General features: G+C 41.3%; 5 protein-coding genes and 2 long non-coding RNA genes across 26 annotated transcripts in view; 4 read left to right on the forward strand and 3 right to left on the reverse strand.

Moving 5' to 3' along the window:
• Positions 1-4,203, forward strand: part of sgsm1b (small G protein signaling modulator 1b) — a 19,386-nt gene extending 15,183 nt beyond the window's left edge. For all 6 annotated transcript variants that reach the window (XM_042081021.1, XM_042081026.1, XM_042081025.1 and 3 more), the window contains 4 exons: positions 113-222; positions 704-800; positions 1,065-1,232; positions 1,630-4,203. In XM_042081021.1, coding sequence (XP_041936955.1) covers positions 113-222; positions 704-800; positions 1,065-1,232; positions 1,630-1,718 — 464 coding nt within the window. In that variant the 3' untranslated portion in view covers positions 1,719-4,203. The remainder of the gene's footprint in view (positions 1-112; positions 223-703; positions 801-1,064; positions 1,233-1,629) is intronic.
• Positions 4,204-5,185: 982 nt separating this feature from the next.
• Positions 5,186-7,317, forward strand: triap1 (TP53 regulated inhibitor of apoptosis 1). Its single transcript, XM_042080619.1, has 2 exons — positions 5,186-5,490; positions 6,362-7,317. The coding sequence occupies exons 1-2, from the start codon at positions 5,344-5,346 to the stop codon at positions 6,437-6,439; spliced, it is 225 nt and encodes a 74-aa protein (XP_041936553.1). The 5' UTR covers positions 5,186-5,343; the 3' UTR covers positions 6,440-7,317.
• Positions 7,318-8,678: 1,361 nt separating this feature from the next.
• srsf9 (serine and arginine rich splicing factor 9) lies at positions 8,679-12,546 on the reverse strand. Of its 6 annotated transcripts, none has more exons than XM_042081227.1 (5): positions 12,404-12,546; positions 10,614-10,790; positions 10,313-10,488; positions 9,748-9,920; positions 8,679-9,491 (listed from the first exon to the last, which is right to left on the reverse strand). In XM_042081227.1, exons 2-5 carry the CDS (start codon positions 10,769-10,771, stop codon positions 9,258-9,260), a joined length of 741 nt encoding a protein of 246 aa, XP_041937161.1. In that variant the 5' UTR covers positions 10,772-10,790; positions 12,404-12,546; the 3' UTR covers positions 8,679-9,257. The 6 variants fall into 6 exon arrangements, with proteins under 6 accessions (XP_041937161.1, XP_041937157.1, XP_041937160.1 ...); XM_042081223.1 differs by having other exon boundaries at positions 10,614-10,969; positions 12,404-12,541; XM_042081226.1 differs by having other exon boundaries at positions 10,614-10,793; positions 12,404-12,521.
• Positions 12,547-14,033: 1,487 nt separating this feature from the next.
• On the reverse strand, positions 14,034-16,432 carry LOC121698659. 3 transcript variants are annotated; one of them, XR_006026826.1, is made up of 4 exons: positions 16,084-16,432; positions 15,132-15,397; positions 14,835-15,028; positions 14,034-14,676 (listed from the first exon to the last, which is right to left on the reverse strand). It is a non-coding gene; the product is annotated as an uncharacterized LOC121698659 (long non-coding RNA). The 3 variants fall into 3 exon arrangements; XR_006026825.1 differs by lacking the exon at positions 16,084-16,432 and having other exon boundaries at positions 15,136-15,867; XR_006026824.1 differs by lacking the exon at positions 16,084-16,432 and having other exon boundaries at positions 15,132-15,867.
• A 1,665-nt stretch (positions 16,433-18,097) lies between these two features.
• Positions 18,098-39,056, forward strand: gal3st1b (galactose-3-O-sulfotransferase 1b). Of its 3 annotated transcripts, none has more exons than XM_042081199.1 (3): positions 18,210-18,299; positions 36,277-36,428; positions 36,604-39,056. In XM_042081199.1, exons 2-3 carry the CDS (start codon positions 36,304-36,306, stop codon positions 37,736-37,738), a joined length of 1,260 nt encoding a protein of 419 aa, XP_041937133.1. In that variant the 5' UTR covers positions 18,210-18,299; positions 36,277-36,303; the 3' UTR covers positions 37,739-39,056. The 3 variants fall into 3 exon arrangements, with proteins under 3 accessions (XP_041937135.1, XP_041937133.1, XP_041937134.1); XM_042081200.1 differs by lacking the exon at positions 18,210-18,299 and adding an exon at positions 30,261-30,321; XM_042081201.1 differs by lacking the exon at positions 36,277-36,428 and having other exon boundaries at positions 18,098-18,299.
• A 4,129-nt stretch (positions 39,057-43,185) lies between these two features.
• Positions 43,186-49,166, forward strand: LOC121698729. 2 transcript variants are annotated; one of them, XR_006026846.1, is made up of 4 exons: positions 43,186-43,494; positions 44,856-44,919; positions 46,275-46,313; positions 46,493-49,166. It is a non-coding gene; the product is annotated as an uncharacterized LOC121698729 (long non-coding RNA). The 2 variants fall into 2 exon arrangements; XR_006026845.1 differs by having other exon boundaries at positions 43,188-43,498.
• Positions 49,167-54,841: 5,675 nt separating this feature from the next.
• Positions 54,842-70,251, reverse strand: part of epb41l4a (erythrocyte membrane protein band 4.1 like 4A) — a 46,960-nt gene continuing 31,550 nt past the window's right edge. For 3 of the 5 annotated variants that reach the window (XM_042081128.1, XM_042081123.1, XM_042081124.1), the window contains 13 exons: positions 67,731-67,808; positions 66,808-66,923; positions 64,296-64,386; positions 63,875-63,961; positions 61,921-62,034; positions 60,392-60,439; positions 59,890-59,967; positions 59,430-59,549; positions 58,850-58,897; positions 58,518-58,586; positions 57,004-57,114; positions 56,708-56,786; positions 54,842-56,236 (listed from right to left, as the gene is read on the reverse strand). In XM_042081128.1, the coding sequence (XP_041937062.1) occupies positions 56,126-56,236; positions 56,708-56,786; positions 57,004-57,114; positions 58,518-58,586; positions 58,850-58,897; positions 59,430-59,549; positions 59,890-59,967; positions 60,392-60,439; positions 61,921-62,034; positions 63,875-63,961; positions 64,296-64,386; positions 66,808-66,923; positions 67,731-67,808 (1,150 nt within the window). In that variant the 3' untranslated portion in view covers positions 54,842-56,125. Of the gene's footprint in view, positions 56,310-56,707; positions 56,787-57,003; positions 57,115-58,517; positions 58,587-58,849; positions 58,898-59,429; positions 59,550-59,889; positions 59,968-60,391; positions 60,440-61,920; positions 62,035-63,874; positions 63,962-64,295; positions 64,387-66,807; positions 66,924-67,730; positions 67,809-70,251 lie in introns of all 5 variants that reach the window. The other 2 variants (XM_042081125.1, XM_042081126.1) reach the window with 2 other exon arrangements.

Here is a 70,251-nt window from a genome sequence, read left to right on the forward strand (position 1 = left end):
ATCTTTAATATATGAATAGAATCAACAAAGGTTTTCAAAACCAAGAACACAAATGTTCCAGAAAGCTTTTCAGAAATACTAACAACTGTTTGCTTTTTACACACTACTGTAGAGGCCATGGCCTTCAGCTGCTTCACGGAGCTCATGAAGAGAATGAACCAAAACTTTCCTCATGGGGGAGCCATGGACTCACACTTTGCTAACATGCGCTCACTCATCCAGGTATCTCTGGCGTAACATTACTAAACACCTTTTTGCATACAGCAATACCAGCAGCCACACTGTAACTCACAGCCAGCAAACTTCACCTTAGAAGCTATAAGCATGTTTAGTCAGTTGAAGGATGGAAGACACCCTGGCTAACTAAGCTAGTTGCTAGTATAGGTTTTTGGGCCCAATAGTCAATTGAAACTGCAGCCTCTGTAATGCCCCAGTGCCGATTGGCAAAGTTCCCTCACTTTACATGACAGCTTATGTGCTATGTGTGTACTGGCAAATAATGGCTGCTGTCATGCTATCCAAATGAGATGAGATTCCTACAATGTTTGTGAAGAACTTCAGGCTATCAGGAAACTTGATGCTGTGCATAAATCATCTACCTTTACATAATGACCTCACTCAGGAATTTCAAAGCCTGGAAAGTAGCTTGGAATCACATGAACCGATAACACAGCAGTAATAGATGTATAATTTTGCCCCTTAGATCTTAGATTCTGAGCTCTTTGAGTTGATGCAGCAGAATGGAGACTACACCCACTTCTACTTCTGCTACCGCTGGTTTCTGCTTGACTTTAAGAGGGGTAATTTACATCTATACATTTACAGGATTTGATTTTCTGATTTGAACATTTTATTTTGTCTTTCGTATGTGTTTTTGTCAGAACCACAATGCTATCATCAGTGTTGATCTATCTCATCTTTTTATAATTCATTGTAATTCAAGCATGAGGTTCCTACATTCAAGCATGAGGGTCCTACATGTCTTTGGGCAATTAAATGAATTCAAATAACATGGCACGGTGTAATGAACAGTGGACATTGAGCCATATTTCTCTCCCCTTCAGAAATGGTGTATGATGATGTGTTCTCCGCTTGGGAGACCATCTGGGCAGCGCGGTCCGTCTCCTCCAGCCACTTTGTCCTCTTCATCGCGCTAGCGCTGGTGGAGCACTACCGGGACATCATCCTGGAGAACAACATGGACTTCACCGAGATCATCAAATTTTTCAATGGTGAGTAGCCAACTCACTCCATCAGTCTCTTTCCATTAGGGCAGCCGTGGCCTACTGGTTAGCACTTCGGACCTGTAACCGGAGGGTTGCCGGTTCGAACCCCGACCAGTAGACACGGCTGAAGTGCCCTTGAGCAAGGCACCTAACCCCTCACTGCTCCCCGAGCGCCGCTATTGATGCAGGCAGCTCACTGCGCCGGGATTAGTGTGTGCTTCACCTCACTGTGTGCTGTGTGTGTTTCACTAATTCACGAATTGGGATAAACTCGAGAGACCAAATATCCCTCACGGGATCAAAAGAGTATACTTATACCTATACTTTCTCTGGCCTTGTATGTGATCACTGTTGTTAACTGCAGTTAACCCCCCCCCCCCCCCCCCCCCCCCCCCCCCCACAGAGATGGCGGAAAGGCATGACGTCCCACAGGTTCTGGTCAAGGCTCGGGAGTTGGTCCACAAAGTTCAGACGCTTATTGAGAACAAGTAGGCGAGATCCACCATTGTGTCTTCCAGTCTAATCATGCCATTCCTATTGTGCTGCCAGGTCCTGTTGCAAAGAGAGTATGTGGAGACAAATAAGGAACCAGGGCCAAATTCAAGATTCATGTACACATTGGCCAACACCCCTTTGTAATGATGTAGCTGTATTCCCATATATGTAAAAAACCGGATCTTCATGCTCAGTAGAACACAGAGGGTGTAATATAAGATTTGCACAACAGAGTTTAGTTGCATGCTGGAACATCATGCTTGTCATAATCTGGAATTTATTTGCGTTACTTCGTAAATTGATTTATGGATACTTATAAAAATGAAATAGGAAACGTATGGTTTTGAGAAAGAGTGACTTGAATTAAATGAATTGTTAAACAGTAGTATATGATTTAGACATTATTGTGGGGCCATATGTGAGGTCATAATGTCATGATAATTAACAAAGTTAGCAACAGAGACACTTTCCCAAGCTAAGAAAGCCATAATAAATATTCACACGTGGATGTATACATGGATATATTTTTTTAGCATCTTTGAAGACAGTATTGCTCATATATTGCCTATGTTACTTAAAACTATATAATGGAAAGACTGATATCAACTTGGTCATTCCTAAGCACAAATTGTAATAGCCAGATCAATGCATAATTTTAAGAACCGAGAATATCACCGAGGTACAGAGCTGTAAAAGTGTCCTAGAGTAGATTTGTAGTACCATAAGGCTGAAGTTCTGCCGTCACCATAATAACTAATTCACTCAATTTAAATTAAAAAAGTAAATTAATCTTGCCCCACTTCCATAGTTGGTCACTCTTGGCCACCCATGTTCTCAATACCAATACATTCCCCACGAATGCAAATGTTTGCACATGGATAGTTCAGTTTAGAGACAGACTGCAGAATCTATGGAAACTATACATGAACTGAGTAAACAAATACAGGGGGTGGGGGTGGGGTGGGGTGTTGACATTTTTCTCTTCTATCAAGTGACCTCAGGATGGCTCTGGACCTGGGCACAGAGCCTTAAGTGAACACCTTGAGGAAGCTGCTTTGGCTGTTTAAAAAATTCTTGTCAGATCAGGTCTGGGTTCTCAGTAAGGAGTGTTATGTCAGCTTGTTTCATCCATGCATTCAGTTTTGTGAAAGAATTATTCAATGGAGCTGTTTACCACAATACTGGTTATAATCAATGTGCCTCAATAGACATATAGCAGATGACTTACCATGATATGTTAAAAAATGACACATCAAAGCCAAATCGAAAGCCAAATGTAACACATCATTGTTTTATACATTCTCGTTTTAGCCTCTTCTTTTTAAATAATGCAAGTGTCGTATGTGTAAATGAATAGGAACGCTACCAACTGCACAAACATAGTGTTTCTGTGTGTAAATAACCCCTGATCTTCATTCAGGTATGAATCAATGAAGGCAGAAAAAAATCTCTTTGCACATACTGGTGTAACTTTGGCCTTAGGTTACTGTACTCTCCTCTGTTCAGGGATTTGTCAGTGATTATCTTTCATGTCGACTACTGCTTACATCATTCTCTTGCAATGTGTGATTGCGGTGTTTGTGGTCATGTGATTTAATGGAGACTCTGCTATAGCTGATTTTGAAAACTGCTGAGAAGTCATGTTTGCTTCTAACCTGGCTGACACCAGACCAATTCGCAAATCTTAACTGAAATTGGGAATGGATCTTGGGACCCTTCATTCATCTCCAATTTCCATAACCAGCGGTGAAATTGGAACATTAATTAGAACATTAAACTTACCAAATCTTTGTGGAAGTACAGCAAACACATATTTCTTGTAAAAGAAAGTTTTAAAGTTATCTCACTGACACCATCAGGGCAGTCATTGGTTGTGTTGAACAGTGCTGCTAACTGTACTTCTCTGTCTGTCATCATATAAAGCCCGCCCCATGCCGGATAAGCAGTTTTAATTGGTGCCTGGGTTTTTTGGTGATCCAGAAATCGGCTTGAATGGGACGATGTCCAGACGGACCTGTAGGTTTGTCTGGGTTCACCCAGGCTAGTTACCTTCAGACTTCTTTTTAAAATGTGTTCATCACTTCTATCAGGACGCTTTGTGATTGTTGGATCCTGTTTAAACTCCCCTGGAAAACCGGTGTCTTTGGTTAAAAGTGCCAGTGTTTCAAACACTAATCTTTTGTCTTCTTCAGTATAGTTCACTCACACCCAATCTGAGAATTATTGATGTATGTTGCTGCTGTTGAGAATTACACTGTATAACGAGACATTTAATGTAAAACACATATATGATATAACAAAGTCAGTGTTAAACATGATCAATTGAAAATAAACAAATAAATATATAGGTGTACATACATCAGTAAGAAAAGAAAAAAAGTAAACCTTTATATTTTTATTGTACTGTGACTACATTGTGAAACTGATGTGTTGTGAATTATTTATCAATCTGTAATAAATATCTGTAAAAGTGTAAGAGTAATTTGGTTTTGCAAACAGTCTGATGTATTTTATTATGCACTAGGCTACTACACAGCTAAAAAGTGTGTGTTTCCATCAACTAAAGGTCAGACAGAATGGCAAAAAAACAATGGTGTGGTCGTGGCTCTACACTCATGTTTATCTAATTCCACACTCAGACTTACTCATCAAACCCTAACAGCACCTAATCATTTTTAGTTATGTCACTGTGATTGACATGGATAGCTGTAATGATGAAGCATTTCACAGCATTATTTAACATAAAGTGTTGTGTACTCTACTTGTTGTAACTTCAGAAATGATAGGATGTGTTAAAAACAGGGATTTATAGAACAGTTTCAATTGTATAGATAGCTGACAAATTTCTGATCAGAAACAGAATCCAACATCTATAAAATCCTGTTTGTGATGAATTAGTGTGATTATCACATTAGACAGTAGGCCTACTGAGGTATGATTATGACAATACTGGAGTATTCCTCAATACTTGGGAAGGTGAGGACACCAGCACATAGGCTAACAGCTATGCCTATGGCTGACAATGACAAAGTATGAATGACATCAGTTATGATTCATCTGTATCAAAGGCATTAAACAAAATCTGAGAGGCATATAAAGAAGCCTCAGGTGCCATCAGTTGAGTAGCTCCCGGATATGAAAGCCAAAAAGGCATCCATTCATTCAGTGATTCAAATAAGTTTGGGGGGCCCATATGGTGGAGCCCTTCACGACCAAACAAGACACTTTGGAACTGAATAAAGTCCAAACACATAACCACAGGCAACCTATCAGACAACATGATAGATTGATGGAAAAGGGAGACAGTCAAATGAAAATGCATGGCCTAGCTGTCCTGTGAATAAACTCAATAGAATAATGAAAGATTGTTCCGCCTTAATAATCTTTGGAATAATTATGCAGCGATCACTTTAAGACGTTATAGACGTCATCAAAACACGACTTACGTTCCACTCTCAGGAAGACCACGTGGTTCAAGGAGAACCAGGAGGCAGGAGGGGGGGTAGACCCATAGGATAGACAGGGATGACGGGGAATAGGAGTTGCAGAGCCAGCCTAGGAGTAGCTACAGTTAACCTGCTGATATAAGTGGAAATTGGAATTGATACGCAGATTCACAAAGATGAATAGCGTTGGAGAGGGATGCACTGACCTAAAGCGTGAATATGATCAGTGTTTTAACCGCTGGTTTGCCGAGAAATTTTTGAAAGGCGATCGGAGTAGTGATCCTTGCACCGAGATGTTCAAGAAGTATCAGTCGTGTGTTCAGGTAAGGTAACGGCTGACGTTGGCAAGCGAAGTCAGCATGGTTACCGATAACATTTTGTGCAGAATCAATTTGAATTGTAGGCTTTGGCTGCTTTTCTTTCAACCCTTTTAAGAGTGAAACGCTGTCGGATGCTACTGACGCAATCGCTACCCTTGAGGAGGAAACAGCCTCACTGTAACGTTTTAACCTTGATTGGCGGAAGTATATACAGTGATGGCCAAAAGTATTGGCACCCATGCTAAAGTTGACTGAAAAGAGGAATAGCATTGAGCTCAATGAGCATTAAACCAGCTAATAGGCTAACTGAAATAACACCCATGCCAATCTCTAGGTATGGTGAAGGGTATGTGATGATGTGGGGCTATTTTAATTCCAAAGGCCAAGGTAACTTTATCAGGATGCACAGTATTCTGGATCCATGAAATAACTGGCCTTTAAAAATAAAAATCTGCCTGTCTCTATGGGAATTTAATATAGGGGTGGGAATACTTATGACCCCTGTATTTTAAGGAAGAACATTTATTTATTTATGATACATTATTCATTCACTAAGAAAATTGGTGTCCTTAAAGGTTAGATATTTCCTAATTTTTCACTTAAGGCATTAAGATCAATTTCCAAAAGATGATTTTATATTCCTCTTTTCAGTCAACTTTAGCATGGGTGCCAATACTTTTGGCCATCACTGTAACTATTGTTGCATTGTGAATGGGATTTGTTACATGTTTCATGTTGCATGCTTCATACCAATTATTGTAGGCCTATCTTTCATTCCGAATTTGGTAGACAACTCGGTACACGTTACTTTATTTGTTATAGTGCAACAATGTTACGTCTGGTCTAAACCGTGTTGTTTGTGTTTCCATATCAGAAAGCGATCAAAGAAAAGGACATCCCAATCGATGGCGTTGAATTTATGGGGCCGAACAAAGAGAAGACCGAGAGTTGACAGGATAACCATGAACTGCATCCATTCTTCTGAATGGTCATCAGGCATTGGGGACTCTAACGATGCCAACAGAGGTTCATGTCAAGTCGGGAAGCGGGCCTTTTCCACGCCAGGCAGACACTGCGTAGCATATGAAATGACTTTCTTTCGGCCGACCAGAAATCGGTGGAAAGACATCCTCGGATCTTGTCAGCTATTGTATGCGTCCAGTTTGAGCGTGTACCTTTTACCTGAAGATTGCTATTGAAAATTACTGTGAATATTCAGCCTGGAAAATAATTCCACCAGACAGCAAAGTCTGGAAAAGTCCAGATAGTATTTACAGAGACAAGGTTCAAATTCACAGGATAAACTTTTTGTTGACTGCTTCTGCGACCTCTCAAATGTAACTACTGCTATTTTCTTTAGTAGCTGCCAGAGCAACTGGTGCATAAGGAAGTGCCATGTATGATATACTTAAGAAATTGTTCAACTTATGTTGTATGTTTGGATTTGTTGAGGTACACAAGACATGGAATTTGACAGTAAGTTTACATTGCATGATTTAAGATGAATGATGCACAGGGGCTCAAGCCAACTTGACATTAACTCATACCCATGTCTTCTTGGTATGAGCTGATGATTTTTAAATGTGCCAGGAATTATTTCACATCAGCTTTTAAATCTTTATCTATTTTTTGTTTTACATGTAAATTGTAACTTGTGAAGGGTGAAGACTAAAATATATTTTCCATATGTGGTTATGATAATTTGCATTTAAATATACCTAGGTCTAATTTGTGTGGCACTGGCAGCTATAGATAATAGTGCATTTGCTCAACTTGGAAGATCATCCTATGCACTATGGACGTGATGCATTAAAGAAATTATTCACAGCCTTCACTAGCATGTGTGTAAAACCAGAGACTTTCTAATGAGGAGACACAGCGCTCAAAAAATACTCCATAGAAATGCATGGGGCTAGTTTGTCACGCTAATATGGCCGTTGTCTACACATATCCCACCCCTTCCTCGGCAAAAAATTCACATCCTCCTGTGGTGTGATGTGAATACATTGAGCCAATCATATGGTGTGTTGTGAAGACATCGTGCCAATCATGTGTTGTGATCTCGCCGCTGGAGCAAGATTGGTGTCGTGAAGCCTTGCGCACGCGCAGTTCGACCCAAAGACTGTGCCCGATGAGTGCCCATAAAACGTTGGTATATGGCCGCCGAATGGAGGGACTTGCCTAAAAGGACTTTGGTAGAACTTAAATGTCTGAACTTCAGAAATTATCATATTTAAGTATTAAAAATGTTACCAATAATGACCATGCTCATAATTTTAAGTTCTTAATTTTAAAAACTCAAGATGTGGTTATAAACCATGAAGTAAGTTTTTAGCTCCAAACTAACGGTTTGGTTTCATAATGGAGCAGGCAGATTACTAATTCCATTGTTTTCTGGTCACCTTTAAATAGCAACACAAACACTGCAGTGCTGTTGTATGTGCATTGGTAGCTCAAAGCCTCAAACTGCTAGATACAACCTTTAAGTCTGGCTTCTATCAGCGAGGTTGGCAACCCACTCGAAGGCAAAATAAAGTGTTTAAACCAATAACTGACGAGATGCGCGTTTAGGAGAGTTTTAATTGCACGGGAGGGAGTAGCGAGCTAGCTCTTTGTTTTGTTTGAACATCAACAGAGGTGATGTATCCCCGCTATCGCTGATATAACCTTTAAATGCCGAGTCAGGTGATCAGTATAAGTATATATACTTTTTTGATCCCGTGAGGGAAATTTGGTCTCTGCATTTAACCCAATCGGTGAATTAGTGAAACACAAACAGCACACAGTGAACACACAGTGAGGTGAAGCACACACTAATCCCGGCGCAGTGAGCTGCCTGCTACAACGGCGGCGCTCGGGGAGCAGTGAGGGGTTAGGTGCCAGGTGCCTTGCTCAAGGGCACTTCAGCCGCGGCCCACTGGTCGGGGCTCGAACTGGCAAACCCTCTGGTTACAAGTCCAGAGTGCTAACCAGTGGGCCACGGCTGCCCACTCTGGGATGAAGATGCAAAAAGAAGTCCGTTTCTATCACCTACCGGTATGTACAACTGCCAGTTGTGATTTATGATAACACAAAAACATTCAAAACCGAAATTGAATGCGATTCAATATTTTAATTGAAAAACAAAAAAAAAAAAATCTTTGCATACAGCCATCAAAGGGTACAAAACAAAACGAGGGCATAAGAATGAGCAAGTTAAAATGATTATCCTTTTAATTTAAAACAAAATCAAAAACAAAAATATATTGAAAAAACAAAAGGTGTACCAGATTACAATCAGAACATCGTCTTACCAGTGCTTGCGCAGCTGAGTAGTTTGGGTTAAGAGTAGGAAACCTCAAATCAGGGTGACTCAAGAGGATGACTATTGTAAGGATAGCTTTCAGACTGCCATGCGAGTGCTCTTACACATACACTACACACACTACACCCATTCCAGCATGTATGGACTCCAGTCGTGAACTGTATTGGCAAAGCTCCCATGGTTCAGTTGACAGCAGTCATACTCCTACAATACATACATACACACACTAACTGATGGCATGACAAGGTAAAATCCATGAGGCATCTCATGTAATCAGAGATTTGTAAGAAAATTTCATACAATTAAGGCCTTGATTGAATGGGTGTTGGGGGGGGGCAATCTCGATGGAATGTAAATTACAAAATGAAAAGGCGGCAGTGGAGAGGATGGGTTTTTAAAAAGAAAGAAAAACAGACATGGGCCAGGGCCTGGACTCTTCTGCACTGGGGGATGGGGGGGGGGGGGTTTATCGGTAGTGGCGTGGAGGGGGACTGCTGTGGTGCTGTGCGGGTGGCCTGCGACTGGGGGGGCTATGACGGGACAGGGAGTGGCGAGGGGGAGGGGGTGAGTGGTAGCGGTGAGGAGGGGAGGCTCTGCTATGGTACGGGGGCGAGTAACGCCCACGGGATCTGGACCTGGAGCGCGAGCGCCCCCAGCTGGAACCCCTTTCCTCCATAACCCGGATGTAAGCGGTCTCCCCCTACAACACAGAACACAGAACATTGTTAGGGTACATCCAGTTACCCTCTATTTTTCCTCCTAGGTCATGAACTATAAACAATATTTATTTGGCGGGCAAAGGCTGTCAGCAGGCAACGTTCTCGTGCATGAAATACAGCTACTATGTGGCATATGGAAGCATTGAGCTGACTAATCAATGTTTATGCCTATGCACTTATGTTTATGCCCATGCGCATCATTCAAATTAGGGCCCATAGTGTTAGTGATTCCATTACCTGGTGAGAGCGAAACTCTGTCCCATCTAGGCGCCTCAGGGCATACTCCATGTCTTCCCTTCGCAGAAACTCAACCACACCCTCTCCATCGCGTTGCACATCTGCAAAACACACATCCCCTGCCTCACGCATGTGGTCCTTCAGGTCTTGCCAGCTGCCTGTAGGAGGGAGACCTGCAGAGAAGTGACACTGAACATGAGTGACTATACACAGCACTCAAATTCCAGTCACATGTGCTCACTTTTTTTTTTCCCCAGGAGAACAAACTTGGGTGACCACATTGATCTCTGTAAGTCACCAGAGGATTAAATACTCTTGATGCATATGCCAATTCATGCTTAACACCATGTGAGACTTGATTTAATTTAGACTTGCACCTGAGTAACTCTGGATTAAAGTTATCAGAACAAAAATGAAGTTTTTCCACCTACCAGTTGCTACAGACTTGTAGCTCTGCATTCTGAATGTATGCTGTAAGTGAACTAGACCAGAATAATCCTCCTGCTGAGGCCAGTCCAGTGAGTGAGATGGGGTTGAGAGCCTACGACCCACGACATCTACCTACCAGTCACTATCACCCGGAACTCAGACCTCCGAGAGGGGGGTCCGAACCTTCCCCGGGGTCCTCCCCCTCCTACGGGGCCACTAAACTTGGATCCGGATGAGCGGGGGTATTCCACACGCAGCTTACAGTCTCCAAATCCATATCCATTCCTTCCATAGACAGCATCCTCAGCATCCCTGGGGGAAAGAGTAAAGGACTCCTAATTCTCTATCAATGACGGACACCTGACATTCCCTTCCTCCAAGATCTCTCTCTGAAGCCGGGCGGAAATTGAAACAGCCTGGCGAGGAAACTAACTCACCGTGGGTCCTCAAAGCGCACAAAGGCAAAGGGGATGGTGCCTCTGTTGTTCTTCAGCTCTATGTCCCGGATTTTTCCATATTTGTAGAAGAGATCCTCAATGTCCCTCTCCTGCACATCCATGGGAAGGTTCCCCACATAAATCCTCCCGTCCGTCATGGCTTGGTGTGTCCAAACCCTGCTAACGTGGAGAGATTTTCCGTTTTCCGTGCACAGGTGCGAAGAAAATCCCAATCCTAATCCGTTTTCATACAATCTCCTAATTACAAATATATAAAACGTTGAGCAGTGAAGTGGTAGTATGTGTTGAGCTCAAGAAAAACACCAATGGACCTCTCCAGCGCCCGAGTCTGCAAACTTCAAAATACACGAGTGTTAATAAAGCCTTCTAATACACAATTATTTTTTGCCATCTACTAAAGCCTTCTACTACACAATATTTTTTCGCCATGCAAGTCTTTTAGTCGTTACACATATCTATATCAGATTGCATTGCGAAATTGTGAAAATAAAACCAAAGCAATGGTTTCGTGTGATGCCGCGATACCCTGACCCAACAAAATGAAGTGTGTACAGCAAAAACTGGTTTAGCTGCGCTATTAGCTAGTTAGCTACCCTAGCAACCTTGCTATCTGCAATGTATTATTAAGGAAATGCTCACACAAAATACGATCACACATGTTCAGGACGTCGAGCGACGAAAGCACAGAGCTGTTTATGTTAGGTTAACGTATTGTGCATGGAATATGTTCACAACCATTTTCGAATTTAGTTTGACAATCGATTTCGGTTCTGGTTCATATCTGATAACAAACTGACGATGCGCTAGTACTTTCATGTGTTTTTTGCTAACGGCTAACTTCCGTTTAACGTTAGATTCTCGTAACCTGGAGAGAACTAGAACGATAAATGTACCTGCGCTAAGGCAATTTAGCTAGAGTTGCACGCTAGCAATATACTCTTATCCACAAACAGTATGGTCTAACCACATGTTGTAATATCGACAAATTACATAGGATATGTGCTTATGAAATGAACCATTGCCAGAACTATAAGTTAGCAGCGAGAAAGGGGTTAACGTAGCTAGAGGGAACATAACGTTAGCATAGATCTAACATCATAGAGCAGCTGGCCAACATGAAAGAAATTCCATGACAAATAAAATACTCCACCGCAGCTATCGCCATTACATTCAGTCAACCTCACCTCAAATTATCTTTGAGGGATACGGCAACGTTAACGTTAGCAACAATGCTGGCGTTTCCTTTAGGCCTCTGGACCAAGATAGCTAACCAAGTTAACGTTAGCTAAGGTAGCTGGACTTGTGACTCTAGCCAGAAAATAGTTATTTCATCACACAGCAACTCGTTTACAACGACAAGACCTATGATAGTTGTTTTTGAAGCATTCCTAATTTGTTTTCATGCCAACTCTGCTGAGTCGTTGCCACTTTAATTCTTCATTGCACTGATCACCTCTTTCAGTCGTGCTGGTTATCTCGTCAGCTAACGTTAACGTTACATTTTCCGAGGATATCTCTTTGTTGAGACATTGTTAGCAACCTGTCCTATCATAATGTTTTGAGGCTGGCTCAGGCTTCGGTCTAAAGACAGCTAACAGCTAGCCAGCTATCCTGCTAGCTTGCAATGTAGTAGGCTACACACTACATTACGTTCACCGTTATGAAAAATAGTCGGCAGCATGACCTCAGTGCACTGTATGCAACTTACTCATGCAAAACAAAGGTATAGAAAACCAGGTAAACAATTAACAGTGCATTTTGAAATTTACCTTTATCAACAGGACAAAATAATCAGGTCTCGAGCTTCCCCCGGAGCAGGAAGTATTTTGAACTTAGTCCGCTCCCTCACCGAACACCGACTGTTCAATCAAGACGCTAGTGTGCAATCCCGCCCCCTCAAGGTCAGCTGTGGCTGAGCTGAGGGTTCTTCTGGCCTCACTCTATCTACGATGGTTTCTTGGATAGGCTTATATTTAATAACGTTACAGGTAAAAATATTGTTCTTCAGAGGCAGGGACAAGTGCATAAAAATAGGCTATGTACAAAATTGTGTAAATACATTCGTTGTCTTATCAGCTCCACTGATGTAGCCTATAGCCAAAACAGGCTATGGAGGTCCCTCAGTAGTGTAGGCCTGTATTTGTGTTTTCCCACCTCCTTTTCCAAATATCTCCATTATGAAACGTTTATTTCTTAAATATACGACCTATTTCTTAGCCTAGGCCTACTGCTGAAAAATAGTTGAGATGAACCAGAAAAAAAACAAAGCTGTGTCTGTGGAGGTTTATGACCTTGATAAAGACAGGAGAGGAAAAAAAACACATCCCACATGAATCCATCTGTAAAATAGCACAAGAACAGTCCTTTCTAAACAGTCAGAAAAATGGCCCATTTTTAACATGCACTGCAAGCTACAGAGACATTCATTTCATACAAAAATGTCATGCATAAGCAGTCTTGTAGAGCAAAACATGTTTTTCAGGGTGCAACCTAATAAGATACAATAATAGATCATTGTCATGGATCTACACATAGATTAACATTAACATAGATTAAGTGTCATGGCTAGCCTAGAAATCTAGACGCGCCCCTAGTGGCAGCAAATTACATCTGCCAGGGCTAGTCTAGCAACTCTCCGTTGGCTTGTGAGCTCCAGAAATCGAAACTCAATCAGGCCAATGAAAGTGTATAGAGTCGTTAGGTGGGCTTAACATAATGATTGATGGCAGAGTTGCAACGGTTTGGCTTGAATTCCCTGCTACTTGAAAACAAATCAGATGGATGTTGCTGTTGGCGAACAGTGTGACATGAGTTAAGCTTTCATTAAGTTGGCAAATGTTTGAACTAGCCAACTAGCTCCGCTGGTGGGAAACGCATGGGACTCACTCATAGCGCTGCCGCTGTCCTATTGCGTGCGGAGGGAATTTGAAAGACAACTGATTATCCCGCCCTCGCGCCTGGCGAGGGGAACATTCGTCTACCTAGAGGGGGGAAGAAGAGAACGGGAGGGGAAAAGGAGGAAAGAGGAGGAAAAGAAGAGAACAGGGGAAAGGAGTGTGATTAGGGAGAGTGTTATTTTTCAGATATTTGGGAATGTGTTTGCTGCCATACCACTAGGGGCAGCATGCATACTTTTTTATCTTCATGCCCAGATGAGCTATAACACTCAGATTCACAGAGTAAGTAGTTCTTAACAATGGGCTGTACCTGTAAAGAGTAGCCTACATATTATATATATATATATTATATGTATAATTTAATAAAGTATAATACTTTAGATATTGCACATATTTTATCTGACTTAAACCACTATGCAGAATCTGTATAAGAATAACTGACATTGACAAAAATCAATGCAGAAGACACAATGAAAACCAATTAAAATGTATTTATTTGCACACACACACACGAGCATGAGAACAACCCTACAAACAACCTCAAAATAGTAGTGTACACATTTACAATTTACTTTTCATTTCTTTCAGCCACTCCTCTTTTGACAGAGGCTCTGTATTTGGGCTGTATATAGTGCCCTTATACTGACTGTGGCCAGTTGCCTTTGTCCGGAACTGTCCACATTTCCGGCATGAATTCACCTCCACTGTTCGTTTATTAAAATTGGCCTTGGAGGTGGGTTTCTGTGGGCCAGGTGAGGGCTGTTGTGGGATAGCAGGAGGTCTGGGATGCACTGAGGGAGCAGGTGAAAGGGAAAACAGTGCCTGTGGCTGGGCTCTGAGGGAGGGTAAAAATAACTGGTGTAGGGAAAGGCTGGAGTAGGAAATCAGCTGCAAAGTGGCACTCCTGGTGTGAAGTCCTTTTTCTTTTTAGGAGAACGGAACCGTCCTTGGTTGAGCCGTTCTTGGTACCGTGCAGCAAAGGCCACACGTTGTTGGTCATATGGCAACAGGTTCTGCCACAGATTTACAATTCTGCCAGCCTGCTGGTTGGTAAGGGTCAAGGATGGCTCATGACGCAGATCCACCAGGAACTCAGCTAGGCTGTCCACCTTGTCCATGCCTGGCATGTTATGTTCGTCTAAAGCCTAAAATAATATAGTACATAAAAACATAATGAGTAATAGTTATGAGGGAGACAATCATATTTATATGATGAATTACTATTTAGATACATGTAGTTTGACATAGTTTAGTTATATGAGTAATGTAGGATGATTTCAGTCTTAAGTAATAGCTTACTTACCAGTTCTGATGGCTGGACCAACAGAGCAGGAGTTAGAGGCGACAGGGCCAGTGTACAAGGCGATGGAGGAGGAGACCGGGCCAGTGGTGATGCAGGAGGTGGGGTCAATGTCCAAAAGCTTGGATGGAGGATGCAGCTGGGTCCTGACACATGATAGCAAAATGTCTGTTGGTGGGGGCCACACTAATGGAAGTCTGATTCACACACACAAAGAAAGTGAGTGACTGTATGTCTGTGTGGGCAAGTGTGAAAATAATACAATAAAATTGTTTGATAAAAGAATTGTCAGGACTTGACTCACCAGTTTATCAAGCACTTTCCAGGGCTCGAAAGGGGAGGTGCCTGATGGTCCAGGTGCAGCAGCGGGAGGAGCTCCTAGTGGGGCACCTGTGGCCTTATGAGCGGTCAGACCCGGACCTGATGGTGTGACACCTGTGGCCTTATGAGCGGTCAGACCTGGACCTGATGGTGTGACACCTGTGCCCTTGAGATGCACATGTCTGCTGACCCTGACCCATAAAAAGTGATGTCTGGCCCCTAAGATGCGCCGGACATTTCTCAATCTGTAACACAGACATGCATACTGTGCATACTAAGACACAAGACAGGTGAATTACACTGGTTTTCATTCATTGCTTATTAGCTCACTTGTCCTATTGATCCAGTGAGTCTGTTAACACAATAGCCTACAGAACACAGAGTAGGCCTACTGTAAACTAACCTTTTAATAGAGGTTGTGCCACTTTTTCACCTTAGGGTCAGGTCTGGTATACCACTCCTTGCCCGATGTCTTGTTTTCTTCATTGATGCCATTACAATTATGATATGACTGTCAACATTGTAAACTATCCTTACACGGTAGATAGGCCTATAAAGCTATCATAACAACTTCGCAATCGTAGATATGACTCACTCACATGTTGTTCAGCTAACGTTGAATATCTGACAGTCTGGCAAATTGTGAGAAAATGTGAGAAGGCGATACAGAACAAAAATAAGCTGTCTAACGTTAATGTTGGCTAGTTCTAACCATCCAGACTGGTTCTAACGTTAGCAAGATAATGCCAACAACATAATTTACCTTAGGCCTACGTTATAAGTTATACTACCACTAATGCTAGTTAATGACACTCACAAATGCTGCAGCATACCACCACTGTCCCATAGTCTTAGTTAGAGAAATGTAACTAATTACTAAACTAAATAAACTTAATAATTCATTATTAATAGAAAAAATGTCCTAGCCTACCTGTGATCCGTGATTCCTAGAGATGACAGACCGCGCTGGATGACATGAGTGGCCAGAAATGGAAGAGCCGGTGCGGCGTTTGATTGGCAGGAAATGGAGCAGCGAATATTCCATTGGTAAGAAATGAGCAGTCGCTGCGCGGTGATTGGCGAAAAAAATGAGGCAGAAATTGGAGCAAGCGCGCCTGAGTACTGCGAATGGTGAGTGCCCAGACCTTACATTTTAATGTGGGTCTGGCTCGTCAGGCTACTTCTTTAGTGCTTCAGAGAATGATATGGACAATTTTGTCAGTACCACTGACAATGTGGACACTTCAGTGGATTGTGATTTTGTTGCCAAAATGTACACTCAAATTCCACTCTGACTTATGTCCAGAAAAGTATTATTTGCACGAAAGATCACTTGTATGATTAGTTATTACTATTACTAATAATAAAATGAATGTCAATGTATAACCATGGTGGTTTGTTTGCATTTTGTTGTGAATTGTATAGTAATTTCAAATTTGACACAAGAATAAGACAAACATTTGTCATAAAAAGTACACAAATGCTGTGTTACACAGTATAACAAAAGCAATGTGTTAGAAACGATCAGAGGCGGACAGAGTACACAGCTTCATTACTTGAGTAAAAGTACAGATACCCTTTGCTAAATTTTACTCAAGTACAAGTAAAAGTACAACAGTCAGATGTCTACTTAAGTAAAAGTACTGAAGTACTTGTTTTTATAAGTACTTGAGTATCAAGAGTACAAGAGTAGCCTACATTTTCTAAATATTGCATTACTACTGCCACTGCTTACATTTATGTACAGAAACGTCCTACATGGAGTTATGAAAAATGTTAATGTTAATACCTTGGAGAATGTAAAAGGAATTGAAATTAAAATCAAGTCATTTTCATCTTTTTACCATGTTGCCAGGGATGGGCAGTATTTCTAATACATGTATTTAAAATACGTATTTCAAATACAAAATAGGCCTACTATTTTGTAATTGAAACACTTGAAGCGAAAACTATCATTAACTTGTTCAGAAAATTGAAATAGTTTGGCACATTCCCGGGATGGACCTGCTGCGTCTTCATCTATTGTTTCGTCCATGGTTTCGTCTCTTATCTAAATCTGAGCATGGAGTTGACTTTGGCGGAAAGCTGAAGGTGATTGCTGATATATTATTGGCTGTCCCAATCAGTGGTGCCTGCACAATCCAATCACGTTTGAGGGAAACAACAAATTGAGGGTTTCCGAGATTTTCCCTTTTTTTTATAGAAGAAGTAACAGGTACTCACAGTTATGGATAGAAATGTAGTGGAGTAAAGAGTACAATATTTGCCTCTCAAATGTACTTGAGTAAAGTCATGAGTAGGCTACTCCCCAAGTACAGATCCCTCAAAATTGTACTCAAGTACTGTAGGCCTACTCAAGTAAATGTACTCCGTTACTGTCCGGCTCTGGAAACGATACAAACTGTGTTGTCCCTATCTGGACATAGAGATGTGTTAAAAAACAACACAAGTTGTGTTACTTTCAATACATTAGTTTTAAGAGTGATCCTCTATTAATTAGTGTCTTTAGCTAGTTCAATATAAGGGAAGTGGGCAATACACAGGAGAAAAAAGAGTGGGTGAGAGAAAATGGATTAAAAGAAGATTCAAGAAATTTCAAATAGTGTGCAGATTTTTGTAGGTTAAGTGTGAAATGTGTGGAAACATTCAAGAAACATTAGAGAGGCTTTGACAGACATTTGATTCATGGTCTCAAAGATGTGATTTTAGCCAAATCATTTCTTTTGGGCTTGTTTTCAGGCTCATAGGAAAATTCGTCTGGTCCCCAGATTAAGGCCCATGCTCAAGTTTAATGAAAATCGGGCCAGTGCTTTTTATGTTTAATCCTGATGACACACAGATAAACTGCACCTCAAACACAACTTCATCACGTTTCACACCTTTACACCAAGAACACCATTGGTCCTCGAGCATAGCTAGTGCTGACACAATGGAAAAACAGGATGCAAAACATAGCATATGCAGCAGATATGCCTGCACACCAGTGGAACAGGTTCCTTCTGCGCTTCATGCAGCAGTTTCTGTCGTAATAAGAATGGAGTTAGCCCTGTAAGCACTTAAAATGAGCAGTACAGGAACATTACCTGTCTCCTTAATCAAAACGTTACTTTTGGAAGGTTATCTCCCACGAAACTCTTCGAAGCAATGGTAAGTATAACATCAGACAGACTTATAATCAATAATCTTTTGACTTTGTATGACATGCCTCTACCAAGACTAAGAGTGGGTGAATATGAGATTTATTTATGAGACAATTTTGTGAATGAAATATGCAGATTTATTAAGTTTTTATTGTAAAAGTTATTGTTTTATTGATTCTCAAAAAAGCTACACTTTATATTTGTTGGCCTAACCCAGGGAATCCCTGGGTTATGATATGGAAACATGAAATGAAAGGAAATAATTTGTAAACTCTAGTTTTCATTAAAAAAGGGCGAATTATTAAACATGATGCCTGGAATGCGTCAATAGAATGTCTTACTTTTTAATGTGTCAGATGGTGGGGGTACGCGAGCTGAGTCAGGATGTAGAAGGTGGTCTGTGGGGAAAAAAGTTTGGGAACCGCTGGTCCCCTGTTAAGCCATTAAATCATTGGATTATTTTTTCTTTATATGATATTAATATACTAATATAGCAAAAACTTCACTCAAGTAAATATATGCAGTCCTTACTGATGCATGGTATCAAAGTTTATGGTATGGATGAGCTTTGCTGTATTGATTGCTGTCAGTTCAATGTGAATAAGACAAAATGCGAACATTTCTATTTCTGGCCCTCTAACAACATGTTTCATATATCAACAAAGGGGTGAGACGGACATGTCAATGCTTGACATTCTGCTCCATCTGCAACCTATGAGGCACCAGAGAGCCCATGTTGAGTGTAGCCTAAGGGGAGTCAGTCAGGATAATGTTGGTTTGTTTGTTTTTCAGGCTAGGCTATAATTGCATTTGAAATACTGAAGCAATTTAACATTATCCAATTATCCAAGAGCAAACTGATGGTAGCAGAGGTATGTTTTCTGTAATCAATTCAGATCTGTAATCACAAACCTTAATTCCTAAGTCACATTGTAGGCTACGGAGCCCCTAAGGGGACATGAGCGAAATAAAATCTAAAGTTTAGTTTCATGTGCTCACGTAAAACTTTCATGTGCGCACGCGAAAGTTTCATGTGCGCACATGAAAGTTTCACGTGCGAGTGTTCTTTTACTGTCTATAGCAGGGGTGGGCAAACTGCGGCCCGCCAAGCACTTTCATCCGGCCCGCCGAGCATTTCATTTAGTTATCAGGCTGCTTGCTATTTTTTTCCTGCGATAGAGACGTTGGTTTAGGTTAGCTTTACTTCAAACTGCTTTTCACTCTCCTTAGATAACGTTTACAATGTCAATGTCAAAACATCATGTTAAATAGAGATAACATCATGTTAAACTCTTAGTTATCTCCTTTGCAGCAGATCTAGCGTGAACATTATGCAATCCATTTCATTGGGAACGCGTCTGCACTCATGAGAGGGAGAGAGAGCCGCAGGTTCCAGCTGGCTTGTGATTGTTGATAATTGATATCTCCTTCTTAATAGAAAGTTTTAAAAGGAAATCATGAAGGCAACAGTAGTTCCCACTACTGACCATTTAAAAACTGTGAGAGGCCCAGCAGTAGGTTACCTAAAGCACTAGCCATAGCGGAGCAGGCAGAAGATCATTAAGAAATAAACGTGAATTAAAGCGACTGTCTTAAAGCGACAGTGCACAATGTATACCTTTGTTAAACAGCATAAAATTAGCAGTATTTAAGCAATTAATATTTTAAAAAAATACTTAGGCTATTTATGCGTGTGCCGTTGGGGGGGGGGGGGTGTTGTGCGGCCCGCCGGCTAATTTTCAAAACCCAATGTGGCCCTTGAGCCAAAAAGTTTGCCCACCCCTGGTCTATAGCTAGTGCCTGCTGTGTTAATATGACCGTGCTGATGCTAACAGCTGCAGCTCCCTCAAATCTATATTCTCATGCATATTAGGCTAGTTTTTGCCAATGAAAATGAATGCAACATAAAAAAACAGTAGGCTACTGCTCCTAACCATAGACTGTAAAAACTGAAGAAACGTTTACGTTACTGTAAGGAAATTATTATTATCATTTGTATAACTATTTGTGTAAGCAGAAATATTGTTGTGCTGAGTTCTACGAACAGAGAGTTCAAGTTAAATGTTGTTGTGCTGAGTTCTAAGAACAGAGATTAAGTGTGCACCCAGACAGACAGGAACTGCAACCTGTGTGTGTGTGGGTGAGATAAGATAGGTAGATTGATAGATAGATAGATAGATGAAGTCGCTATGTCTTGCTTCCTATTTTCTGTGTGTATCTGTACAATAAAAGACACAGCTTTTGGGCTGCAGAGTCAGAGACTGCTGGTGTGAGGAATTCTTCCTTACATTAGCAGGATCTCCTCTTGGTAGGCTACCAGTTTGTGGGCAAACGTGTTATGGTTCTTGTAGGCCAGCGGTCCCCAACCACCGGGCTGCTGGGACATTCCTAACCGGGCCGTAGCCTACGACATGAGTTTAAAAAAAATGCATGCAAACTAAACTAAATTTAATTCGCAATAATGTCACGTTTTTACATGGCATAGGCCTATATGCAGTTGTTTGATTGCACGCATGTTTGCATTTTGCAAGGTCTATTTTCTTACGTCTGTCTGTCCCGCCTTCAACACTTACATATTGCCTTCAGCGCTGCGCAGCCTCAGGTCAGCTCACTTCACTTGATCAGTTCTTGGCGAACGGTAGTGTCACATGAAGTTAGCTAAACTGCTAGAATGATCAACAAAAAACAAGCATCTTTAGCAGGTCACTGGCCAGAGTGTTTGAGTTGCGAGAGCAGAAAAAAAAGTCACCGTTAGCTGCACATTTTAGTGATGAGGACTGGGTGTCAAAACTCACTTACCTGTGTGACATATTCGGGTTGCTTAATGACCTCAACCTGTCACTAAACTGGCAGATAAAGTCGCTGCATTTAAAGCCAAGCTTGATTTGTAGGGACGACGAGTGGACCGGAGTGTATTTGATATGTTCCAAAAAGTAGTGGGGGTTTTGGGAGAGACTGAGGCAGGGCCCTTTCTCTCGCAGCTGGTGCGCGATCACCTTGTTGCGCTCTCAAATGAGTTTGAGCGTTACTTCCCATCCTTCAAAGATTCACGGCAAACCAATGAGTGGGTCCGCAACCCCATTTGTCATCCCGAATAGTCCTAACTTGTCAGCGCAGGAGGAAGAGCAGTTGATCGAAATTGCAAATGACGGTGGTCTTAAGAGTGTGTATAAGGAAACCTCTCTGGCGGGTTTTTGGATCAAAACCAAAGCAGAATATCCCGAGATAGCCGTAAAAGCGCTGAAAACGTTTCCCACCACGTATCTATGCGAGGCCGGGTTTTCGGCAATGACTGCAACTAGACAAATTGCGCAATCGACTGGACATTTCAAACACACACTGAGGGTGTCACTGTCTTCCATCACCCCCAGATGGAAGCTTCTTGTTGCAGGGAAACAAGCAGGGCTCCCACTGATTATATTCGTAATGCACGTTTAGTTCCCATGTTTTGTTCCATATATTTTGTTAAGCATGTTCACACTTATAGATGTAGCTTCAAGTTGTTCAATATTCATAGTTCATATTGTTCAATTTTCACTTCTTCAAGTTCACGTTTTTCACAAGAGATCGTTACCTTCACTGTTCATACATAACTGGAGCTAGTTCTTTTCAAGTAATGCATGCACAACACATATGGAACATGGAACCCCCAACCCCCCCCCACCCAAACCGGTCCATGGTACATAAAAGGTTGGGGACCCCTGTTGTAGGCTATCTATATGTTGGGGTTAAATTCCCTGACAGTTACCAACAATGTTAACAACAAACTCAGCTTCACTGCTGCAAACAATGTTAGAATGTGTTTGTGTTGTAGGCCTATGTATGCTGCTGCTGAGACCTTGAATTTCCCCTGGGGATCAATAAAGTATCTATCTATCTATCTATCTATCTATCTAACAAAGTTGGCTATATGCTTCGCCATAACGAACCAGCCTTGTGATAACAAAATCTTTACCTTTTGTTTAGTCCACTGAAAGTTATCCACATATCAAACGATTAAATACACAGTTATGGAGGAATTGTTTTGGGGAAGCAGTTGCACTATATCCCACGTTTGCTGCCTTTAAGCCACTTAAATCCATATAGCCTAGATAAGCATTGCGCATACGTTACAACTTGACATGATGGTGAAGCTAAATGCCCAAGAAACGTCACGAAACCTCACGGCTAGGCCTACTAATAGTTAGGGAAAGTTAGGCTTTTTTTTCACCAATCTGCAAAATAATTTCTTACCAATAGCTTTTTTTTGCTATGTAAAGGTCTATAGGTGTCTAGTAGCCTAATACCTCCCAATTTATCCACGGCCAAATCCTCGGGGAAACACCTTGAGAGCCTATTTAGTTTGGGGTGCCCAGAGAGACTGAGCGAAAATAATGAAAACATTTTGTTGACCAATATTAGCTTTTGAGATGTCTAACTAGGGGTTTTTAGGGGTGCTGAATCTATCCCAGCCATTAGTTTTGAGTAAAAATTACTCCAAGTCCATAAAAAATCCATAACAAGTGGTTTTATTGAACAATTACAAAACAAAACTTTCTTAATCAGTTTAAAATTTAACAAACCTCATCCCTCAACTCCCCTGCACTTCCTTACTCCTGTTATCTTCTGGCTGGTTGATGTTCTGGCAAGAGTTACCATGACAGTTCCAACAAGGAGAAATACACTTGACTCCTTGCTTTTTACAGCAGCACCTGAGAGTGTCACAGACGCCTGCACAATTGCAGCTGACAAACTTCAGAAGGTAGTCTGGTGCAATGGGATCTGGTGTGACTGCTGCATAATCATGTTCTCCTTGTTTCTATCCACACTCAAGGACATCTAGTGATGGATTTTGTAACAGTAGCCAATCTCTGGTCTGGAGATATGCCCGCAGAGAGTGCTACAGTGTATGCTGCACCTCCTGTAGTCGGAGGTAGTTTCTAAGGCTTGACAAGTAATGTTGTCCTCATGAGTTTTACATGTTGCTCACTGTCCACCCTCAACGTTGGACACTCTTTTCTCTCTCTATCTATCTCTCTCTCTCTCACACACACACACACACATTTATGCACATTGACTCTCTCTATATATGTTCTATATATACAGTCTATGGGATTTCCAACAATACAGGAAGTAGCGTTAACATAATCTTGCACCACTGCAGAAGAAGACGTTGTTTTTTTTATGTGTTTGTGGACTAAATCCGCAGTAAAAGTGCAAGGATACAAAGACAGAACCGACTATACAGTCTATGGGAAATCCCATGTAAAATAGGCTATTTAGGATACTTGGATTTTCATTTCACCACTAGATGGCAATAAATAACCACTTATTGCTGCTGTGGACTGCAAAGACATTGGCAGCGATAAAATATCGAGAAGCTGGCGAAATCAAGGTCGAGAAATTTCATGGTAAGTTATTTTCAGTTTTCATTATAAAACAATCTAATTTTTAAGTCGCTATAATATGAACACTATAATAATGATGAATAGCTTGGGCAGTAAAAAATCAGATCCTCACAGAAACAATGTTTCAAGGACTTATTTTTTAAAACAGTAATAGCCGGTAACTCACCCCATGGGGGCATCGTTTCTTTCCATCCTAATTAAAATGGTCATGTTATGTGTCCTGATATCCATATCCATTGTGTTTTACTACACAAATTGGCTAAGTGACTTAGACATAATATATGAATTTAATATTTAAAAAAAAAATACCTCAGGATAGTAACGGATAGCTAATGTTACCCAGTTAGCTGTAGGCTAGCTAGTCAACAGCCAATCGTATCTTATGTAAAAGCCTAGGTCTTAGGCTAGCCTCCTATCAGTATTTTTTTACATGATTGTTGTGGCCTAAATGTGGACTGTAGTTGATTGACAGTGTTAATCAACTGTATTTAAATATTTAAATGGTCAAATCTTCAGACCACTTAAGAAATGTGTGCTTAGCCTACGTATATACCTAGACAAATAGGCATAGGCCTACCTACTACAATCCTGTGGCTCTTTAGATAAGAGAGTAGCATACCCCCCCCCCCCCCTTCCATGCTGGTACATTACATGTGTCAATATAATTCAGTGAAATATGAAATGTGTAATTGACAAGTACAACTTTAATGAAATATTTGTTATTTGTTGGCAAAATTATTTATACATCCCCACACACACACTCAGGGGGCCCAGCCCTCATGTTTTTGCTATTGATTTAGTCAACTTGTTTGAACTAGGCAAATAACTATGCTAATTTAAACTCAATTTTCAGATCTGGTTCCTGCACTATGACAAGCCAGAGGAAACGTGTGGCAGAAGTTGCCGTGTCACTAAAGCATGAGGTCAAAAGACCTTCACGCACAGACTACACCAAGTGCATTATATGTCAAAGTCAGAGCACCATAGAGCTGCAGTTGATTCAGGCCTCAACAACAACCAATTTCATCCAAGCCATGAAAGACAATGGAAGACAATGGAAGACAATGCACCAAGATGGCACAGGAAATGTCGAAACTTGTATTTAAATGAGAAGATCGTTAAATATGCTGAGAGGAAACGACTGGGTGAAGCAACTGGAGGATGCAGTTCATCGCAGCATGGTTCTGTCAAGGTCACCAGGCAGAACAGTGGGGTATTTGATCTAAAGACGATGTGTATCATCTGCAATAAACAGTGGTTTCAGGGAAAGCAGCCAATGTCTAAAGTCTCTACAAAAACCAGCCAAAATGCCATAGAAGAAAAGGCAAAAAAACTGGGGAGAAATGACATATTATTAAGACTGATTGGGCAAGGCCATGACATGATAGCAAATGAAATAGCCTATCACAAATCATGCACGAACAAATTCAAGGCTCAGCGTGTTCCATCTGGAGAGTCCAAGCCAAACCCTTATGATGCTGCATTTAGTCGTCTCGTCCTGGAGGCCCCTCTTTTCCAAGACCTGTCGGGATTCCTTCTGAAGTCACTATGTGATCACTACCGCGACATACTGAGGGAGCTTGATGTCAAAACTGCAGATCTTTACCGAACCCACACATTGAAATCAAAGTTACAGCAACACTTTGGATCACACATTTCAGTCCTTGACCAGACATGGGGTTCAGGCTTCATATGTGCATCCAGTGTACCCCTTGGTGATGCTCTTGAGAAGTTAAGACGACTAGAGGGTAATATGGATGAGAAACACCACATCCTACAGAAAGCAGCTAAGATCATTCGAGCAGATTGTCATAAGTGCAAAAAGCAAAATCGTGAGAGGCACTCAACCGACATATCTTTAACATCTGCAAGTCATATGGTGCCAGACTCACTATTCAACTTTACAGCTATGCTACTCCATGACCGGGTGCTCAAACTTTCTGAAGCAGGAAGAGTCATTGTTGATCAGGCAACAACAGAGAAGTCCCTCATCACCTCACAGCACATCCTGCAGAATTTCTTTGGAGTACCAACACCTTTGGGCATAGCCACTTTGTACCATATATTCAATCAGACACGCAGCAAGTCGTTAATTACACTGAGCAATAGACTTGGGGTGGGGATCAGCTACGAGCGTCTGCAATGTCAGCTGACAGCAGAAGGTGAAAAGGTGATGCTGCAGGTAGAGACAGATGGTATCTATATTCCTGAGGCCATGACCAAGAACCACAGGATTCCCCATGTCTTTGCCATGGACAATTTGGATTGGAAGAAGAAGACGCTGGATGGGGGAAGTTTCCATGCCACAACAGCACTCATTGTCGAAAATAGAGAGAGTAGCAGAGTGCAGGAGGGTGTCAGACTCCCTACTTCAACAACCGATAGGAGAAAGACCCTTTCTGATGTCCCTGACGAACCAGCTCCTATATGCCACATCTCAACTAAAGACAGACAGAGATCCAGGTCACTTGAGCACATTAAGAGCCTTGACAGTGTGATGACTTCCTCAGATGGCACAGCTGAAGACCTTTTGCTTGTGTGGCGCCTAGCAAGGATAACTAGAACTTCACAATTGCTGGAATCTCCTCCAGAGGCCGAAACAGTACTGCCTGGCTTCTCTGCCTTCTGTGCGGATCTCCTCCCACTAAGAAGTGGCCAGCACCATTGGTTATCTTCCTCTTATCCCAGCATCTCCATCTGATCCATCTGTCCTCAAAGAAGAGATGAAGCGGCTGGTCAAGACATCACATGCACTTGGGGATAAGTATACCATCATTACTGGAGATCAGGCCACTTATGAACTAGCAGTTACATTCAGAGACAAACACAGAGCAGAGTTTTGCAATGTAGTCTTACTGCTGGGGGGATTTCACCAAGCACACAATTACATGAAGGCTGTTTGCAAAATTATCAGGGATGCTGGTGCAGAAGATCTTCTTGTTTCAGCTTGTCTGTGTCAGGAAGGGACCGTCAAGAAAATGTTTGGTGAGAAAGCTGACTAATTACCAAACTATTCACGCCATCAGGATTCTCAGTGAAGCCATGTGGCGCCTGTACTGGGAAGCATTTGAGGCATGGGTCACAGAGACAGGCACAGAGCATTGGCAGTCAGAGGTAGAAACGGTCTTGAAGATGTTGTTTGGAAAAGACACCACGGGTACTCAGAAGCTAAAGGTCATCCAAGAGTCACACCCACACTTGTCAGTCCTGCGAGAACAGATGCTGCTTTTTCAGAAATCACTGCATAGACATCCAACTGCAACTTTCTGGTCAATCTTTCTGGAGATGTCAGACATTCTGCATAGATGTATCTATTATGAGAGAGAGGGTGACTGGGTAGGACATCTCTGTGAGTCAGCGCGAATGCTACCTTACCTCACTGCAGCAGGTCACTACAAATATGGGCAACAGTCTTTGCCTCTGTATTTGGCCGAGATGAAGAAACTGCCAGAAACGGCCCCAGAGGTACATGCTGCTATGATGACAGGGGCATTCGTTGGAAGGAGAGCTGACGGCAGCCATAACAGTGTGTCTCCAGACATGCTTCTGGAGCAGACTTACAATGCAGATGCCAAGGAAGCGAGTGGACTAGATGAAATTACACTCAACCCTGCAGCCCGAACAAAGTGGGTCTACACCAAACCTCTCACTGCAGCTGTCAGCAGAGTTAAAGTCCATGTTACATCTCCATTCATCCAGCCCACACCACGAATCTGGCCATAGTCGTGTCACCAGGGATGCAGAAATGGTTATCAAGGTTATTGCAGCAGTGGAGACCAACCCATTCACAGTAGCCACACCATGCTTGATAAACATATCAACAGGACAGTGTGCAGAACCCACAGTAAAGGACAACCTAACACATGTGAAGGAATTGGGTCTACAAGCATTGTCTGAGTCACTGTCCAATGCTCAGAAGAGAACAAGCATCGTGAAGCTCAACACTTTCCACACACAAAACAAAAAAACAAAGACATCTGGTGGAAAATCTTCAGCACCTGGCAAGAGCCAAGAAGTCACTGCCCTTCTGCGTAAGACACAGATCATTGCCAGTGGTGGAGAGCTCAACATTATTGACTTCATTGGCAAGCATGAGTGCAGTGACTTCCCCCCATCCCTCTTCCAGGAAGATGGCAGTATGAGGACTGGTACCAAGGCGAGCTTAGTGAAGATCCTGAAAGAGGAGACCAGAGTGACCATCATTCCTGATCTGCCTCAAGGTGACAGAAAATCAGTTGTCATCGACGCTATGTGTGCCATACGCCACTGGTCTTTTCACAAAGGTGAAACATTTGGACACATTGCTGATAGATACAAAAAATGCTGATGAATGATGTACCTGCTGGCACTGAGATTATACACTTCTGTTGTGACAGATACAGTGGACCCAACCTTAAGTCTGCTGAACAAAGCCGGAGGTACACACCAAAATCTGCAAAGGTATATGAAGTTAGTGAGCAGTTCACAGCTCCAGATCCACAGGAGTTTTTTTCAGTATCAGCCAATAAAGCAAATCTCCTTCATTTCCTCTGTGAGAGGTGGTGTGAGCATGAACAACTTGAGCCTCCTATAGGCCTGACTCGTATCTATCTGGGTGGTGGATTTAAAGAAGAGACAAAGAGCGTTGTGCTCGCAGATAGTTCTGTCAGGGATGTTCCTGCTCTTGAGTCCACACAGAAAGAGGCAGACACAAGGATAATACTCCACACTCTCTACAGTGTCCAGAATGAAGGAGTTGGCAGAGTTGTCATCCATGCCAATGACACAGACATCATTGTTATGTGCCTGTACTATGGTTCAACATACCTCAGTGATCTGCCAGAGCTGTGGGTAAGAACAACACAGAATGCCTATCTGCCCATACATGAAATGGTAGCAGCACTGGGACCTTCACTATGCTGTGCTATGCCGTTTGTCCGCAGTCTTAGTGGAAGAGACACAACTAGTTATCCTTATTTCACTGGTAAGAAGTCTTGGTTCAAAAGCAGCATGAGAATGGACATACCTGCACTTGAAGAGTTTGGGCAAAACACAACTGATGACATAACAGATGACCTGCTTCACCAGGCACAAGGCCTCATCATAGATGTGTATACATCCTCAGCTGATCACTTTGAAGATTCTGATCTGGGGACACTGAGAGCATACAAGTTCTTGAACAACAAATCAACCCTCTTAAAGCTACTTCCTCCGACTGAAAACGCATTTCTCTTCCACCTTAAACGGGCAGCTCTGGCAACCATCATTGACAAGAATGCGCACATTGCTAAGCCAGAAATTCCCTCTTTCGGAAATTTTGGATGGTCACTGGATGAGGGCCAAGCAGTTGCAATTCCAATTCCATCTACACAGCCTGCCTGGCCTGTGTCAATGGCCATGGCAATATCATGTGGTTGTGTTAAAGGTTGTCAGAAGAATTGCTCCTGTGCAAAGAGGGCAATTCCATGCTACATAGGATGCCGTTGCCAGGGGTTGGCAAGCAAATGTTGTAGGATACAACATGCTGAAACACTAGAGAGCAGCTTTTAATCAGTAAATACTTTTAAAACTACTCCACACGTGACTCCTGTGTTTTAGTCTTTCAACATTTAGTTGTCTATCTCACACTCCAAACACCTGTTTTGAACTCCAGAGTAACCTGCCTAACCCCAAACCCTGAAATCCTTTTTTTTAATTTCGATAGAATAAATAAAGCTATCCCACTTGTGAAAGAATATTAGAAATACTAGACATTATAATACAAATAACAGATCTTGCATAAATATGCAAACTATGTAGGCCTACTGTACATATATAGAAACAGAGCTGTAGCCTACTACAATTCACATCAGTTAACAGATTAACAGTAAACCTTTCTTGGATCTTGTTTGACTTGATAGGCAATCATAGGCTTGAAATTTAATTCCCTCTAAATGTGTTAATGGGTCTGAAGTCTGGTTAGTGAAATTATCAAAATATTATTTCATCTGTAAAAGTTAACTTCACATGGTATTTTCTTTATTTTAACAACAACAAAGGGAAAAGAATGCTACCGAATTTTCTATATCTTTGTATACCTATGAATTAAGAGGCATTGTTAACTCTTACATTCTAATTACATGTACAATCAAGGCTTCAGATGAAAGCCTATCTTCCACTCTTTTGAAAGGTGTGCTCAGTTTGTTTCTAGCATAAAGTATCAGGGAGATATGGCCCAGGATTCATGGATATAATTAAACCTTTTTAGCATGATTGGGTGATTCCGGGGAGTTAAAGCAGAATTTGAGGTAGCATTGTTTTGACCCTAATTGCAAGTTTCCAGCAGCTTGTTGACCGGGTTGTCCACCCAGGTTGTGATCCTCAGACATCATAGATTTCATTTTTATATGACAACCTTTTACAGCAGCCCATGTCTCCTAAACCCCCTTTGCCCCCTGGGTATAAATTCCATTGCAATACGCGAACGGACGTCTTGCGGAGGGATATGAAAGACGTTAATCAACCCGTTGCCATTGACAGCGGTGATTATATACTTTGCCGGTGATTATATTGATTTAACATAGGCCCGAACGTTGGGAAGGCCCATTCATGTGAATGGAACTTTCTGCAGCACTCTGAAGAGCCGTGTAATAAAATCAAATATTTCAGGCAGTAAAAGCCCCGGTAAGAACCAAAACTAGATTTTGTTCAAATCTACACACATATGGCTACTGAAAAATGTAAGGTTAATTTAGCCAATGTTATTTTGAAGTATTAAAAAACATCGTTGTTTTAAGAATTTTGAACGAAATGGTTGGTAATTAGCACGTTTACAATAGATAATTGATGCTAGATATTTAAAAGGGTTATAGGCCCTTATTAGACATTATCTGGTTAGGCTAACGTTAGCTTCTACCTTGCTAATGTTAAGTTATGCTGTTTAGTTGGCAATAATGTAACTCACCATCAACATCTCATAATAACTCACCAGTCATATTCTCAACATGCAGATGACCATCATTTACATACATTTATTTGCAGGTCTGAAATATAAATAAACCAGTAAAAAGCAAACCACTAACATTAGCTTACCACCTGAACTTCGAACTAGCTAGGTTAGCCAAAATACCTCAGAGGGTGGTTGAATTCACTAATGTTAACTTACCACCACTGTGAACTGTGATTATTTTACTCCAACTAACGTTACCGCCCTACAAACAGATAAGTTTACTTATCACGAATTTAACCCCAACTGGTGATGGATTTTGAGTGTAAAATCAACCCCAGATAGGCAATTATAGCGAAGTGGTATTCATTTGTGTGTAATGTGCTGGCTTTTATTAGCCTGCCAGTTAGCTAGCAAATTGTCTAAATCTTTGCCCACATACTGTTTAAAAGTTAAACCAGCTGGTGACATCTTTACACTTCTCTCAGAATAGTCTATATTTATGTGCAGCGTCACTGAACAAAGCAGTTAAATATGCAATAGGCTACATTTCTGCTGGTTTCAGGGTAAAAACAAATCTGCATAGCATAGACATTCTCTGATAGCATGTTCAAAAATTAAACTTAAGATTAAGCCTATTGGTGTGGCCAGTAATTACAGTGCATGAAAATACACTGTTCTGTTATCCGAAGTCTTCTTCTTCTTCTTCTTCTTCTTCTTCCCACCAAATTTCTGCATCTAATTCAGCTTTAACCGTTTAACGTAGAAACTTCGTTCAAACTTTGTAACATAGGTCTTGAAAAGGACACGTGGGGAATGTATTTTTCACTTTTGTAAACTTTATACTTTTTGAGATATTAATAAAAAACTAGAAAATGTAATTTTGAGGAAATTACCAGTGCATGAAAATATAAACATACTGTATATTAACATAAAATGCAAAACAAACTTTTATTTGGAAACAGTTGGCAGGAGTCACAGTTGATAACAACTGACAGTTGAAATGTCTAAACAGTTAAATAGTTGAGTAGTTTAAATAGTTAAATTATTTAATAGTGAATTATTGTAGTGAGGACATTTATTTTGAAACAGTTGTGGGCAGAGGAAATAGGAACAGAATCTGTAGTCTTAATAGAGCCAGATTGTATGCTTAAAGCCTGAGACAGAGTATATAGTTTAAAAGTTGAATTTAGATAGTGTAATGGATGTTGATAGACAGAAAGTTGAATGGATGTTGATAGGCAGATTGTTTAATGGATGTTGGTGGATAGTTTAATGGGTGGATGAGTGAATGGTTTGAAGAGGATGAATGGATAGAAAGTTGGATGGAATGTGCCTTATATCCTTGTAGAATGGAGAGACACAGAGAGAGTTGGCCTAGTTAAGCAGAAAGCAGTTGATACAGGTGCAATCAGTTTAACTGGCCCTTTGATGGGTCCTAGTAGTGAGCAGCTGGAAGTTGATACAGGTGCAAATCAAGTTAATTAGCTCATTGTGATGTCATCAGCCCATGTTAAGTCTATGGGGAAAAATAATTAGAATAAAGATATTACAAAATACTGTACATCTCATGATGAGTAGTTATTCACCATCATTTGCAAATTGGTAATGACGGTTAAAAGTGATTAGGGGAGAGGCGAGAGACACATATGGAGCACAGCTGAAGACACTGTCACGAGATATAAGCAACTCCTCTGCAGGATAAATGCTGTTTTATTCAGTCATTTGAGCAATATTAGAGTAAGTGTTGCTTTTTCCAGCCTATATTTTCGATGGTAACCCATTGTCAGTCAATAGTGAAAGTAACTGCATATAACTGTTTTGTCGTTGACTGACACCATGGTTAGTTTCACTTTGCCAATGAGTTCAAATAATAGAGGAGTGCAAATGCGTGAAGGCTATGCTAGGTTTTAGTAAAGCATGGTTTAGTGGAATGACTATTCCATACGGTCTCGCAAGCAGCCTCCTTCAAATGCGCCGTTGAATGTCAAAATACAGATGCATTTATTTGACATCGCGCTTTGCGCCGTTAAAGGGAATGACAGATGTCATTCTCATTGGTTTAAATGATGTTATGCCCCAAACACACCCATTAATGATTAAAAACTAGGGCTGTCAATCGATTAAAAAATAATCTAATTAATTACATACTCTGTGATTAATTAATCTAAATTAATCGCATATATACTTTTTGCTGTGAAAGTATTTTAAATATTTAAACTCAAATAAATCATTGAATAATCAGCATTAGTGACATTAAAGTTCAAAAACTCTTTTATCATTATTTTAATAATGGCCATAATAATCTATGATATGACCTAATATGCTGAGGAAATAAATTCAAAAGTGCTTCGGGAAGAAGTTGTTTTTCACATACAAGGTATTTCAGGCCACAGATATAACCTAGGGCAAATAAATTAACACTCCCCTCAATGTCAACACTATTTCTTTGCATTGATTTGCGACTTTAGAGTTGATCAATTTTTTCTCAAATTAATTAATCAAAATTAATCAGTTATTTTGACAGCCCTATTAAAAACCCCAAAACCCAAAGGACCACCTTGGTGCGCCATGCGCTCGATGTTTGATAACAAAAACCCTACCAATGTGGACTGGACATCCTACTAAATTTGATTAAGCTTTTGACGAGTGACGATGCGCTTTTGACTGTCATGATAGGGCCCAAGGCCTGAAATGTGTGTAGGCTATTTTGGCAAGTTTAATTATTTATTATTAGAGCATGATGTGTGATGACCAACATAACTGCTGTTTTCATTTTTCTACATAATTTCATAGAATGTGGACAACAAATGTGCACTGACTGCACTTCAGGTCCCACCATCATTGTGTTTGGAAGGAAGTGTACAGTACAAAGCACTTCATTATTAAAGGCACTATGCAAGATTTTCACCTTTATGAAGCCAATTTGATGGTAAACGAACTTGTAATAGGCGAATCGTTCACACAGCATAGAGCAGTGTTTCCCAAACTTTTTTTCTGGGGACCCAGAAAAAAAAATGACAGACTATCGCGACCCAACTCGTGACTGTGGTAGTTAACAAACTAGATCCTGATAGAAAGCTGTTAGCTTTCCTAAGCTATATAAGGTATAAGCTAGGGGTATTACACAACATAAATTGTCACTAGGTTATGCTGGCGACCCAAATAAAATCTCCTACGACCCACCTCCACGCGACCCAGTCTTTGGGAACCAATGGCATAGAGGTAGTGAGGTAGCGAGTCCCTACAGAGAAAACCAGCCATGCAACTTCCAAGAGTGGCGCCCCGCCAAAACTCGCGAGAATCTGAAACATTACCTTGTCAGTAGATATAGTTCTTTGGAGATAGTTTTTGCCTGTTGTTAATCCTTCACCTCCACAACAAAAGCATTTGCATTGTGTACAGGGGGGGATAAGTCACAAGAACTTTGCTATTTACAATAGTACAAATAACAGTATTTATAACAATACACATAAATACATCACGACTCTAGAGGGAGCTCTAAACTCGCCAAAAATACCTAAACCTGCATAGTGTACCTTTAAGCTATTTTCTGTCATTGTGTAGTATGAGAAGTTTGCCTCTGTCATACCATGAAGAGTATCACAGTTAGGGATGTAACGATTACCGGTATAATGGTAAACCGCGATGAAAATGTTGACGATAACAATTACCGTTTTCATTTCAAATATCACAATTATCACGGTTGATTACCACGGTGTGGAAACCGTGTGTTTAATCCTTCCCAGCTTCATCCGAGCCTGCATTTGACATACAGTAGGCCTGGTACAATGAAACAAAACTGGTACCCTACCGATTCTGTCTGATTGTTTTAACTGTGATTCGGATTAGACTACACCTGATTTTAAAAGGCGGAACATTTTCACCGCAAAATGTGTCCTGTATCATGTAGCCACTCTATGTATTTTTTTGTTTGCGTCCACATTAAATCCATTCGATTTACGTTATCAGGAGAAGATAGTAGCCTAAAGTTTTATTTCGAACAATTAATTTGGTCTCACTCATTGGATCGAAATAACAGAAATACAGAAATGGGAAGTAACAAAATACAAATACTTCGTTACTGTACTCAAGTAGATTTTTCAGATATTTTTACTTTACTTTACTATTTATTTTTGAGGCGACTTTTTACTTTTACTCCTTACATTTTAACACGAATATCGGTACTTTCTACTCCCTACATTTTACAAAACTACAAGATGACTTGATTTGGGCGGCATTCATTCGCGGCAAATCATTGCAGCTTGATGGCAGTAACGTTAACGTTAGCACGTAGTAGTAGCCTGTCTCAATTAAACAGTCAAAAATGCCCTCCTCTCCTCGCCTTTGGTGCCCCCCTAACTTCTAGCTGCAGTGTAGCCTATATCCTTAGCAATAAGTAGGCTAGATGCAGCATTGGGTCTTAAACAGGGATGTAGTGGAGGCTGCTAAACGCAAGTAGGCAAAACGCAGTTTAGCCTACCCACCACTGAAATTTCAGAAATAGTTTCTCCACCTCTTATTAAAGTTTATCCACCTCTCAAAAGAGTTAATTCACCAATTACAGCTGTTAGCATTTAAAAATCACACTGTATCCACAATAACAATATGTACACTCATCAACACTCTATGAACCACTTAATGCGTCTTGTATTGTTATTGGACAATAACCTTCACCATCATCAAACATGTTCTTACTGTGATCACAGAATTCATAGTTTACCCACCTCTTATTATATATTTTACCACTACATTTCTGGTCTTGAAATATTCACAGGAATCCATAGGAATTAAATATTCATGTTGTTTTATCCAATATTAGTTGTGCAGATGTATTGCCCATCTTATACACACCCATGAAGCCAACAAAGAAAATGCATAAATAGAGACTTTTATGTAATTATTCCATTTTGTGTAGTCATTTTATATCAAAACCTGACACACAATCCAAATAGTCTACAAGAAACCTCATAAATGCATACTTTTATTGTCAGTATGCATTTTGGGTAACCAAAAGTCCTATGAGGAGTTTCCATAAGGCATTACAAAACGCATGACCATACCTTGGCAAATAATGGCCTGAAATACTGATTTTTTATTCTATATTTATCTACTTTTGCACACAGCTTCGCAAGACCTGGTGCTAGGGCTCAATTGTGTTTCTAAAATCATATCAAGAGACCTAGAGGGCTGAAATGTTGTCAGTTTACCCTACCATGGTACCCTAATAATGCTTGTTATGCGGCAGAAAAAAAAAACAATATTCTAGGCTCTGTAACTCTGTGCCAGTGCTTCCTAAGAAACTACATGATCTTAACTTTCTAAAGATGTCCAGCATTTGATGGTAGGCCAGAAGAACACACTGCCCTCTGAAGTAGGCAGTGCAATGTTGGGGGGGAGGGGGGGGGGGGGGGGTTACTTTTGCCATCTCTGCAGAAATAGCAAACTACAAGTCATGGTAGGGTAAATTAAGCTATAAGCACATAGCCAATTAAACATGACCAAAAAAAAGTGAATGGGACACTTTTGGAAACTAGTTCAGCTAGTGTAGGCCTATCAGTGCTTTCTGATAATATTGAACACACTTTTATAAATACAGCGATAATACTGAAAACCGTGATAATTTTGGTCACTATAACCGTGAGGTTAAATTTTCATACCTAAGTCACAGTACAAATATTTACATTTTCTAGACCTCCGAGTGAGATACCTGTGCAAGCATGCTGCACCTGAAGCGCAATCTGCTTAGGTCTCTGACACGGAGATCCATTCTTGCAGGGCTGCTGTTGTCCGTCATTATGGCATTCTACTGTCTCTCTTCAACAGTCCAGATAAATATACACAGGTAAGTCTAAATGTAGTCATGGTTGCTGTATGGATACCAGGTTTCTTTTTGTTAAATGGGAGTTCTTCCTTGTTGCGCAATGCTCTTGGGTCTATGAATTATACATTTCAGATGAATTAAATGCACTAAATAATACTTTTTTGATAAGGTATTGTTTTGCTTTATCAATCCACAGGAAGTCACAGGAGTCTCCCTGCCTTCAAACCCAAAATGAGACGTCCAATATGTCTGGTCAAGAAAGCCATTGTGTTCCAAAAACTAACCTCATGTTCATGAAGACCCACAAGACAGCCAGTAGCACCTTACTCAACATCCTGTTCCGCTTTGGAGACAAGCACCACCTGAAGTTTGCCCTCCCAGACGGACGCAATGACTTCTTCTACCCATCTTTTTTCCACCACTCACATGTGCGAGATTACCGTCCAGGCGCTTGCTTCAATGTGATTGGCAACCACATGCGCTTTAACAGACTCGAGGCGGAACAGCTTCTGCCTCCTGGTGCTGCTTACTTCACCATCCTGCGCGACCCGGCTGAAGTCTTTGAGTCGTCCTTCCACTACTATCACCGTGTGGTGCCGTTCACCTGGTTCATTCCAGGGGATGACAAACTGATGGCATTTTTGGAAGACCCAGCACAGTACTACGACCCTGATGGATTCAACTCATTCTACCTCAAGAACCTGCTGTTGTTTGACTTTGGATATGACAACCTCTTGGAGGCAAATGACCCGCATGTGACACAGGCAATCCAGGAGGTATCTGAGCGATTTCAGCTGGTTCTGCTGGCTGAGCACTTCGAGGAGTCCCTCATCCTGCTGAAAGACGCCCTTTGCTGGGAAATGGAGGACCTGCTGTTCCTCAAGCTCAATGTCAGGAAGGGCTCCTCAGTATCTCGACTCAGCCCCGCATTGAGGGCCAAGGCCCTTCGATGGAACAGTGCTGACTGGAGGCTCTACCGCCACTTTAACAACTCTTTCTGGGCAAAAGTGGAAGTGTATGGCCGTCAGCGTATGGAGAGAGACGTGGAGGATCTGAGGAGACGGAATGCAGAGATGAGGGCCTTGTGTGTGGAGGGTGGAGCTGCTGTGGACCCTACCGGAATCAAAAACACAGAGCTGGCACCATGGCAACCCATGGGGGAGAAGTCCATTATGGGATACAATCTGAGAAAGAACATTGGATCTCAGCATGCTGAGCTATGCCGTAAGATGCTCACACCGGAGATCCAATACTTGTCAGAGCTCGGGGTCAACCTCTGGGTCACAAGGCTATGGGGGTGGCTGAAGGACAGTGTCTTCTGGTTGTCTTGATCAATGTATGAGGACATGTAGTTGTTCGAGTGTTCTACACCAGATCTTAAAATAATTTGTGGACACTGACAGACTATGACATTAACTTCTGATGAGTTTTAGATAAACTTTTTAAGAAATAATGATATCCTAGAGCAGAATATAGGCCTAGCGTTTATGTAAGATTACAATGTTCATTGCTATGTGTTGACAGGTGGCAGAGTTGTCTTTGAATGGCGTTGATTAGTAGAATGAGTTGACTACGTTTTCTGCACTTTTTAAAAATCCTAAGGTTTTATTCAGTATGAGTTATAGCCACCAACCATTTGGTTCATAGCAACCATCATCATCCATGTATCTCATTGGCTGCCCTCCTTGCAGCTGAGACTGATGATTGTTATTATTCCTTGGCCACAGTGAATACTTTTCAACTGGCTACAATTTAAGCTCTACCAGAGGCATTAGCTTTGCTAATTTAAAAAAGTTAAAATGCAGCTTTGTCTTAATGATCACAATCTAACTGGCGTTTACTAATGATATTGCATTATTTCACGCTACAAATCATTATATTTAGTATTACTTACAGATATTTTGGGGCAACTTTGCAAAACTGTATTATTTAACATAAACATTAAAAAGGATATATACAATGTTAGGTAAAATTACTATTACATTGAAACGTATGTTCATCTGGTGGCATCCTTTCCAATTCAAGTGACCTGGAAGAGGTCCCATAGGTATTTTCTCCTTTGAACTAAAAAAGCATTTCGGTAGGAGTCTAAGATCCTGTTATAGGCCTAGATTGTTTGTGTAACATTTTACTACTCCAGTTGCTTTGTTGATTTGTTGTCTTGCTCTGATGTTAAAGGAGAAATCTGGCGATTTTTTACATAGATCTCCGTTTCTCGAGGTCACTGAGTACTGTCGAAAACCCCCCGAAAACAATCGATTTTACCTAGTTCGAGTTGCTAGTTCCAACAGCTAAAGTAGCCAGGCAGCTACAGTGCTGCACTCTGTGGGCATGAACAAGGGGGCTCACGAACATGCCCCCAGAGTGTAGCTGTAGCTGCCTGGCTACTTTAGCTGTTGAAACTAGCAACTTGAGCTAGGTAAAACCGATTGTTTTCGTTTTTTTTTCATACCGACAGTACTCGTGACCTAGAGAAATGGAGATCTATGAGAAAAATCGCTGGATTTCTCCTTTAAGCTTTGTTCTGTTTACTCAAACTATTTAATGTATTAAATGTACTTTCTATTAAGTAATATCACTGATAATACATTTGAATTATCTCTCATTCCCCACTGAAGTAACAAAAAATAAACTACTTTGTTGTCAAAATAACCAAATAAGTTGCTTGTCAAATAGTTTGTTGAATTAACAAAAGACCATGGTGAAATTAGGTCATGGACTACAGCCATATGAAAAATATGATATGGTAAGTTAACACACACTTTTATGCTTTTATGTCCATTAGGACATAATTTAATTAAATTGCTCTACTACTTTTTATGCATATAGAGTGCTCAGAGAACCCATTCTGAAAATTCCTCACAAGCACAAGGTAATTTGCACAAGGGTAATTCAAACTGTTGAAAAAGTCAAAGATGCCTCTTCCCTGAAATGAGAAATGCCATGTAATACCAATAATGGCCAGGAGGTGATGCTGAGAGTACTTTTTCCATCAAATCAGTCAAGCACTAAGGGCTAAATAATAATAACTAATACAATATTACCAAATCTATTTCCACAGGAAAGTGCTGAGTAGGTGGACTGTTTCATAAATTGAAATGAAAATTAATGGAAACCTGAACCTGTAATAGGCAAATTATGTTTGTCATTTAAAAGAGGCTCTGCTTTGGGGGACTCTGAGGTGGATCTCATACAAACAACCACAAGGTGGAAGCACCATAACTTGCTGTTGGGAAATTTCAACGATACCATGTTTCAGTTCCAGCGAAGGACAGATATGAAGTTCACCTGATTTCAAATGTGTTTCCAAAAAGCAAAGGTGATTAGACTGTATTTAAAATGCAATGTTACATCAGGTTTGTGGTATTGAGTGGATGATGATTTAAGCTAGTTGTAACAGCAGCAAAGGAAAAGACACCCACACAGTGTCAAACAGCAACCATGACTACTTGTATAGCCTACACTCAATATTAGTGAAAGTTTCTGTCATAATGTTCTCCGCTAAGAGGAGGGTGCTTCAGACACCCGAGATCACGCTAGCTTGTTTTCTGAACTCTTGCCACCAGATAGCACATAGGGGAAATAAGTATCAAACGCACCAACCATTTTATTCAGTAAGTATATGCAGTGAGGCTATTCATATGAAATTTTCACCAGACATTAGTAGAACTCAGTTAATCTATACATATAAAAAAATCCAAACATTAAAGTCCATAAGTAGAGTCATGTGTAATAAAGTGGAATGACAGAGGGAAAAAGTATGAACACTTGAAAAAGCACTACACCAAGGCAAGGAACGAGCTGGAATCTGTAAGTTAGAGAGTAATTATCCCTATATCTGTGCACATTAAAGCTGAGTTAGTACATATTGATGGGCTATAAAAAGGATTTTTGTCAACAAGGTCACACACAAAAAACATCTCACGATGCATAAAAGCAAAGAGCTCTTCCAAGACCTTCGCAACTTTACTTTTGCAAAACATATTGATGGAACTGGTTACAGATGCATTTCAAAACTTCAGAATCTTCCAATAAGCATCATTGGGGCCATTATCTGCAAGTGGATGGAACATCACTGCATTATCCGGCCATGCACAGGAGCTCCTTGCAAGATTTCTGACCAGGGAGTCAGAAATATAGTCAGAAGTAAGACGTAAGTAAAAGCAAATGACCTCTTGGAGGCAGCAGGTACAATCGTTACAGAGAAAATCATAGGTAATGCACCTCCATGGCCTCTATGCACGCTAACCCTACACGAGTCCATTACTGAGAAAAAAACATGTCAAAGCTTGTTTAAAGTTTGCCACACACAACATTTGGACAAACCTATACTGAGAGAATGTAGTCTGGTTAGACGAGAAAAAAACTTTTGAACATTTTGGATGTCATACACATCATTGTTGCCTTTCTTGGCCAGGGACCATTTGAAAAAGAGACTATAGTCTCAATATGACCCCCCTGGTTAAATAAAGGAAAAATAAAAATAAATAAATCATGTTTGGAGAATAGCAGGACAACGGCCCAAAGTGTATATACAGCAAAGGAAACTCTCAATTGGTTTCAGAGAAAGGAAATCAAGGCCCTAACCAATTGAAGATTTCTGGAAGGAACTAAAGAGCAGGATTTACAAGAGGGACCACTGGAATCTTCAGATTTAAAGATCTGTTGAAGAATGGGCCAAAATCACACCTGAATACTGCGACTGACTAGTTTTGTCATACAGGAAATCTTCAAGCTGTCATTACAAACAAAGGCTTTTCCACAAAGTATTTAAGAAATTTCAGTAGGTGCGTTCAATACTTTTTTCTTGTGTCATTCTGATTTATTACACTTAACTTTAATTATGGACTTTAATGTTTGGATTTTTTTAATGTTTTATGTGTTATTTTTCTGATATCTGATATTGTTTCATAAACGATAAATGAGTACTTTTACTATTAACTCTGTTCTTAATACCCCCCACCCAACTACTTGTCTTGATATATCCTAGGATACCTGTTACAAATTCCTGAATTTCTTTGTTGACAAGCTTATCGTTATTAGAGCTTCTACCTCACCCCCATCGTTTTACCCTGCAATAACTGTCACCTGCTCTACTCTCTTTAGCCAATTTGAATCTCTCCTCCCCTTTCTCTTTCATAAAATATATTATTGGCCAAATTAAATGTCCAACTTATCGCTCAGATTGTTTCTACCCTAGGCTGTGTAAGACATGTTTTGGTTCTTCTGGACCTTATATCCCAAGCCATAAATAGTGGTATTGCTTCAGGTATAGCATACCAGCTAAGCAAGTGCGACCTCTGAGTAAAAAGCCTAAAGGACATTTTAGTCCATACACCTAAAACTCCCATCCTTTTTAAAAGTATTGGAAAAAGTTGTACTCAACTGCAGCCTTTTTTAGAATGCACACATAGCATTTTTTAGGTGTTTCAGTCCAGTTTTAAAGCCTTCACAAACAGCACTTTTAAGAGTTTTTATGATATTTTAATAGCTACTGATGAATCAATAATTATTTTCCCACAGCCACTTTTGACACAGGCAGCAAGTCCTCCTCTCTCACCTTGAGCATTGTGAGCATTGTGTTGGTAAAGGTATGGCTCTGGAGTGGTTTAGGCCGTACTTGTCTGATAGAAGCGTTCTGTCAGCCTTTGTTTCCTCCTCATAATGCCTTGAGGTCCTCCAGGGCTCTCTTTTGCCTATTTGCTCTATACATGCTCCCAATAGCTTCCATCCTTAGAAAATAAGTTATTTATTTCAACTGCTATGCAGATGATACCTATTTACCTACCTCTAAAACAGCAAGATATTAATGCCTTAAAATCACTTTTAGACTGTCTGGAGGTCGTCAAAGCCTGGATAGTCCAAATGTTTTTAAATTCTATGACTAAAGTCCTAATAGGATCTAGTGGAACCTAATGCTCCTTGTATGGATTTATGCTCCTTGGGTCCTTTATCTAAAGTCAAACCATTTCTATCCTTTGTTGACTTGTAATCCGTGCATTTACATCCAGACTACCTTAACTCCCTTTGTCTGTGTCCCAGGCCTCTTTGGTTCAACTTGCTGCAGCTCGTCTTTTAATGGTAGCCTACCCGAACACGTCCCCCCATTCTAGCCTCCCTGTTCCCTGTAGGATTAACTTTAAGATCTCACTGTTAACCAAGAAATCTTTAAAGGTGAAATAGCTCTCAAAACTGTTACAAAGGTATACCTCAACAGATTCTTTGATCAATTTCTTTTGACTGTCCCCAAACAAGTATAAATATAGATGAGATTTACAGGTCAGTCAACAGCCTATGATAACAGCATACATTCTGACCACATAACTTTAGAACCTGGAAACCTGAAACACGAGTCACAATGTTTATATGGCAGGACCATGTGACAGTGCAGTGCAGGGCCAACATCTATAGCTGCCCTGACATATCAGTGAGCCTGGCTCTGATGATTAAACTGCAGACTTGAGGTCGAAGCTACACTTTCTCTTTACTACAGGACCATTGGGTTTCCCTCAATTTTAATCAGTAGGCTACAATGATGTTGACTGCAAACCAATCAAATTTCCAAATCAGGCGAAAAAGCACATTTGTTGTCACTCTAAAGTTACAATGTTGGAATTACTGAGCTTTGGTTATGTGAACTACTGGCCAATCAGTGATAGTTTTAGTTTCATCAGGCCACTAAAATTACGTTCAAGGCGGAACTCGATTTCTATAGGCGGTTGCTCAGACTACTTTCGCTCTGATTGGCGCTTCTCTGGCCTCCAGACAGAGTAGGACTTCAATAGATTGCTTGGACTGTCGAGTAAGCAGTCTGGCTGGCGGTTGCATTGCTGCGGCTGGAATGGGGGGCTTGGCCCCGGCCCAATAGTGGTTAGAATGGCTCAGCGTAGAGTGTAACTAACTACCAAGTTTAACGTTTGGTAGGTGATTCAACGTCGCCTTCTACGGGGCCGCAGTGCCCAGTGAGGCCGTGCTAATTCTTTTCAGTACGGTAGCTTGGCTAACTAATTCAACTGAATGACCTGCTTCTTGCATGATATTGCTGTGCAACAGCAATTCTGAGTAAGAACTGGACGACAATGAAGGGGTGTGTAAGTAACACTGACTGCATTAATGTTAGTAAGTTAGACCATTGCATTGGCACGACTTGGTTAGTTGGCGAAATATCACCTTGCAAGAAGAGTCATCTGAACTCCAATAGCTAGCAGGCTAGCTAATGCTTATGCTTGGCAATTTTGAGTATGAGGTCGATGATCAACGAAATTCTTCAGCAGACATGTTTAACAGTAGAACAGCATATTGTATACTTCGACCAAGAAACAAAACATTAGCGCAGAAGACCGGTAGTTATCTGGGTCGCTGTCAGTTACCTAATGCAAGTCCTCCTACATATTTCCAAGTGTAACGTTTGCTAGCTAACCTTAGCATGGAATGGTTTGAGCCCTCCAGCTGCCGAAAGGGGGCTAATTGGACGCAGTGCCCGTATTTGACAAGATATTTGCAAAGAGTATCTTGTCTAAAATGTATATCAACGCATGACTGTTATTACTAAGGAATTACTATATAGCTACAGCTGCTAGTTTGAGAAAAGTGTGCGGCTTTGTTCTTCAGTTGTGGTAAAATCCAACCGGAAAGTCGTGGCGATACGACCAAATTTGGCAAATGGAACAGATCTGGGAGCATTGTGTCTTGTAGTCATACGTGCAATGTACAATAACAGAAACAATTTCAATGTAACACACATATTTTATTATGATAAAAACTAGTGTAATGGTGGTTGCTATTCCGCTTGAATGTCAGGGTTATCATAATAACAAAATGTGAATTAACCATCGTTAGATATTGGCTGTTTCAGAGCTCTCCAGTACTCCCCTGCTATCACCAAACTAGACTACTAGCTTGGTTTCCCTCGATAAGGTTAATGGCTGCAATACATGCGTATTACGGTCCGTGTGAACTGCCTCATGTCATCGGTTGATTTGCAGAACTGGCTAACGTTACGATAACGAAACGACTGAATACAAGAGGTGTTGGTATGCTTTCCGTTAACGTTACTCCCCCAGAATAGCTCACAAGGGTGACATCTAGGCAGAGCATTTTTGTCCTTAACGGTTAGTCAGCAGAAGCAAACTTATTCCAAGATTTTTAGTTGTTAGCGCATCGTTTCACTAGGTAGGGACATTATTTTCATTGAAAATGAATGCTGAGACTGTACTGTAAGCACAGTTTATGACCGGCTAGATGTAGCTAGAGTAGCTACTAAAATTAGACGACGAGACCGATGAAGTCATGCATACCCTGTAGAATCAGTGTATGGCTTTTGTTTTCTAATGAGCTGGACAATTCAGCATGCTGTCAAGCTTGCATATAAGTTAAATAAAGATACATAAAACATATAACTGTTAACCGATGCTGGGTGTCAAAATGCTGGTATGCATTGTCTTTCAGTATTACCCCCTCCCTCCTCTCTGGCGCGCCGGGTCTGCAGTGGAGCTGTTAATGGAGGATTCCGGTAAGGTTCTGTAGCTCAGAGCGACTCATTTCTGATTTCAGTCGTTGAAGGTATTAATATTTATGCTGTCTAAGTATTTTATGGTTCTATGAAAGCAAGTATTATTTTGCTTGTGAAAGCCAGTTGGTCAACTTAGGACAATATCAGACTTTGCAGATAGTATTTCCTATATTTATGTATCAAGTAATCGTGCATACAATTCTTGGCTGCTATTCATATAGTGACAGTTCCCTGGTTGCCTGTACATTTGTTAATGCTAGTAGTTAGGCTCTCTCTTCTCAAACCTTTTAAGCATGCTTCCTTCTGGTCTTAGCTAGCTTGGTGTTGTGCAATCCACCAAGACCTCAATGGATATCCTAATGTCTGCCTTCCTGTGTGAGATGGGGCATCCTGTGTGTGTGTGTGTGTGTGTGTGTGTGTGTGTGTGTGTGTGTGTGTGTGTGTGTGTGTGCGCGCGCGCGCGCACTGGTGTATTTAGGCATTCTGTTGTTGGAGCTGAGTCAAGAGGGGTGTGTGTGTGTGTGTGTGTGCGCGCGCGCTCGCGCTCTGCAGGCAGAGGAGGGTTCATTGGGTTCAGCTGCACTCGGTGGCAGGGATGGGGAGGGGAGCAGAGAGAAGGGGAAAGCGAGTGTGTGTGTGTGTGTGTGTGTGTGTGTGTGAGACTGGGAGACGTGACCTGGTTTGACTGGAGCAGGAGGGAGAAGCCGCGCTGAGCTGCAATGAGAGGCGGGATCAGACCGAAGCAGGTGGCCAGCCACTCTGCGGCTGTCATGCGCACTGGTCTACATTCTATGTGTGCTTCTGTGTCTGTGTGTGCGTGCGGAGCAGTCTGACTTGCTTTTGTGTGTGTGTGTGTGTGTGTGTGTGTGGGGGGGGGGGGGGGGGTCGGTGGGCAAACGTTCCAGACAAGAATTTCAGAATTTTAATAAGGCTTGTGTGCTTGAGAGTCATATAGCTATCGGAAGGTCTCCTAACACAGACAGTTTCCCACCTTGAAGACAATGAACTACTCAGTAGATAGTGCAGTCCTCCAAGGATACCACCATCACTGTTAGAGAAGCCATGGGCTTCTCTGCTTCGACAGAAGCTCTCCTTGATGTTCATTCATAAAACACGCATCTCGCATCAAGTCAAGCCCACTGCTACCTCATTGGTCAGATTAAGTCCTATGAGCAAGTAGAAATTCCACACTGGTTCACCAAAGCAGAGTGTATGTGTGATGTGCGCCTTTAAGAGTGCGTGTTGAAGTGATGCAACTGAAGTTGCGTTGCGGAGTTTATTAAGTAACACTTTTAAAACTTGCAATTCAGACATGATTGTGACCTCTAGTAATACTGTTTTGACTCCTCTTTCAGGAAGCAGCATCTAACTTGAGCAATGGGACTCTCCCTGGGGTAAGTGGAGTAAACAGTAGAGTGACAGTTTAGTGGCTTAATTTAGAAAAACCATGAAAATAGGCTACTGTTCTAGACAGCAGCTGTGGTGGTGATATACTTGTAGTGATGAATCACTGAATAAAAAATATGACTACCATTTTGTTTTATGCTGTTTCTATTCTGTTCTTCTTTGGCAGTGGCAACATCGGAGCCCCGTTGTCTTCTGCAATGGAGGAGAGCAGCGATGAAAACTTAACATTCCTTTCACCTGATGTTGGATAGATATGTTATTTTTTTTTTTAAGATCATGAAAAAAACACCTACAGGGGAGTGTTTACCCCCATCTTGTAACTTTTTAATTTCCTTAGGCGTTTTTTGTGTGTCTTTGTTTTCTTGTTTGTTTGTTTTTGGCTGACGGATGGTATGAGGTCAAGCTTTACCATGAGCCTGGGACGTGGTTCCCATCTCTGTCGGGTTTTTATTTCATTAATTTGATAGGAATACTTGGGACTCTAAGCCTTGATGATATTTTAACCTTCTTGGGGGTGGGGGGGTGGGGGGGGAGACGCCAAAAAAAGACACAAAGCAACCTGAGGCAGAGCTGAGGAGAAGGCTGGAGCTGACCTATAAGCCCATGCGTCTGTGTTTACAAGCCCCACAGGGTGCCCAGTGTGGCCGACAGCGCTTGCAGCAGCATGTCTTCCACTTGTCCACTCAATACACTTTGCACTGCTTGTTTCATTCGCCACATCCACCGTACATATTGTTCTGTTCGTAACCCCAGGAACTATCAGCATTTGTCCAACACCTAATTTTAAGGCGTATTCAAGCCCAACAGATCTTGTATTTGTTAATTCATCCCCCTGGTTTATATGCTTGTTCACAAAAAACTTTGATTAGGGTCACAAAAGGGTCTGCGTTAATTGTGTAAGTTGTATGCCAGTCAAAAACATGTGCACCTGTTTATGAAAGAGATGGCAAAAACCTCACAAATCCTACAGAGAACAAAACACTCTACAGTCTACAGGCACACATTCCATGTGTGCCGACAACCAGCTTTTCTGAGTCGTACACTAAAGGTATATGTTTAACCTCATAGGGACACTACAGACGATTTGATGTCACTATTCACACTCTTAACAGTTATTTACTGAGGCTAAGAGTCCCTGCTTATCATGTATTTTACTAAGTGCTTTCGGAGATCATTGTGTGTTCATTTTGTTTTGTTATTAGAATTGCTTTTTATTTTTATTTTATGTTATTTTATTTTTTATTTGGTTATGTTTCGCTTTGCTAGTATAAAAAAAGATATCTATAATCATGTGCGTTGTGATATAGAGGTAGCTGTAGAAATGCATTGTTTCCTTGTGGTAAGTGATTGAGATGCTGCCACGGATTTGAGACACTGATGAATGGTGCTATTTTGGACTTTAATCTGCTCCTTGGTAAGGTAGCTCTGATGGGTTTCGTTTTATATTTTCATGTTCTGAGAAGGTGTTGGTTCTTCGTGGTCTGGTTGTTGTAACTTGGTCTGGATTGACTGGTTTTGTTTTGGGTTTTTTTCTGTCGTTTTTTTCTGTGCGGCTTTCTCATTGGATTAATGGGTGAAACAAACAAACAAACAAAAAAAAATAGGCAGAGGTGATATATTTTCAGAAGGTGGAGATCCAATCACTTGTGGAAGGTGGGAGCGATCACAAAACTGCAATCCTTTAAAAGAGCTGTTTTGCCCCTCAGCACAGATTAGACTTGGATATGATAGTTATAGGCTAGTTCCCAGCACAGGTCACTTTTAGGAAATGTAATTCTCCCTTTTATGTGCCACATGGAGAGTCACATAAACTATATTAAGAAAAGTATATTTTGTGGCGCAGTACTGTCTTGAGTACATCACCCTGAGATTTGCACATTGCATATTAAGACTGCTTCCATTAATCAATTAATCAGTCAGTCAGTTAAAGGAAACTCAACACAGCTTTAGATGAGCTTTTTGCTTCTACCATTGCTTTGCATAGTTTAGAGGCTATAATGTTATGGGGCTGAGGGAGGGTACAAAATGGTGGACCATTTTACCCACAGTCCCTTTGAAAAATCCATGCACCTTTGTCAGACGACACTCGTTTGGGGTTCAGGGTGTTAGTTGCTGCATCTTAACCAGCAGGCGATGGATGACCTGTATCTGAGAAGTCAACTGGTCAGACAGTCAAACTGAAATTGTGATGCACATAATTTTTTTTAGAAATGCATTTTTCCAAATATGTAGCATAAAGAAGCTGAACAATCTTCATAATGACTTACCTATTTTGTAAAGTAATGTTAAAATAAATTTCTTTGATAAAATATGAACCAAAAAGCTTTCTATGAATTATTTTGGCTAGTGAGGTTAACAGAGTATTGTTATTCAGTATTTGCAGTTTTGTCTTTGCTTCCTGGCTATTCATACTTTTAACTGTCTCAATATGAAGACCAACTTGAAAGCCCACGTTAGTTTCTTTGTCTTCCAGTATTATATTAGAATGGGGGGCCCTCCTAGCTTACTGTAGTCTTTCCTTGACTTTAATATTCTGTCCACTTGCATGTTCTGTGCTGTTTTGTTTTTTTCTTCAGTACTTTTTCAAATATTCTTCCTCATAGACTAGGTATGCCAGCTGTCTTGTATATAGCAAGTGACTAGTATAGGCAGGGTCTGCAACAGTATGAGATATTCTGTATTATTGAATGTGTACGATTGGTTTAAAAACCTAATGGAAAAAAGAACACACAAAGCCAGCTTATAGTTACAATATCTTAATAATGAAGCACTGATAGTATTCCATGTATTTTTTGCGAATTTAGCTGTAGTTAAATAAATTTGCAAGCTTTGAAAAATCAGTCATTGTTTATGTGCTTTTTTACCGTTACACTTCACTTCCCCTAAGCACCACACATCACAACATTATTCTGTATATACATCTGTGTTTAGACATTAGCCCATTGTGTAAAATGTGAATGAAAAAATAATGTAATAAAATGCAAATCTTGTTGACTCATATTAAGTTACCAAAAGGACACATACAATATATAAAAAATGTTGAAACAACAAATTTGACTTTCATGGAAAATATATGTTAATTTTGAATTTGATACCAGCAACACGTTTCAAAAAGAAGTTGGGAGGGGGGTGACAAAATGCTGGAAAAGTTGTGCAATGATAAAGAAAACAAAAGGAGGAATGTTTCACAACTAGTTAAGGTAACTGACAACATTGGGTATGAAAAAGAGCATCCCAGAGAGGCAGAGTCTCATAAAAGTAAAGATGTAGGGGTATTCATCATTAAAATCTTCAACTTTATTCATGTTTACAATGGACTGAGGTACCAGAAAGGTCCTGTGGTTAGGCCAATCAAAATTTGCTGTTCTTTTTGGAAATCATGGACTCATCTAGGCTAAAGAGGAGAGGGCCTATTCAAGCATCCAACCTTTCTTCCTTGTTTTGGTCCTCAATTTGAAACCCAACATCTATGACGGTTTGGAGGTGCATTAGTGCCTATACAGCACATTTTGCAAGGCACAATCGGAATGATACAGGTTTTGAGCAACATTATACTGCCATCCAGGCAATGCTTTTTTCTAGGGAAGACCCTTGAATATTTCAGGAAAACAATCCCCAAATGAATTCTGCACATATTTAAACAGTATCTCTACATCAAGAAAGAGTCCAGGTGCTAAAATGGCCTCTCTGCAGTCCAGACCTGTCAAATTAGGTGCATCATGGAATGAAAAACATGATTACCTCATACTGTTGAGCGGGCAGGAATGGGACAACACTTAATTCTCGAAACTCTAGCAACTGGTCTTCTCAGTTCCTAAACATTTACAGAATTTTGAGGTGAAGCAGCATCTCAGTGGTAAACATTCCCTGTCACAACTTGAAACATGTTGCTGACATGAAATTCAAAATGATCATATATTTTCCATGAAGTAGTCAAAATCTTAATTTTCAACATTTGATATGTTGTCTATGTCCGTTTTGCTGCTACATATGGGGTTTACGAGACTTGCATATGATCACATTCTGTTTTTATTTGCATTTTACACAAAGTCCCAACTTTTTATGATATGGGGTTGTAGAAGGAGAGCGGAAACTCAGTGTTTGGTGGAGAGTAACGTCATATTTATTTGCTTAATCGATGCCTCATTGCCTCCAGAGCAGAGTCCATGGTGCAGTTTACAGCAGGTCTTACTGACTGCCTTTTGAAGAACACAACTGTATGTAGCACAGCCATTTCCTGTCCCAGACATGAACACCATGGTTCAGACTTGCCAAAGAGGCCATTAGGCTTTGAGGCTATAGTTTAAGGCACAGTGTTAGCCTTCTTGGTAGATCTGGTTTGCCATTTCAGAGGATGTAAGTTTTGCAGTGTCATTGCGATATCAGTTACTCTTCCAACCAAAGATTCTGTCTTTGACATTCGAAACTCTCACATCTAATGTGATAAGTGTGTCTCATTCCTCAAATTTGTATTATGCTAAATTTATATTTCTCTTTTTAGGACTTGAGATGTTTCATCTTGTTTAAAGCAGCTGTTTTACTGCATTTTTTCACATACTTTTTCAATGGATGCCAATTGCATTTTGAGGCTGCTTTGACCTTGTCTTTTCTCTCAGTTGCAGAATTGGCTAATGGGTGAAACAGTGGGTGCTTTTTATCACCTCTACTTAAACTCTCAAGTGTCAAGTGGTCAGTATTTTACAGCATTCAGAGAACTCAGAAAACAACTAAGAAAATCAATAAAGTCATAAACATAATTAATAATTAATTAATTACAATAAAGTCATAAACATCAATTAAGGATCTGAAAGAATGTATGTGGCTTCCTGTCTCATGTCATCGCTAATCACAAGTCTAAAATTAGTAAAGTTACCTTACACATACCTAAACATTACACAACCTTCTTAGGAATATTCAGAAGCAACCATTTCACAATGAAACAATTATTCCCCTATAAACAAAACTATTTGATTTAAATCACTTGTGGTTGAATCTGAATCCTCAGCACATTTCTCCCACAAAGTTGCAGATTGCAGATTCATTTCCAAAAGAAGAAGGAAGGGCTGAGTTTTGGTTGGCTTGTCATATCAGTGTTTAAGGTGAAAAACGATCACTTAATGGATGTCCTACAATGATCATAATGCGCAAATGACTGTTGAAAACAGAATGAGTCAGTGATTCAGCATAAGAATTTACCACATCAATTACCACGGTCCCACTGAGCCTGTAGATGAGTCTGGGGTCTGGCAGCAGAGATTCCAGAGCTCTGTGGAAAGTTACTGGCCCCTAGTTCTGCAGTTCTGCTCAAATGAAGTCTTTGATAATAAGTCTGAATGGCTGCTACAATCACATGGCAAACCCAACCAAGGGGAAACTTCTGGAATGGCACCGAACACAGGCTTATAACCTCAGATGATGGCTGAAATTTGTGAATGTCTGCGGTCTAGATCTTGGGAGGAAATAATATTTGGTTTGAGCTCATGCTGCAGAACACACAATATTTCCTTTTGATACATGACTAATTATCATGAATATATATATAAAAATGTCTTCCCTTTTGCAGCCTTCTTTTGGAGTACGTTCTTATTGTTGAGGTTTTGGGGTATAATATGAGAAGCCATTTGTTATTTATAAGTATATAAGTACATATACTCTTGGTCACTGCATTTATCCTAATCCGTGAATTAGTGAAGTACACACACTGATCCCGGCGCAGTGAGCTGCCCGCAACAACAGCGGCGCTTGGGGAGCAGTGAGGGGTTAGGTGCCTTGCTCAAGAGTACTTCAGTCGTGTCTACTGGTCGGGGTTCAAACCAGCAAACCTCCGGTTACAAATCCGAAGCACTAACCAGTAGGCCACGGCTGCCCCCCTATTACATTCACTTGAGAAATGCATAGAGTTTGAGGTAACTCACATTTTCAAAGACAGTACGTGACCAGACTCAGTCATGAAGAAATTAAGAAACATCTCCTTGTGGGAGGAAGAAACTGTCATCTCTTAAATGAATGATATGAGAATGTGACATGAGAAGCAAACATTGAAATACCTGTTGGCAGGTTATATGTGAGTATGCTATCACCTGTCTGTGAGGAAATAGAGCTCAACATCAATTCTGAATCCTTTTTCATTACACTAGATAGATGATAGATAGATAGATAGATAGATAGATAGATAGATAGATAGATAGATACTTTATTGATCCCCAAGGGGAAATTCAAGGTCAGTAGCATACACACACAACATGCACTTACAGCAGAAAAAGTGTATACATATAAAAAACACTGAACAATAAAGACTGTAAAAGATAAAAAATAGAAGAAGAATATATATAACTATACAGCATTTAACAGTATCTGGCTGCAAAAGTACTCATAGATAGGTCAAAACAGTGGATTAGAGACAATGGACACCATTATCTACAAGACTTTGGCAATGTGAAAAGAGCATGTGGTGTCTGCTTCCTTGTGGGAGTCCACTAGCACTGTGAAACCCACAACATGACGTTAGACACCAATACCATCCGTAGTGGGTTCACAGCAGTATGTTTTGAAAAACATTTCTAAACTTTTTCTGCAGAGATTGTTACTTGCTGATGTGCATCACCATTAAAATAATTAATGTAACACCATGTCATGGTTAGTAATCATGTTTTGTGGTGAAATACATTAATGTTTAAGTTTATTGATGTATAATCTAATATAAAAAATCTTTCAGGTGGACTATCCGTCTCAAGAAGCCACAGGTTGTAATTACATTTCTCCCCAACATTTGTTTCATACAAAGGTCATTACAGGAAGGAGAAGGGGCATTATCCTGTTTACATGGGGACAAACTGCTTGTTGTCCTCCTCTGAGAATAGCAGGATGTTTAGATGACAGCAGACCTTAGCAGACCTTGAGACCTTGAATGAACTGAAGAAATACGGCATGACCCGAGATGCCTCCGCTCATTTCTTTCCTTTGTTCCTTCAAATGTGGGTACCGGTGTCAGAACATATCTCAACACACTCTTAAAAACGTTTTGTGATAGCTACAGGTGTCTTGGGGGTTTGTGTCTAGCATCTGCCTGTGACAACTATGGTCTACCACACTGCCTTGGAGAGAGAAATGAGGTGTTAGAACACACTGGATTTGAGTTAAATCATACTTGGCTTGCTTGTGACCCTGGACTGTTTTTTTTCATTTGCTTTGTTATGACGAGGTGAGTGAGTGCATTTGGCACAGCCCCCTGGTGAACTGCCATACCTCATATCTGAGGGTAGTAGCCGTGATTGAGCAACATGTGCTTCACATCAAACTAAAACAGAAACTTAGGCTGTCTGTATAGTATGTCTTTGCAATATGCAAAACAATCCCAATTCATCTGGTATTACAACCTGTCTTTGTGGGACAAAATGCAGTTAGCCTGTTGTAAACCTGACTGAAGTCCACCTCAGAAAAGATGAAAATGAAAATGTGTGATCCAGTTTAGTTAAAGGCCATCACATACTGCAGATAAGATATCACAATTCAACTAGAAATGGGAAGAGACTTCTTTCCCATTTTCGACCTGTTTTGCCTCATGAAAGGGATTTGCCAGATCAGTCTTGTGAATGTCAGGCAAATCATATTTCTCATGAGACGTTGGGAGAAGAAAAAGCCTGCCAAAGACCTCCTACTTGCTTTGTCACCATAAGGGTTCAGACCTCACAATAAACACAAAGCTACAATCCATATTGAACTAATACAGTAAATGATTGTCCTTAAAAGTTGCTTACTGAACATAGAGAGTTGAAAGAAGTAAAAAAAAAAATACCATACTGCCATGGGTTGCTAAAGAGTTGATGTGTGGTCCTCATGGTATGTGCACTGGGTCCTGTTTGAGAGATACAATCTTTAGATGTGTCTACATTTAACAATTAAGCAAAAGGTACATTCCCAGTAAAGCGGGTGACTTGCTCCCCCTGTTGGTGACTCTTCATCAGTGCACTGAGCTACTGTTAACTGACTGCAGAGATGACTGCTGAACGCCACACCACTATAAATGCATGCTAAGTCCCCATCCCTGGTGCCACGGCAACCTTCAACAGTAAATGTCCATGCCCCCACCCCCCTTTAAATCATTTCCTGTGTTTGTATTAGCATGAGCTCTAGCTTTGTGGTCAAATATTCCTGGGGTGAATTGTATTTTCCCAGTGCAGTCAGTCGGATTTAACTCATGAAATACTAAAGCTGTTTATTGCACATGTGCAAAAAAACGCCCCAAAAACAGTTACGATTATAATGGAATAATTCAGTCTTAATTTGATGCTATGCATAGTTAACCTGACTCTCGCCAGATGAAGCAAGTGATGCAATCTTTTACTTAGTGTTGTTGAGTCTTTTGAAGTTCTGTTGACTTCTTTTTATCTGATGTTTGTCAAAAGCAGAATGAAGCCTGCCTTGCTCGGTTCTTTAATCTTTATTTGAGATAAACAGAGTTTATTTCACCCCATGACTTTTCCCACAATGAGCAGCAAACATCTCCCATAAAGGCTTTTAGTGTGAAACGACTTTATTAATGAGATTCAGGTTCTTTTTTCATTACGACAGCAGAAAAAGACAAAACTACTTAACTAATGTGCAAAACAATTCTTGTTTAAGAATACAGCAGCAAGGTTTTCCTATAGCCAAAAATAAAACTAATACCTGACGATAAGAAGACATGATATCCAAGCAGCGTTCACAGTGGTCTTCATACGAGATGAGTTGAACAGGACTTAACACTGACTTTTTAAACAAATATGTGAAACCGTAGGGAGCTTTGATTGACATGCCATCTGAGTGGATGATATCTTACAATGAGCAGTGAGAAAACACAAATGCAAATGATCCACATAGTACTGTCATCTGATTGTCAGAATACAATAAACAGAAAACAAATGATGACTGCAATTCAGCTACATGACAATGATCACTGATACTGTTGAGAAGATACAAGAACAGGACAGGGATTTTTTTATTAAGTCTAAACTACTAAATAGTGTATGACAAAGGACATGGATAAATAAATCCATTGTGGGACAATACAAACCCTAATACCTAATAGGATGTTGAAACGAATGAGACATGATTAATTGTGGGTAGTGTCACAGGATTGTGATGGATGTGAAGGGGGCTGACCAAAAGTCCAAGAGGGATGTCCTCCCATTCAAGACAGTCTTCCATTATACAGTAATACATTTTTTACACTTTGCAGTGTCACTTTACTGTCCCCTGGGATTATTACATTTGCGTATGTACAGGCACACCTAGTTCAAATGTCAAACCTGTTTGGGTTTCCATTTTTTAGGCTTCCACTCTATAAAACACGAACACGAAATATTTCCGACCTCTTAATGAAGGTATTGTTCTATATGCAATCTCCAAGCTTTTGAGGGAACTGCTATCCCTGTGGCACGTCCCATCTGTATCCCTGGAGAGAGTCTGTGGGGTGAACAGCTGGGAGGCCCCAGGCCTGAGCTCTTCTTCCCCTCCTCTGTGAGCAGGGCTGCCCTTAAGTCTGGGCTCTACTGCAGCTCAACTGGCCCCAGCGAGCATGCACTGAGTGGAGAGCCAGCGCGCTCTCAGAGGATGTGAGAAGGATGCAGAGAGGAGTGTTGAAGCAAAGGCATGTGCATTGCAATGTCCCTTCGGTCGGTCAGTACAGTTGAAATGTCTTTAGTCGAATTATCAACCCCCCCCCCCCCCCCCCAATCTTGCAAAGGCTTTTCCTTTGTAGACTAGAGAGACAATACTGTCGCTTTACGTACACGTACATCCTCACATACTGTAAATCCCATCATGTTTCTGTCTTGGTCCGGGGGGTGCTGACAGCCTTCAAACCCTTGGTGCTGCTTTTAGACTCCGGGTCGGTGCTTTCCGAGATGTTGTCCTTCGATCCGGCCTTTTTCTGGATACCGGGGGGGGAAAAAACCCAACATCTATCAACATCACTGTCTCACAGTGTGGTCTGAAGCCAGCAGCTGGAGAAACATACAGGAAGAGACTGATACACAAGGACATGCAAAGGGAAATCCATACCCAATCTAGGACAAAAAAAAGCCCAATGCAGTAGACACAGGTGCTTTAAAGGTTCAGTCTGTGTACATAATACACATGTGCTTTAAAGGTTCACTCTGTGTAAATAACACACAGGTGCTTCAAAGGTTCAGTCCGTGTACATAACACACAGGTGCTTTAAAGGTTCAGTTCGTGTACATAATACACAGGTGCTTTAAAGGTTCAGTATGTGTTTCTCTTTGTCTTTTGGTACAAATTTTGTGTCAACAAAATTAACCAAATTAACCAAAGAATCCCAAACAGTTTAACTGTATGGATTTTGAGAAGGGCGAGGAGTGGCGGACATTTGGGAGTAACTGACCTGCGTGGGGGTGTGGCTTGAGCCTGGGACGTCGGCAGTGCGAGTGACGGGAAGGGGAGGGACAAGGTCTGTCCGAGAGCTTTACACGTGAGACAGCGTGGTGGTGGTGGTGGTGGTGGTGGTGGTGGGGGGGATGGGGGTCAACAAAACAAAATAAACACAACATGAAGACAAAAACAAAGACAAATGAAGAGAGATTCTGAACACAGTGAAGGCTGCAGACAAGAGGGAGAAAATTCTACAACAACAACATCAGCGGCTAGCTGGAGGGAGAACAGTGGACTGGCGCGACTCACTTGACCTCGGAGAGCACCGATCGCTCCCCGTCTGAGCAGTGGGATCGGCGATATTGGCGGTAGCTCCTTGGGGAATGTGAGTGGCGGAACTTGATTGGGTCACCTTGGGTTCTGCAGTGGAACACACATGCGCGTACACATACATACACACAAACAGAAAAAATATCAGTCTCTCAATAAAAGAGCGCCTTTCACTTTGACAGTCAAGTCTCAAACATCCCCCCATGCTGTGCTGTCTCTATCTCTGAAACCCCAAAGATGACAACAGAATCATCTAGTGGAACCTCAGATTTCCATACAGCCCAGGGGGAAGGACTTTGTAGACGCAGCACCCTAAATAATTAATGATGTGGTGGAACACCTTTGTCTGGGAGAGAATATTAAGTAAGGGTGGGGAGGCGTAGCCATGACCCAGTTTAGACTATGCAGATCAACTAGACTGGTTTAATCTCAAGTGCGGGGTCCCGCTTTTTTGACAAAATGCACCCTACTTCTGTTTTCTTGGGGCAGATTCAACGATACCACTGTGATTTAGGAATGAAGCACAGTGGAACTCACCATCCTGTTAAATATAAATGACAACAAAAGAGTCACTAAATATGATAGAACGTCTGACTGTGTCAGTGCTTACTGCAATCCATCATTTGCAATGTTTCTCAATCAGATGTCATGTCCATCAATCAACTTTAAGATCTTGAGTTGCTCAAAACAGTTTATAGAGTCAGCAGGTCATTTGCTCAAGGCCACAGACCAGGGTCAACCTGCCTGAAAACTACTCTGTTTAAAGGAGCTATGTGTAGTTTTATTTCCTCTTCAAGTCCAACTATGAAGAGAATGTAGCTATGTTTTATCAATATTTACAAACTGTTCAGTAAAGGTCACTTGGGGTCCTCTTGATGAGGCAATATCCTCTCGTTTACTCTTTTCCCTCTTCAATTCAAACTAAATGTTCTATGAATGTGGTTGCACCGCCCTGACATTTCAGATATGCACATTTCCAGACAAAAGTTTTTTTCAATTTTCCAAACAATTTAAGAGCTATTAAACTAGTAAACTTTGCTTATTTGGATCAATAAAGTATCTATCTATCTATCTATCTATCTACTTCACATTAATTAATTTGCTCGGACAGTTGCGCCACCCGACATTTTGAGGGTTTGAGATGACAAAACATATATAATATTTATGATAAACAGAAAATATGTTCATTATACAGGTTTTATAGAATAAAATGATGCTTGTTATACCATTTAAAATCATTTCAAACCAAAGTAATGGACTTGGACACAGAAATCTGCAAGTCATTGACACCTATGCACTGTGTTGTCCTAGGGTTAGCATGCTAACAAGCCAACCACAGCGAACCTCAATGGTGCTGTATGGAATACATGTCATTGGAAAAGTGGCAATGTGATGGTGCGTTCAAAACAACTCGAATCCTACAAAATTCCACGCAAAGCCCATTTAACAGTTCTGTTCTTCTGAGGAGGAGAGCAACAAACTAAGACGCTTACTCCACTTTCTTATAGGGGATCTCTTTGAGCTGTTCCTCAGTCAGTCCAGAAGGATCCACCAGCTCCTTCCTGTACAAACACAGAAGCCACTTCAATGACAGAATAAGAGAAAATATTCTCAAAGAACACTTTCACTCTCTGTGTTCATTATCATTCCATTGTGACACTAAAATGCTACACTGCAGGGTTTCATGAGCGCCCCATGCCTCGCATAGTAATGAGGATGGCATCCAAGTTATGATTATCCTCATGTCTCATTACACAAATGAATCACAAATAGTTTGACTAGTTCTGGGAAAATAGTGCAGCCAATAGATGCAAATATTACTTACTTGATATGTTTCCACAACTGTTCCTTTGCTTGCACATCAGGACTTCTCCTGCAAACAAGCATAAATGTTACCTTTAAACCAGTGTTTACAAACACCAGACAGGAGGGCAGCACAGATATGTGGATCAGACTTTGTGATACTCTGGCTCTTTCTTACTGCTGAAGCCCTTTCTACTATAGTGCTACAGCCTTTTAAGCTTGTAAACAGAACACTGTAAATGTACAAGGATACAAGGATACAAGGAAGTTTATTGTCACATGCATATAGTTACTGGAAGTAGGAAATGCAGTGAAATTTTGTCTGGTGTCAGACTATTTGTGCATTAATGGGGGGGGGGGGGGTTAAAAAGTGCAGTAGAAGAGGGGTTTAGTAGATTAAGTGGCAATGGCTGCATAAGAAAGGTGGGGGAGGATTGGGATTGGGGGGGGGGGGGGGGGCACCAACAAGGAGCACCCAAGAGCAATATGTGTTTTACATAATCAATTTAATATATTTTCTGATTCGTAGCGCTCTGTTGTAGAATTATCTCCAGTATAATGATGATGAGGAGGAGGAGCGGGAGGAAGAGTGAAATGCGTACGATCGTGAGCGGTGTCTCGAGCGCCGGTGGTTGGGCTCGTTGTGGGACTTTTCCTTCTGACGCCGCTGTACAGCCTCCCACTGGGGCCCTGAGTCCACCATCTCGTTCTCCTGACGGGACCTACAACACACGGACACGCACACGCACACACACAAACACACGGACACACACACACACACAAACACACAAACACACAAACACACGGACACACAAACCATAAACCACAGACGCACACACAAACATGCACATACGGATGTGGCGTGTAAAGCATTTCCACAAACTTGCTGCAAAACACCATTGTATAATTGCGGTGAAGAATGGGAAATTCCATTCCAACAGCGGACATGAATCTGGGAGAGCTGCCCTTCCCTGTGACATCTTTAAGTCTTCCTGGAATGTTTATGGGCAGAAGCGGACCCCCCTGGCACCTCTCCTGAAGACCCGCAGCGGCATTACTCACCAGCTCCTCTTCTTGCGGTGCTCCCGGTTGGAGTTCTCAGACTCACTACCACTGCTGGTGTTGCCACGGGAACGTGACCTAAAGGCCAAATAATGGGGGTTAAAAGTTGAACAACGAGCAAAGAGGGACCACTGACAACTGATGTGTGTGTGTGTGTGTGTGTGTGTGCGTGTGTGCACACGTGTGTGTGTGTGTGCGCGTGTGTTTGTAACAGTGAGTGCTTTTTGAACAAACAGGGACAACCCAATTTGTTAGATTTTTAAAGAATATTGAGACCCATGAAATTAAGCAAGTTTTGTAAATGCCCCTCTTAAAATCTTTCCCACACACTCCACCACACTTACTCCCTCACTACCCATATAACACCTCAACAAGCCTCCCCATTTACACCCCCAGACAATAAAGACATCAGTGCCTTCCAGCCCCATAGCATTAATAGTGAATGGTAAGCACAACCTGCCCTGAGGAACCAGTATGGGAACAGACAGACAGTGTTAGCTACCTTCTCCGATGCTGCTTGCTCTCTGGGTCGTCATTGCTCTGGCCCCTCCTGCAAAGGAGACACAATTGGAGGACACGCTTGTGAGGTCAGGGTGGGTTAAATGAGTTGCTGACCTGGTGCTGGCTGGCGGGGCAGGGGTGAGATTGGTGTTTAATAGCGGGCATCTGCATGCATATGCACTCCGGCTGAAGGGGGGAGAGGCCTCGTCTCTCTGCTTTCCGGAGGGGTATATATTAGTATTTATTTATTCACAGAGATTTTTCATCACGTAGACCCACAGGGGATCTCGCTCCACTTCTCTCACTCTCCCCTCCCCTCTATTTCTCTCTCTCTCTCTCTCTCTCTTTTTTTCTTGTCTCTGCAGTTTGAGGCAGGCATACACAATTCATGTATGGCTCGTTTCCTAACTCTGTTCAGTCAGTTTGATTTATCAGCTTAGCACGGTGCTCCCAGTTTCAATCTAAGTGTTAGCTCTTATAACTGAGCACAGTTCCAATCACTTTCAATTTCCTTTTGATTGATGCTCATCAGCAACACCCTCAACCCACAGAAATCTGAATCCAGGTTGTTGATTGATGCTCATCAGCAACACCCCCAACCCACAGAAATCTGAATCCAGGTTGTTCAGATCACAGGGAAAGATCGGTTTCTTGGCAGAGACGCCGGCCAAGTCTTGCCTTCAGAGAATTGCTTTGTATTTGGACTTCCAGTTTTTAACTTCTCCCCTAGGGCATGTAAGTGCTCAAAAAGTATGTATATATATAGACCCTTTCAACAATAAAAACAAAAACAATGCTTGAACGTTCTATTTGGGCCCCAATCTACTTCCTCTGCATTAAGATAACATATGGAATGTTAAAACGGAAGTCTTGTGGGGCCAACTATGATGCTGATAATGGAACTCTCTTGAAAGGGTCTATATATATTTTTTTAAATCAATATTAAAAAAAGGAAAAAAGTTAATTTCCTACAATACAAAGTCAATATGCCCATTTTATATTTCCTATTTAATGACTGAAAATAACATTTCAAGTTGCTATATAAACCCATTCAAATTAAAATCTATGTCAAATGGATATACTGCAGTTACAAAAATGACTTCTGAGCATGATAATTCAATTTAGGTTAGGATAGTGGATATGGTCTCCAAGCACACTGGACAACCTCCTATGATGCGAGACGATATCGGCTTCATTATCTTGTTTTCTGTGCCACCACTAGGGGGAGACGTCTTCTCATAGTTAGCGGACAGGGACAACTTGAGGCAGAGGTAAAGAGGTTAGTGTGTTAGTCGTCTCCCTCTTTATGCCAAACTAAGGAGACTCTGATGAGGACAACGGACAAACAGGACCGCAGGACACAAATCCTCAAACAACACATGAAAACGGAAAAAATATAGACACACTTACAGACACACACACACACACACACACACACACACACACACACACACAAACAAACAAGGATCCCCATTGCCCAGACATATTTAAATATGCCAAACACACCCACAGACCCATGAGAATACACACCGGCGTCTGGAGGAGTGATTGGTCTCGTTCTCACTGCCGCCTGAAGGGGTGCGTCTGCGGGCGTTGGGAAATTTTGGGGACTTATTGCGCTCATTGGCTGAATTATACAGACCACTATGGGAGAGACACAAAAAGTCAGACAAAGACACAGATAACATCTGTATAACACACACACACACACACACACACACACACACAAACACAAACACAACTGTTACGATGGAATACTATGGATAACAATTAAAGTGGTGATTGATTTGGATTGAGGATTGGAATTAATGCCTTAGACAACTTCACAACTGTAATCCTCAACATTCTGTGGTTTGAACTGAGCAATCTGTAGTATGGCTCAACGTACAGGAATGCAACTTGAAAACACAACAACAGTATTCATGTTTTGCAACAGCAAAACAAAGGACTCTATCATTATCAGGATGAACAAGGATAATAGACACTTAGTCCAAACACTAGTTCCTCATCCAAATACGCACACAATCTTCAATCCAGTACAGTGAAATAAATCTCACCAAAGCATGCAAATAAACACAGTGATTCTAGCCCCTGCACTTCTCACACACAGCCCACAGACATCCCTCACTTCAGCCACATGCGACTGGACGTGTGGTTTGGGACTTTTCTTTCAATGCTTTGCTCTTGTGACTGACTGTTCTTCCAAAGTCCAAGTCTCGTTGGACAAAACTGTCTGCCAAATGAACGAATTGCAAATGTGGAGATGGCCCTTGTGCTTTACAGTAATAGGAAGCCTGAAGTAGGGCTTCACTGCCATTTTTTTTCTTCAAAGTATTTTTTTGGGCTTTTAGCCTGTGTTTGGACAGGACAGTGAAGAGTGACAGGAAGAGATGGGGTGGGAATCGGGAAATGACCGCAGGTCGGATTCAAACCTGGGTCCCCGTGGGCACTCGGACCTGTACATGGCACAGATGTGCCATAGCTCCTCCAATTTCATTGCTATTTCAACAATGAACGTGAAATGGAGCTCTTTTTTGGGGTTAGTTCATTACCACCTGACCATACCCACTGTGTGTGTAAACATTGTGAAGTGAGCAGATGTAACTCAACAGTCTGTTCTCTCTCTCTATTTGCTCATCATCAGACGGCCTCCCACTGCTCTCCTGGGAGACACACAAGGCCTTGATCTCGCTGAAGCTTACAGGTTTTAGGCCCTGTCAATCAGAGGCTTTTGAACGCTATTGTTCCATTCTTGCACGGGGGCGGAGAGTAAATCCAGTTAATTCCTGGGCTTGAGACTGTCTCACCTTGCTTGCTCGTTCGCTCTCGGCACTCTCTCACCCCCGGGGCTGAGGGGGAGACAGGATCTCCAGCCAGGAGTAATCGATCAGTGTTTAGAAAGAGCAGCCAGGCAGGTGTAATCAGTCGCACAGTTAGAGCATTAAGGCCCATTCACACCAAGAACGATAACGATAACTATAAATAAATATCGTTCTTGTTAATATGAATGACGACGTTCACACATAAACTATAACGATAACGACATGAAGAACGATATCGTTGGGGATCACTTTCAGAACGATAAAAAGCTAATAGCCAATCAGAACCCATCGAATTTTAACCGTCACATTCATTAACACAAGGAGAGACTTTGTTTATCGTTGTTCAGTGTAAAAGCTTTTATCGTTATGGTTATAGTTATCGTTATCGTTCTTGGTGTGAATAGGCCTTTAGAGTTGAGGGATGCTACAGAGATGGCTTCCCTGACTCACTACTAGACTCAGCATAGAGGCTGGTCTAATGCCATTGGCTAATCATAAATATTAGTAACACCTTAGTAACACATTCATAAAGCGAAACCCAGGGGTCAGTGTTGGAGCTCGGTAGGAGGTGCAGTTTTATCAGAGCGTGGTGTGAAGGGTGAAGAGCGTATGCTCGTTTGAGATGGAGGATTGAGTGAACGTGTGGCGAGGCGGGTACCTACCTCTGTGGAGCGTTCTCGTCCCATGGAGCACCGCCGCTTTTCCCTCGAGACTCTTCTGGCTGGTTCTCTGCCTTGTTCGCTTTGGAGCTGAGAACAAAATGCAGATGAAAAAGGATAGGAGTCTCTTTCTCTCTCTCTAAATATGGACTCTTTCAAGAGAGTTCCATTATCAGCATCATAGTTGGCCCCACAAGGCTTCCGTTTTAACATTCCATATGTTATCTTAATGCAGAGGAAGTAGATTGGGAACCAAATAGAATGTTCAAGCATTGTTTTTGTTTTTATTGTTGAAAGGGTCTATATACACATATATCTGTCTCTCTCAAAAACACAAAAAGACACATGCATGTTCACATTCACTGACACTCCCCACACATATCAAAAGAGGAAATCCCTCTGGTGTCAGTGCATTCCAGCTCACCTCTTCAGCGGGCATGGTGCCGTGGTTTTAGCGGTCAGCTCACTCCCAGCATGCTCCGCTTTCGAGGCAGGTGGGCTCCCATTGGTCAGTTCTTGAAAAGGCACACACAGAAAAGACACACACACTTCTTGAATCTCCCATATCACGATGAAATGCATCAATCACAGAGAATAAACGGAATGTGTGTCCATGCCATATCTCCCCTCTGCCTCCATCTGGATCCGCTACGTCTAGTCTTTAGGTGTCACCTCTTGTCACTCTCCATTGTTTGTCAATGATGGCTTTTACAGAGCTCTTTCCATGACTAAGTGAAAAGGCATGTGGCTGGAACAATGGAAGGATGGACCAGGTGGTTGGGTCAGGCTGAGCCATCCCCACTGTGGTTACCTTCAAGGGGCCTTGCCAATCGGCCAGGCCTGGATGCCAGGCACTGAGGTCTTTAGGAGGGGGGCTGTTGTTGCCATGACACCAGGAAGGGTGTTGACATAAAAACAGGGAGCAGGTGGGACACATGCACACTTCCTAAAATATGCAGACATTCACACACACACACACACACACACACACACACACACACATTTGGAAGGAAGCTGTCTAACATCACAGGTACTTGGTAACTTAAAGAGACAATGTGTCTAGATAAATATTTCTACTCAGTCTATCTATTAGGAAATTAATGCTCCAATAGATGGTTAGAAATGACAAAAGCTAACAGGTGAATGATGCTAATCATGATGCAGACAGCAGTACTAACACGACTTGTGAGAGGAGAGAGAGTGTGCAGTTATTCATTTGAAAACATCTACTCTCTACAAATGTTTTACCCATCCTTCAGGCTTCTCCCTGATCCAGCATACCTGTATGAACTCATCACATCCTGAAATCAGAAAAGCTCCTGCCAAGTTCAATCAAGGTCAGCAAGTACATCAATAGGGAAGACCTATAGGCTAATCTGCAGCCTTGTGGGACAGCCGGAGAAACACAGCTTTAGATGAAGGCATTGACTGAACATAATTGCTCTAACTTTTGGATGAAGAGCACAGGCCTGTTTCCATCACTTGCAGGACACCTGCCAGTTCAGCAAGAGCAGAAAGCGAACATGGCTAGCCCTGGAGACATGTAACGGTGGAAGTGAACTGTTGTGAAAACACTACTTTGTTTCCATGCCAGTGAAGGTTGCTGACTATGTTAAAGGATGCCTGCGGAGGTGCAAACTACAGAGGTTAGGGTAATGTGGCCTGAGCTATGTAATTAGCAGGAAGCATTCGGTTCCAAACATGGGAGGGACTTAAGTTCTCAGCACCTGCGTACGAGAACTTTTAAATCATGTTGGCTTTCATTGTTCTCACATACTTGGATTTAGCATAATGTGAGATATAAGACGTGAAAATTAATCCTTATGAAGTAAGCAACTTTCTATAGGTGTAGATAAAGCTATTCGATAGGCCCATGCACACAGTTGTTTAGAGATGCCAATTTATCTCTCTACCTCTTACAGAAATTACAAATTGTCCTTTGGCTTAAAGGTTTATAAGATTCCAAGATGAGAGACCTTCCTTTAGGATGCAGATCCAATTCGGAACATATAATTGGTTCAGGGGTGTTTCATCGTGTTTACTTCCTACTAACACTGTAGTATACCCTAATGTACTATAAACAATGTGAAAACAAAACAATCTGTAATGAACAGAAGGAAAAAGCAAAAGGACTTTGACATGAGCTTTTATGCGGTTTAGTAGGGCGTTAATTCTTTTATTGGAGGAATACAAGGAACAATAATGTCAACACCTTAATTAAAACACAAAAGATTAATTTGACTTTGATACACCGGTGGATTTTCGGGGGTAACCCGCAGCCACTGTTGCTAGGTAACAGAGCTTGGGGAAGAGACAAAAAAGAAAATCCAAATCCTTGAACTGGCCAAGGGTTGGCAGCTTTGAAGGGAAATGGCTGCAGTGAAAAATGCTTCTAAAAAAAATCATGAATATCTTTGGGTTTCCCCAGAGTCATATTTGATCCATGGTGTGAAATGTCCTTGCCCTGGAGAGTCAATGAGAGACAGCCTGGAACTGTCTCACAAAAAGCTTGGCTACACACATCAAAAATGACCATGGAGTTTTTAAGTCCTTTAGTAGTGAGGGATATTCCTATGTAGCCTACTATGAGCCAGGGGTGTCATTTTGGACTCAGCTGCAAGTGTTTTCCAAAGGAAGCTACATTAACTACTACCCCCTATGATCTAACTGTACATACTTTATGGAGAATCAGAGAGTACCAAGAAGTCATCACAAGCTGTGAAACACACAGAAATCAACAGCAAAGGATAGAAAATCAGTCAGCCATTGGCATGTTTCAACTCATGCAACCAGCAGAGGACACACACACAAAAATACAGTATTTTGATGGATTAATGATGCTTAAAAATGCTCGACACCCTTGGGTGGCCTCTTAGTAGGGTACTAAGGTGCTAGCAGAAAGTTCAGGAAGAGGGTGAAATCTGTCACTGACTCACCAGCTGTCTGTTGGGCTCTCTTGGGGTAGGTCTTACTGCGGCTCCGCACCACTTGGAGGTCCGCCCGGGGCAGGCTGGCAGACTGGTCCCTCCCCATCTGGACTGCTGTTTTCCCACTGAAAACACAGCAAGTCATCACAGTCATTTATTCACCTTCATTCATTATGCATCAACAAGTTATTTTGGGTTTTAATTTGTAATATGGTTTATGTGATCCTTAATCATTCAAAAGGACATACAATGCATTTTCCTAAGACAGGCCAACAGTGCTTGACTTGTTTGTCTGCTTCAACGTGTTACATCATACAGCTTCAAAAGACACGTCCAATTTTTATGTTTATGACAGGTCAAACAACTGTGACACAGAATGGCAGCACAGGGATGCATCCCAAATAAACTCTCACAAGGACGGAGGACTAAACAGACAGACATCCTACTGAATGAGCACGTAGGTGGCCTCCATTCTCTTGGCCTACCTGACAGACAGAATAAACCCAAACGCTTCTGCTCCTGGCCTACCTGACACACAGAATAAACTTAAAGTCTGACTGCTAAAAAAAATGCCATCACACGGTTTCACAGGCGAATTTGGAATTCAAAGCAACATTTCAAAGCAAAAACGCAAAGGGGTAAAAAAGAATATCCTGTTATCCTTCAATTATTCAGGTATTCCAGTGTGAGGCTGGTGCTGTCAGCATACTTTTTCAGCTGCTGGGCCACAGTATAACAAACTCAATTATTAATACGGTGGCTTAGTTTACCATAAGGCCAAAGCTTCACACTGGTCTCTGAACTGTATGGTAAACAGTCAGATTATAACCGAGCATTCCACATTTACTAGAGGAGTGGTAAGGTCGATCAAATTCCAGTTTGATTTATTTAGTTCAGTCCTCTCAGTATGAATGTCTAACGAAACTACTCACCTGTAGCGATGCTTGGAGCCAAGTGCACTGAATTTAGACAACTTCCTTGTCAGAGTATTGGAGTCATTCTCTGGCATTCTGTAAAACAATGCATTACATATTTGATTTTCATTAATGACATTCAATCACTTCAATGTCCTTGTACAATTGGTTGTGCAGTAAAAGAAAAGCCTAAGTGTGGGTACCTGCAGCACAATTTATACCTGTGTCCTACAAAAACAGGTTCTTTATAAGTTCTTTTGAAAGTATAAGCTCTAAGGAGCTAATTTGTGCAAGAACTGATGTAAGGGTACAAAAAGAATCCTCAAAGGAGTTCTCCAAAGGATCCATCATCAGGGAGGTTTATGCCAACCCTCCCATCGGACTTAAGAGATCAATTAGAACCCTTAAACATTCTAGATAACACCTTTTCTTCTAAACTATCGTAAATGTCAGTGATGGCAAAGTCATGATAGCATTATGCCTTTTCTAACTCCCCACGGTGAACTAAACAGACTCCCCACTTCACTGGCTAATAGTGTTTCCGTATGAAGAGAATCTTATTTTGGTCTTTTCTCTTAGAAGCCATATTATAATGAAGACAAAACAAAAAAAAAAACCTGTGAGCTTTTGCTGAGTTCTTGTTAGAATCCCCCAGTTCAAAAGCTCTGCTGTGGAAAGCAGAGCACTAATGCACAAAAGAGGAACAAAAAAGGCCGCTGATCAAAGAGGATTCTGAGACTCAGGTGTGCTATACTTAAAATACTACTCTTGTCCTACAGCCATCCAATCACTGCGCATCAGCTACACAGCATGGTGTTGCATGGAAATATTTGTATTCTCTTGGACTAACCATAGCTGCCCACTGCTGCTAAGAGTTTCAATTTGTGTGTGTGTAACCTGCTAAGAGGGATACAGTAGTGTCCACCCTGCTGATAAAAAGGAGAGTGATAATCGATGGTTCACTAGACCAGCGGTTCTTAAACTGGGGGTCGCCAGAAAATATCGGAGGGGTCACGGAATGATTTGCATTTGATTTTCTAAAGGTTTTTGGTTAAAGGCTGCCATTGACATTGATGCCTTTGGTGTTGACATAGCTTTCCTATGAGAAAACGTTGTCTGCCTCTGATTCCAATACCCATCTCACAACATTTCGAAACCAAATTTTTTTTTGGAGGGGGGGGTCGCCAGACAAAAAGTTTAAGAACCACTGCTCTAGACCACAACGTTTGGCAGGAAATGCTGGTTTATGCAACACAGACCCCATGTGTGCTGATTAACTATAGCAAATAAAAAATGTCTTGGTCAAGGTTTCCAGCATAACACCGCTGTGCAACAAGAACAGCTTAGAGCTGTAACAAGCTAAAGCTTTTCTGGACTGTTGCTTTTCCCACAATGCGGGTGTGTTGCTGAATCTGATTTGCACTTGGCACCTGCACACCGTTGAGCTTCAGGACAGGAATTTTTTAAATTTTGTGAGCCCACAGAAACAAAAATGAATCAGAATGTGCTCAGGTCTTTCCATCTTTTTGGTTGTTCACTGGAGAATATCCACAGAAACAAGCATGGCAGTTGCAGATGCACTTATACAGGTCTTTTCCTTCTGGACCTCAATGAAACCTATTAGCTTCTAAACTCCTATAAGTCTGGTTATGTCACTGCCTAGAACGGCATAAAAGTATTATAACCTGTTAATATTTCTATAATGTAGGCAATACCTAACTTTCAGTACACTACCCTGACAGACGGAATGAATGAATCAAGGCTCCAGCTGATACACTGTATATCCATTCCTGTTGCACAATAACTTGACCTCATCAACCTGATAGGAGCCCCTGCTGTTACACCTCTCAGTGTATCTCTTGTACACCTGCCTAAGAGAGCGCTCTCCCCCTGGTCTCCTCTCCCTCCACCCACCCCTGCTTGCATTTCTGCATCCAGCACCAGCACCTGCAGGTTGGCGGGTTCACACGAAGATTACCGCGCCTCCTCCCCCTCCTTCTCCTAATCGACCGGCGAGCTTGGGTCCACCGTGGCCTCTTTAGACTCTTTAGGGCAGGGCTCACTAAAGCTCCTTCTGATTAAACCAACACCAGGATTGGCTCAAGGGACAGGACTGCATGGGTGAGCCTGGCAAGATCTGGTGTTTATATTGCAGCCTGTTGATTGCTTTGAGGGCCAGGGAGGTATGGAGCAAGATACAGGGAATGCCTGCAGGACATTTATTAGTCAGGGATTTCCTGTGGTGGGACTGAGTCTCATCATTAGAGAGAAATGAGCTCCACGTAAGAGCTTCACAGCCGAGTAGAGACATCCTGCCAAACAACTTGAAAAAATCTGGCAGCCCTACTCTACAATTTCACTGTGGTGTTCGACATCAAATGGTTCGTCACAGCCCCACTCGATCCAAATCACATGTGCATACATGTTTAATACTGTTTACAAGTGAGACTGTATGAGTATGTACACTAGACCTGCAGACAGGCCCATTTCATGTAGTGATTAATCGATTTGATTGGGGAAGCGAAGCGATGTCCAAATA

This window comes from Alosa sapidissima, chromosome 23 (assembly GCF_018492685.1).
Source record: "Alosa sapidissima isolate fAloSap1 chromosome 23, fAloSap1.pri, whole genome shotgun sequence".
NCBI lineage: Eukaryota > Metazoa > Chordata > Actinopteri > Clupeiformes > Clupeidae > Alosa > Alosa sapidissima.

What these genes read in the sequence shown, in the direction of transcription:
- triap1 (XM_042080619.1), top strand. Translation starts at nt 5,344, where the DNA reads ATGAATAGCGTTGGAGAGGGATGCACTGACCTAAAGCGTGAATATGAT. An exon ending in AGTATCAGTCGTGTGTTCAG is followed by an intron (nt 5,491 to 6,361) that starts GTAAGGTAACGG and finishes TTTCCATATCAG; the next exon opens with AAAGCGATCAAAGAAAAGGA.
- srsf9 (XM_042081227.1), bottom strand. Translation starts at nt 10,771, where the DNA reads ATGACGGACGGGAGGATTTATGTGGGGAACCTTCCCATGGATGTGCAG. An exon ending in GTTCCGGGTGATAGTGACTG is followed by an intron (nt 9,921 to 10,312) that starts GTAGGTAGATGT and finishes ACTTCTCTGCAG; the next exon opens with GTCTCCCTCCTACAGGCAGC. An exon ending in CAGAGTTTCGCTCTCACCAG is followed by an intron (nt 9,492 to 9,747) that starts GTAATGGAATCA and finishes TCTGTGTTGTAG; the next exon opens with GGGGAGACCGCTTACATCCG.
- gal3st1b (XM_042081199.1), top strand. Translation starts at nt 36,304, where the DNA reads ATGCTGCACCTGAAGCGCAATCTGCTTAGGTCTCTGACACGGAGATCC. An exon ending in GTCCAGATAAATATACACAG is followed by an intron (nt 36,429 to 36,603) that starts GTAAGTCTAAAT and finishes ATCAATCCACAG; the next exon opens with GAAGTCACAGGAGTCTCCCT.